At 43.3% G+C, this 72089-nt stretch overlaps 1 protein-coding gene, 1 long non-coding RNA gene and 1 pseudogene across 2 annotated transcripts; all 3 read left to right on the forward strand.

Moving 5' to 3' along the window:
- Positions 1–4270: 4270 nt before the first annotated feature.
- On the forward strand, positions 4271–12083 carry LOC120849814. The gene is made up of 7 exons (XM_040222052.2): positions 4271–4543; positions 5680–5772; positions 5876–6002; positions 6440–6490; positions 8903–9021; positions 11806–11877; positions 11952–12083. Exons 1-7 carry the CDS (start codon positions 4349–4351, stop codon positions 12081–12083), a joined length of 789 nt encoding a protein of 262 aa, XP_040077986.2. The 5' UTR covers positions 4271–4348.
- A 4113-nt stretch (positions 12084–16196) lies between these two features.
- Positions 16197–26992, forward strand: LOC121838281. The gene is made up of 3 exons (XR_006078436.1): positions 16197–16312; positions 22535–22684; positions 26858–26992. It is a non-coding gene; the product is annotated as an uncharacterized LOC121838281 (long non-coding RNA).
- A 10774-nt stretch (positions 26993–37766) lies between these two features.
- LOC121838282 lies at positions 37767–38413 on the forward strand (annotated as a pseudogene).
- The last annotated feature ends 33676 nt before the right edge of the window (positions 38414–72089 follow it).

Consider the following 72089-nt stretch of genomic DNA (forward strand, 5'->3'; position numbering starts at 1 on the left):
ATTGCCTTTTTCGTTGCCTTTCCTCCCAAAACTAAGAATATGCATGTCTTCAAAGATTCAAAGATCGTTCGATAAACCTTAATAATTCCCCAAAACTTTTTATATGAAAAATACTTTATATACATGATACTTAAAGCACTACTGTTTAGAAACTTGTACTTTGCTTGAAGTGAATTCTCTGAACAGGTACTTGCACTGTCCGAGCAAAATTAAACTCCCGACTTTAATGTACAGTCCCCGAGTTTGAAAACAAAAAATGGCGTATCGTCGTATGAAAACGCTCTGTTTCGCGACGTCATCTTGTCATTTCTCTTAGTGCAGTAAAGGCGGCTATAGGACCGACACAAATAAGTGTCTTATGTGTTGATTGTGTCAAATAGCTCGCCAGCGAGAGTAAAACTACAGCTCTGTGGCAACTTGACCTTATACAATATTTGCTGTCATATCCGTAAAAAACTGATGCACCTCCGGTTGCCCCTGGAGCAAAGCATATCAGCTAAAAAAGCACTGTATAGGGAATGAAAGGGCATCATGAAAGATTGTGTTAAAATTGGTTGCAGTACTTTGAAATATATTTTATTTATGAACGTTACTTCAAGTACATTGCGCCCGGTGTACTTAATACTTTACTTGAAGTACGTAACCTTTGATTGACTTTGTACTTTACTTCAAGTACTTTAGATGTAATTTAAGCAGCACTGTAAACAAGAAAACACGTCTAAATGTTAACCTGAGAGAGTGCTAAACCTCAAAGTAGAAATTACACATTCGCAGTACACCATTGACCAAACAAACAAAATAGTGCAAAACAATTTGGCACGCAGCAGCAGAACCAGCTATTAAAGCCTTTCTGTTAAAAAAACAAGCCGATTCATATTTGGCTAGCACAACTTGGCTAACGGATCAAAACCCCTGTACTTCTTTTTTACCATAAAAACTCAAAGTACTTTTGACGTCAATATTCAGTAGCCTAACTTAATTACGTTTTAAGTAACTTCTACATCTCTGGATAATATACACCGTGTTTTTTTCAGCCGCACCCAATTTCTAACAAAATGAGAGTTGCATTAGGACTCCTTTAAATTTTTATTAGTTTGCCAAGTTGTCGACGACCAAAAACAAGTTGTTCCTGCCAATAAGTGGCCAATGAGCCTATATATTTTAGTTAACTTTTTCAATGAATAATTTTAAAGACCATATTGCATTTACAAAATCGATGCCCAAGCTCCAGGTTATAAACTCTAACCGCAACGGGTATTAAACGTGCAACATTTTAAGCGCTACCGGCCAAAATATATTAGTTCCGCAGGCTTCCTCAAACCTGACACTAATGTAGAAAATAGTGACAGCGATGTAAATATTTCTGCTCTCGCGTAGCATCAGAGTAACGATTATTGCAGTATGATTAACTTTTCCTTGCGCTTTGCGTAAGGTTTAAAGTTTGGCGCCTGCTGTTAGCTTTTCATTTTATCCTCGTCGCCTCATCACGCAGGCACCGCGTTGCGTCCCTTGCGTTTTTATCGATATGATAAAGGCTGTTCGACAAAATTGTGCAAATAGCCTTATGGATTGGTAAACCCAAATCATTCGCAGGGTCTGCCCATGAAAACACAGCAGAATCGGCTCGGACAGCAGGCGCCAACATCAGACGCCAAAGTTTACAGCTGACAGCGAATGCTGACACCCACATCACATGTAACATCGTTACTCTGACGCTACGCAAGGAGAGGTAGGGACGTTATCTTTTGTCTAAATTAGTTTAGGTTTAAAGAAGCTCAAACAACTAAAATAACTTGCCCAGTAGCGCCCAAATGCTTACAAGTTTATTGCGGCTTTGCTGTTGAGCATACAATTTAAAGCTGGGCCATCAATTTTGTAACTGCAATATGCCGTCTAAAGGCCTTAAATAATAAAGTATTAAAATATATTCGTTAATTAGCCGCGTAATTGCACAGACAACGTCGTTTCTAGTGGTCGGCAAGTCAGGCAATCTAATGCAAAAATAAAAGTGTATAAATACATTTTTTTTTGTTTTTAATAAACGATATTTGCATAGTCAAATTATTTCTGACACATACTTACACAGCAAACGTGCAGCAACTCGGCAATAATATAGTACGTTGCGAGCCATTCCGATACCAACTTCTCACGATTTTTATAAAGTTAGTGTATTTCTTCAATGCACGATTTATCTAAAAAGTGCATTGTTATGTGTCCAGATTCAAATTAAATGTTCATTTGGCATTTCGCGTAACCAAACATATAAATAGGTTATTTAGTCTAAACGTTTAAAAAAAGATGAGCACCGTCACGAAGGTAAGACGTTTATCGAGCAATATTTTTGTCCCTAGAGCAATATTTAAGTGTCGTAGATTTGGTCTTTCTTTTGAAACGAAATTAAATGTTTTTTTGGTGAAGGCTGAACCACTGCCAGTCGGCCAATGTAAGAAAAACTGAAGTAAACATTCAAAACAAAATTAACTTTAATGGAACTACTCACTATACCCTTGCTTAAGTTATGTTCTTTTTTTCAAATTGAGATCCTGTTCGAAAGCGTAAAACAAATGCATTATATATAATGGCATTCGTGGAGAACCAGTTTCAATTTTATTAAGCAAATGAGAAAGTAAACGGAAATAAATACCGGCAAGAGCCATATCCTTTCCGTCTTCGAGGAGCGCGGATAAGGGCATTTATTGTGACGGAAAGAACCTTGGGTTGAAATAATATTTTATGGGACTGCCTCAAACTGACAGTTGAACTTGAACATATGACGTTTTGTTGACAGTTTAGGATAACTGTGAGTACATTTAGAGAACCTTATGCCAGTTTAACATACCGCTGTCATTTATAAAACCGCATCCCGCGACATTTAGCATGTGGTCGGTGGTTTTGCGCGTTGTTTGGCGCCTTTAACATTTCGTAGCGTCAGTGTAAGATTGATTTTCTTCATCGTCGTGTCGCATCTTTACAGTGAAAATTTATTTTAGTGACAAGCAGGCAGATGCGTTGTGCCGACAATTTTCGCGTGTTATGATTAATATTGTCAAATAAGAAGGAAGGTGGTGTCTTTAGCATTTCCCTCTTCAGAAATATGACGTAGGAAGGCGAATCCCAGAGCAAAAATAACAAAAAAAAACAAATAGTGAAAACATCAAGTTTTGAATAATTCTGCGGTGGCGTAGCCTTTTCCATCTTTAATGAAGGAAAGACTCCACAGGTTATTAAGACATTTCAGTACTGTATAAATATCCGCAAAGTTCACAGAATATTTTACCGGCAACGGCTGCTCGCTTCATAATGTATGAAGGCGTGTGGTTTGTACTCACAGTAATGCTAACAGCATGCTTTGGAGGTGAGTGCCAATGTGACATGAGTGTGGATGTTCAGATATAGGATAAATTGAATATACGATGTCGACGATTTAATGACAGCTTACGTGCATCCTAATGTTCGTCCTTGAAGGCACTCTGTTTTTAGATGAATACCTGCTCTTAATAACATATTTGTACTCAATGATCTTAAGTCTTTTCATTGTGGTAAAGCATGAAAGTAAACTTGTATCTGCGTTAAATAAAAAAAGGCTTCATTTTTTTATTTCAATATTTATGAATAAATGTCACGCATTTCGCTGATTCTGGACGTAATTTCCTCCGATACTACGTTCACCCCAAAGCAATATTTTTATTTACCTCTCGTACTGAATTTGTTAGAGTATGAGGTAACGATTTATATAAACCGCAAATAGAAAAGGCACCCTTTATTTAATAACGTGAAACGTATTATTTCCACAGTGCTTTCCGCCCCCCTCGAAGAAGCAGGAGTTAGTCGAAAATTTGCTAATACTTGGACGTGGTTTTTATAGCGTGTAATTTAGTCGAGATTTATATATATGTACAAATTGTAATCCCGATCAGAGTGAGAATTAAACTGTGAAAAAATTTGTTTTACTTTCGTTTATTCAGTCTTTTTTAGTAAGTAATGATTACTAAATGAGTCTAAAGTTTTCTTTGAGCAATTTTTATTTGTTTGTTTTCAAGTAATTGCGACTAATGATTTCGTAAACCTGCCGAGGTTGGAGTTCAAATAGGTTAAACGTTTACAAACTTTTAAGGCAAAATTTGACCCTTAGGGGCCTAGTGATATGATATCTATTATCTGACATCGATTATCTGAACACCAAATTGAAATTTTATTTTAATTATTTTTAAGACATGTATAAGTTTTTTTTTGTAGCAGCTGTGCAACGCACATTCAGGAGACAAAGTATATGGAAGTTAGTCACAGGTTAAAAAAAAAAGTTAGAAATCATTCGAGCCTGGAGGTTGAACGTTGAACATCTCTAACTATGACGAAATCGCTTCTCACAGAACCTCCTGTGAAGGAGTTTGTTTTCCCGAGAATTCTCGAAGCGAGAGGTGCGAATGGGGAGAAGATGCTCCATATTCGAGAAGGGCTGACTCTGAGCTTAGAGAAGAGCAAATTGTTTTCGGAAAACTTTGTTTTCTCCATGGTCGATGATGTGAACTACTCCAACAGTTCGGTAAGTGCTCATATCTCCAGTGGGTTTATGTGTAAAAATAGACTCGGGTTACAGCGTTATATGCAGTCGGTGAAACTGTCACTGAAACACTCACACTGGTACAACTCCCCTCCTCGCTCTATGCTTCTCTCTTTAGCGATTGCACGTTATGAATGTCATTCGTTACATATACCTCATGAGAATTCGTTGCTGCCGCCCACCAATTTCATAGGGCGTTCAAGATGACGTTTTGCACATAAAAGAAACATTGGCGTTTACGCAAAATACACTTTCCACCCAGGTCATGTTCTTGGGGGGATACGGTTATGTACAATTTTCCAGCACCGAACTCATAGGCAGTGAGTTCCGGGTTACTCGACCTAAACACATATGAGTTATTAGATATTTCGAACAAGAGATTTTCTGCGAATGCTAAGAAGGCGTGCAACCTTCCACTAGGCAAAAAAACTCTACGGGGAGAAGGAGATTATTGGATTGATCTCTATAACCATCCTCTGGCTTTTGCGGGATTAATGTCAATACCATATAAGACTGTCCCTTCAACCAGTACCAAAATCAAAATTTGATGGCATAAACTTAAGATTTGAGCTCTGATCATTACAGCTGCTTGTACAGATGGCTTTCGCCGTGACGCAGAAATACGATCACCGTGTTGCTGAACGGAGAGTGACGATTGATAAGTACTGGTTTAATTCATTGTCTGAGATTTTATAGACAATGGGAGTGACATCTCCTGAAGGGTGCAAGCTGTGCGCACTCATTCAAGTTAATAAGATTTCTCTGTAAGTGTTTATATTATATTTTAAACCCAAACGAGACTTTTTCTAAAATATATATGTAACGACCAAATATTTAGAGGCGATAATTTCTGTAAAATTCGATTGGTACATATAGCCTTCCGTACACTTATAACGAAATCGTAAGCATGGGTCCGAATTCGGCGCTGCCAAGAAGGTTGCAATTCATATGCTTCCTATCCTTATATAATTTTGGTATATTACGCCTATTCAAAGTTTAGTCATGGTTTTTGGGCTATATTTGATATCTAAATAGCTCATAATGCGGTTATTAATAATGAAAGAGTGTTTCTAATGACGTCTGCAGCGCTGCAATTAATACTCTCGCGTTGTTGCCAGCTGAATGTCAAGCAAATTGAAGAGAGTTTGTACCAGGACAGGAAATACGGCTCCTCTCTTGTGGTCCAAGAATTGAATGGATATGTCCAAGTGGTATGATATGCTCGTGTCATTACTCATGAAATTTGTTAATAAGACGTTATTATAATCTATGCCATAAACTTTTTAATACCTTATTCTGAATTTTCCTTTGCAGAGTGGTATACTCACCGACACCTTATCAATCAAGCCAGTACCATTTAATCCCCGATCAAAAGATGGAATCGTTGCTCACTTGATATCAACGTTTAATGATACGTCAATCCCAATGTATGCTGATTATGGTAAGACCCACTTCACGCTCTTATCATAATTGTTAGCTACCAGTAGGATAAAGCCCTGATCGTTTTTTTATTGATCCGAATATTATCAAGATAAATATAAGGTTTTTTATTGTGTGAACTTTTCGGTGCCGCGCAGTTATTTCTTTGTTCTTCCGTTTTCCGAAAACATACAACTCAGGTGCATTATTCCTCGAATTTTATTTCCTTAAATTTTTGTAGTACGTGAACCTGACTTTGCTATTATAATTCCATATAAAATATGTTTACGGTATTATTATATATTATAAATCAAGTAAATGATTGCAAGATGCAATATATTTTTGTAGTGAAATGTTCCTACCAAGCGGAAACAAGCTACTTTGTTTTCACTCCGTTCTGAACAAATATATGGCAACAATTGATTCGTCAGACAAATGCAATTTCGTTTTATTTTGCAGTTGATTATACAAACGTAACACAACGACCATTTTGGGGCGATATCCACAGAGGTGAGTAAAGTTGAAACGAATTTAATTGAGCATTGACACGACATAACGCAAGTACTTTGAACAGAACCTTAAACAGAATTAGTATTATTTGGTATTTATAGCAACCTAAATATTATTACGAACATTGATTAAAATAATTGATTTTAACGCGACAGTATAGAATATTACAATATTCTTTATTCGGCGCATTTTCAATCGCAAAGGTCAATAACAACGTCTCGAGTTCTTATGCTCATGCTATGCCGAACATGTTGTTAAAAAAAGAAGCTTATGCTTCACTTGGAACGCTATCAGACCGTTTGCTTTACGTTTAATTGCTGTATGTAAGGTCATATTGCGTTTGTGCGGCGCAGTATGGGAGTCATCGTTCTGAATTGATATTCATTTTTTGGCATTGCGGAATGTATTCACTGCTTCACTGAAGTTTAAAAAAAACTCAAGTACGGTTATTTTTTTGTTTATTTAGAGCCGGTGGGATCTAGTCAGGACTGAGTAAAGTATACGAAGTTGTTTTACGTAAATTTTTGTTCTTTGCTTTTGAACCGGCCCTTTTTTTTTCATAATCAAATCCGGAATAACAAAAACATGCAGAGGCATGGGCAAAAATTGAACTATTGTCTGATTGTTAAAGGCCTTGAGAAGTCGAGCAAGCCAAAGTCGGCTAAACGTTACCATTCTTAAGGAACAGTCGGCACAGGGATGGGCAGTATTTCAAATACAAGTATTTGAAATACGTATTTCAAATACTTTGTGTATTTTGCATTTGTATTTAATTACAAATTGGGTAATGTATTTGACGTGTGTATTTAAATACTAAAATGTGGGTATTTCAAATACAATTGTAATTAAATACAATTTTGTGGGCGAAAATACATCCCTCAAATTTATTGCCACTGTCCAGAGCAGGAAGAAAACTACGTTCTGCACCGAATGCAGTGTCTCTCAATCAAGCGCAAGCGTTTAAGGACTTTGTGATTACGGTGCTAGTCCCGGGCAAGAATAGTGACGAAATCGACGTTCACAGGCTGACTGGTTAAATAAGTGCCTGTGACAACTTGTGATACTTTCCAGCCTAATTTCCCTCCATATTTTTGCCTTGAACATTCTAAACGCGCGGGTCGTCCAGATTTTTTTTAACTGGAGCAAGTTGCAACAATAAAAAACTTATGTAGCTAGTGCTGCGCGTCTCGGTCGTCTCGGTTCTTTGTTGGTCTATACCAAAATGTAATCGACAAAAAAAACTGCTTGAAGCGTTGTAATTTTTCCACCTATTACGTCCAAGCTGATTACATTTTTTGTGATTATATTTCTATTACGTTACTAGAGCCTTGCACACTAACTCCCGAGTGTGCAATGCAAAATTAAAATGAGATACCCAGAAAGCCGTTGCAGGTGCCCTGAAGTCGCTGACGAAAATTTTGAGGAATGTATTTGGAAAAGTATTTGGAGGAGACCAAATACATTTCGTTTTATTTGTATCTTGTATTTAAATGTTTTTTTGGAAATGTAATTAGATTTGTAATTAAATACATTTTTGACGAAGTATTTTGTATTTGTATTTCGATACATATTTGCATATATTTTGCCCATCCCTCAGTCGGCATCTTGGCCCTAATTCACCAAACAAATGCCATAGTTAAGATTCATTCTGTGGTTGTTTGGATGTCAACTGAAATATTTGGACCAAAATCGCCAGTTAAGTGCCAGAGTTATGCTCACTGCCACATTATTCTACTCTCATCTGGCAACTTTGGGCCAAAATATCCCAATAACTTCCAAAGTGAGGTTTCACTTCTCGAAAGTTTTGCAATGATCTCGCCACTCTAGGCCAAAGTAACCAAACAAGAATTAGATTTAATTTTTCTGCCTGGTTGTTCGGATATTATATGTGACCTGTGGGCCTAGATAGCTAAGCAATTGTCAACGTTAGGGTTAATTTTTTCACAGTTCGTCTGGCCATCTTTTGGCCCAAATCGTTGCACAAGTGCCAGACTAACTCGGCCCTCAAGTGGCTGATAGGAGACGGGTCAATCTTTGGCACTCTCTTAAATTCCTGAATTAAGATTTATTTTGTAGCTACGACTCAAGTATGGTACTTACATTTTCACTCTTGTGGCGGGGCGGGCCAGAGAGAAGTCAAACCTTGACATACCCCAGGATCGCCGAACTAGCGCTATAGTCAGACAAAGTACTTTGACACCGACAAGCGCCATGGAGCAAAACCTTACAAGGCATAAGTTAGGCCCCTATGCTTCCTATGCATCTACCAGGCTAGGCGTTTTTTTATGTTTACTATAATGCACTGTGGATCCCCCAATAATGCTTTAGATGTGCAGGAGCGTGTAAGGTTTATAAAAAAAGATAAAAATCAAGCTTTTTCTTACAACGTTTCAATTTCAAATTTTATATTAGAGGGAATACGACGCTTGCGACAAATAGTTCTGATTGAAACGAGAATACTCTACGACGATGCTCTTCAAAAACAGAAAGGAAGTAATCTCAATCAATATTTGGGAATAGTAATGAATAAGGTAAGCCTTTATGTAATGAAACTTCAGACGTTATGGATGTTATGGAAACCAAGTTCCGGGCGTAATCGTTTGAGTTACGTCGTCATTTGTGTCATCATTGAACTTATCAATGTGTTGTTGTGAAGATATTGATTACATGACTGAAGAGACTACGTCATTCTTTCAAGTGCAATTGGGGCGAGGGCTCACGGCTGCCCTTTTGAGCATTCCCCAACCTTGGGCATCTATGCCATGGCGCACGCTCTAAATTTGAATTTTCCTGAACATACACGAACATCGCAATGTTCAACGGCAATGTTTTATATGACAGTCATAAAATTTATGTAAGCTGTATTTAAAATTTACGACACATACAAAGCTTTCTTCCTGGGCTCCACAATTTTTTGTGCATTGTGTCGTATGAATTACAATTCACCAAACTGGTAAATTTTCTTTTCTTTACGATATATCGTAATGTTTCCCAATGCCCGGGACTGTAAGTACCATTGAATGATAAACAAAATTTAGTGGGAATTTTCATTTTCTTCTGAACCCATTTTCCATTGAATGTCCCCAGAAGTTGGCCATTAAAATCTTAAAATTGTGCTACGAAAACTGGTGACTGATTAAGAAAGATCTAACAAACTGCTAGATTTTAGGAGGAATTGTTCATTTGATTTTAACACTAATTGTAATTTCAGTCAATACTGAATTTTTTAACACGGCTGTTAAAACGTATCTATAAAATATCGATTGATTAATTTTATTTGCTTACCGACCTAAGCATGATGACTATCGCCTTTTCACTTGTCAGCCGAGCCCAATACGGTAAATGCTGCACACGTATAATCCCCCCCCCCCCCCCTAAGAATACCGGTTCGTAACAAATAAAATGACCTGTAAAGGTCAGACATTTGATAACCACAAAGAGTTTCTAAGTGCTGCGAAGAAATGCCGCCGCAATTTGCGCAGCCATGGGCCCATGCCGGCTGTCGTGGGAGCGTTTTTGACCGACAAAAAATTCAATCGGCAGTTTTTCTGTCCTACCTTTTTGGCGCGTGTAGATTTGGCCTTCCGCTTGCACAGCTCAGGCCAGTTTTATAAGATAACAAAATTCACTTAAGAATCATTGTTGTATAAGACAGAAATGAAGAACCAATTCCACGTCCAAAACGCTCCAAAATACTGAACTCAATTTGAAGCTTCCATGTGTGTTGGCGTCCTTTAGCTCTATGCAGTTAATTGATGCACGCATTTTTTCTTTATGAAAAAGTTAGTTTTCAACAATGCAAAAAAACGATTCCTGAAAATTATGTAGTCCTTCGAGATCATCTTTACACAGATCAACCTTTTGACGGGTTTACCTTGGCAAGGAAGCACTGTTCTAACCTCACCTATTTTATGATTACTTTACAAAAAATAGAGTTGTCTCAAAGTTAAGACTATGTCATTGGATTTGCCTTGCTGTTTTCACACAAATACATTATTTAGGCTAGTGTTATGTATTGCTGCAACGACAACACCTCGGCAGTCAGGGGTTGTTCAGAGAACGTTTATTGTCCTACGGAAAGACTGAAAGAGCTGCTCCTTTCTCAGAGCAGTCGATTAAATTTGCTCCGTACCAGCGCTTCCACCCCCTGACGGGGCAGGATTCAGCCTCATCGTATTGTATATATTGGCAGCACGTCATCCAAAGAAGGAAAAGAAACCAGCCATTCACGTTTTGCACATATCTTCCGCTGTAATATATATACAAGTAGAATGAGACACCGCAAGCACTATGCATTTATAATTTCCTATGTTATGTGCAATTATTATCGGTTGAGAGTGAGTTATCGTTTAAATTTGGATTTGTTTACATCAAATCTATTTTTACTCTAAACGTTTCTTTATGGTTTATATTAAACTACATACTGAATCATGACCGGCTCAGATTTCATTATTAAATCCTCGTCTCACTACATAAGGAAGAAGGGATTTATGGAGAGCACTTGCTCAGGGCAGAATTGATCATAAAAGTTTATCAAAGTATGCTTTATCTACCTATGTTATAAAAACAGTGTTATTCGTTATTCATGCCTATAACTGCTGCATTTATTTTAAAAAAATCACCAATTTGCGAACAAACAGAATGTACATGCATCAGCTCCATCAAATGTTCATTAGCATTACAGATTATTTAACATCCAATACAGCCCGCAGTGCTCTTATGAATCATAAGATAAATGAAAAGCGTACTAAGGAAACATTTTTGTTCAGGGAAACTTACGACTTGAAGCAAAGGCACAAACAAAACGTGAGACAGCTGGGAAATATTTTTATTTACCGAATACTCATCGGCTAACCTCATACTATATTATCGCTAAACTTAACGAGACACAAAGTTATCGATACGTAATCAAACTTATTTTTATACAATGAAAGTTTTCAAAACAAATGATTTCCTCGGCGGTCATTAAATCAATTGCATAGGATTTGTGAAACAGATTCAAGTAAACATTCCAGAAAAAAGTTTAAATATTCCGTGTGAATTTTTAATTATGGGCATAAAATTTTGTTTTTCTCTTTCATCTGATGTTCTTTTACTGATTCAACATGTGAATCCATGACAAGTAAATGCATGAAGAGCTGTGTTCTCACGTTTCGTCTAAAGCGGAAGGGCGCGTCTCAACACTTTCAGTGACTATTTGATATTCCTGGATTCACCGACTCAACATAGCCTTACGACATTGACCGATTCGCCAATATAAATATTTTCTGCTTAGTATGTCTTTATTATGATCAGCATTATTCTCTCTTTTACAGGTTAACGTGTTGTACACTGCGCTTCAAACCCCAAGGCCTCATTTTGTCGTTGTTGGCATTCATAAATTATTGGTACGTAGTATATTGTTGCAATATTAAACTGTCACTTAAAATACTAATTTTAAATGCCTTTCATTGCGTTTCAGAGTAAATCACACTTAAAATTAACTCCTGGCAGACAGTTGAAGGTTTGCAACTCTTTAGAGCCCCTTAATAAGTTTGTCTTCCGATCATGGCGGCGTGATGCTCACGATGTGGTGGCATTTGTCTCAGGGTAAGAAAATAAAACTTAACGCGATAATGTCAACATTAGCCAAAATACCTTCATGAAAATGATTATGTGAATTTCCCAACAGATGTGTTTCAAGAACGAGTATGAAAATTTCATTTTTCGCTTGTTTAATGCAACACCGGATCAAGAAAATTGGAGATTTCAAATTTATTAATTAATTTATTTTCACACTCTCAAGGCCCGGAGGCTCTACAGAGAGGAGTGGGCGATATCGATGCAATCTTTGGCAAGCTTCTTGATGTATGAAGTGTGCTGGATGGACGCGATGAAGACAGGGAGGTTGTTCTAATCGTTAGATGTTCTTGGAATACCAACCTTTCACTAGATCACTGCAAGGTGACACTTATGGCGCATGAACAAGTAGTTGATCTTTTAGAATTGGGTTATTATAATAGATTTCATAGAAACGACAAAGACCAAAGAAGTTACGGCGTAAAGCAAGGTGAGGTAAGTTCAAAGTTGTCGTCATTGATGAAACACTACCAGTACGAAAATAATTAGAAAGGATAAAACGGGCTGCTCGGGTCTGGACCGATTCGAGAATGTGTGATAATGTTACATGTCCCGGATCCCATACGGACTAGGCGTATTCGAGTTTTGGCCTAACTAAGGTTTTATATAATTGCAGTTTGACCGTAAGATTAGCAAAACCAAAGTGGCAGCGCAAAAAAACCAAGCATAAGATTAGCATTATTTAAGACATAGTCGAAGTGCATCTTCGAGGATATGGTATGAGGGATATCAACTCCAAGATACTTGTATAAAGCAACTGCGTCGAATGGTATATTCTTGAGGATGTATATGGCAGAGTCAGTGTTTGCTAAGAATCAGGAAACACGCATGCTTTTACATATAGTAACATTAAGCTTCATTAGTGATTTGCCGCACTAGGAAGAAACTACTTCAACGTCTGACTGCAGTAAAAACAGTCTTGGGCATCAGTTATTACGTGGTACAGTACACAATCAGCCCTGAACTATTTAATAGAGGACACAATTTGCGATGGTAGGTTGTTAATGTGTAGCAGAAACAAGAGAGGCCCCAGGACAGATCCCTATGGTACCCCGGACTTTACAGGAGTAGAGGAAGAATTTCGCTCTTCGGCAGAAACATAATATCGGCGGTTAGATAACATAAGTTAATCTAGCCCATGATGTTAGGATCAATATTAAGTTTACTCAGTTTCAAGGGAAACAGGTCGTGCGAGACAGAGTCGAAAGCCGTAGGCAAATCTAAGAAAATGCGGTCCACTATTAGCTCGGCATCAATAGCAACTAACCAATCATTAGTAAACAACACAAGCTGTGTTTCACAAGAAAACTACGTTCGAAAGCCGTGTTGGCAATAGACTACTTCCATAAAGCCCTGCATGCAACACGGCGCGCGTTGCTCTCTGGGAACTAGTTGGCCAGGGAGGAGAGTGGCATGGTTTCGGTTTCGATCGACACGTCGACAAGAGATTATACACAGAGCGTGGACTATTAACGGCCGTTATCTCATGTTTTCTGGTCCCAAGAGCGTCATTTGTTGTCTCTAAATTAACCTAAATGGCCAGATCTCGAAGCTTTAGCACAAGCCCGAGACATATAGCTTGTCTTAACATATGCTTGTTGTACATGAGCCTTTATGTTAGCGTTTCGAGCTATGGTGAACGAAACCACAAAATATTTTATGGCGCAAAGAAATGCTGTCAAAACTCAGTTGGTCACTCGCTTAGTAGCATAAATGTACGCTACATGCCCTATTTTTTAACGTGACTACTCGACGTGCAATGCTGCATTCCTGTGACATCACGAATTTGTAAGACGGGTGGAAATTTGAATGTTAGTTATGGAATCATCTTTTTACCTATTTGTTAAGAGCTTCTTACAATTAACGAAGATAAACTAATCTGCTGGGACGACTAAAGTCAGAATATTTAAATATGTTTGTTGTTTGATTAGGCCGAAATATTGTTGCTGCACCCGCTAAAGTAGGCTGCACGAGTGGTCTTCGGACAGATGAGTGGGTTAGGGCAGCACTGCACGGCACCAAATTTAGACAATAAATTCTAGCAGAACCTCTGGAATTACGTATTTAACGCGTGTAGTTTTCCGGGTTTATTACAAATATGCGAAGTTTTTGAAAGAAATAGCGGGTTTTTTATTGAAAAATTATTCAACGGCTAGCCTAGCTGCTGTTTCATACTAATGTGGCTCTAGGTGTTTGGATGAGATGGCAAGTTTTCAATCCGTACCTTTAACCAATTAAACAAAATATAATTAATTTCAGGGGTTTAAAAAAAAGGATTTGTCTCCATCGGAATTTAAAAATGCATATATAGTAATGTCCTCTGCCACCAAAAGTTGGGCTCGCATTTATTTGTATATTTGCAAATCTCATGTATGTTTTTGTATAAAATAACTGTGCGTTTCCAAACGTAGGCATTGGGTCCCAACGGCCAGGCATAAATTCTCTGCATCCGGTACCAGCGTCAATGTTTGGATTCTTGGCATCTGGTATATTTGGACAGAAACTGAGCCTTCAAAAATACGTAGGTTATTTATAGACTATGACCTAAACAGAACTTTCTGATCGTGAAAAAGCCCAGTGCCAACAACGAGTGTTCATGGGTGGAAATATTGATGCATAACATATATTACATTAGCCCCTATAGGAAATTAGCAAACAGCCGTAATATTGACCAGATATGTGTGATTATCATTTCCCAGCGAACGGTATTTCTCGTTTCAAGAAATACGTTTAACTAACCTACTCTCTCTCGTTTTCTTTTTTTCCTCAGGATACCACCTGATCCGCAAAACGATAATGTAGTAGGTACGTTAAATCCTGCCATATTTGTATTTAGAATTTCGATGTCTGTGATTTTTGTTAGCACACCCACCCGGACAGTGAGAGGCCCAGAGTTGAAATACTGGCGCCGGCGTTCATTTTGACATGCAGCGGTTTAGTGAAGTTTTGGGTCATTCGTGCCAATACAGTTGATGCATCTGCATATCTTTTCATTATATATATACATTATATATATACATATATAAACAGGGTAATTCACGAAAAGTGGACAAATTAAATATTGCAAAAATTACGCGTCGTAAAAAAAAAGGCTGGTGTCGTTTTGGTCCTGCGCCAGGGGCCTATATAGGAAAATTGTTAAATTCCGGGATAATTAGGGGGTTACCTATTTTTGCGTAATTAACTTTTTTAATATTGTGTTTAAGGGCGTAGTTTTCATTAGTAACTTGCTCAGTATCATAAAAAAATACAAAATCAACAAATTGCAGAACAATAGAAGGCACGCGAAACATTTAAAACAAAGCATTTAGAAGGCACGCGAATCATCTACAAAACCGCACAAATTCGACGGGTTTTTTAAGTTTCGGTTTTCTATCGGAGCGCATCTCGGCCTCGGCGGCACCGCGGCCCGTGGAAAGATTGTGCAACCAACCTCTGCTGCGCTGTCATCGCGCGACGCAGCGGAGGCCGGTTTCATTATTTCTCCACGGGGCGCGGTGCCGTCGGGGCCGAGATACGCTCTGATTGCAAAACCGAAACTTAAAGACCCGTCGAAGTTGTGTGGTTTTTCACAAAACCGTAAAATGCTCGCGTGCCTTCTATCGTTCTGCAACTTGTTGATTTAGTGTTTTTTCATGACTCTGAGCAATTTTCTAATTGAAACCATGCCCTTAAACATACTATTAAAAAGTTAATTACGCAGTAATAATTAACAATCTAACTATACCGGACTTTAATAATTTTTCTAAATAAGCCCCTGGCCCAGGACCAAAACTACCCAAGCGTTCTTTTGTTGCGACGCGTAGTTTTCGCAATATCGAATTTGTTGATGTTTCTTGAAACACCCTGTATATGTATACGCATATACTCTATTTTACGTGCTATAGACAGTACTGTGCTGAACTGTAAACATAATTCAATGAGCATACCTATTAGCCGCCCTTCTTTATATTTGAATACCCCACCATCCCCGCGACGCACTCTTGAGCTCACCCGGCCTTTGCATGAAGTTGACTTCCGCGATTCTCAAAACATCAAAACAGCTCTACTGATAGTACAGTGTTTGATATAAGGAAATATATTTTCAGGATGCACTAATATCTGTGGTGTCTGCTCGAAAGGAAACAAAGTAACCGTTCAATCGGTTCAGGGATTAAGCGATGAATCATCTGCACGACTTATAGCCCATGAACTGGGTCACCAGTAAGTATTTCGTTTCGAATGCCTGATCTCAACCCTAGATAAATAACATTTCGCCCTTGGACTAATTTAAATACCCTTTTCATTCTTGGAATATTAATATCATATACGCTGCATAGCCTATTAACCCACAGGAAGAACGACCAGAGCAAAATATTACGTTAAATAATTTATATCAATCCATCTTTTATTTCAATTTTGTTAAGTTTCCGGTTCGGAAGATTTGTATTTTTTTATTTGTTTATTTACAAAAGAAAACCTGCAGCGCCGAAACTTCGTCAAAATAGCAGGTACAGTTCATGAATTCATACGCTTAATAAAAAACTAAAAAGGGCAGAACACTTGAATACACATCCTGTCTCGCATGAAGGAGAATACGTAAACGATAAAAAATAAACAGCTACATTAAAAATAAAAACCATTTCCTGACTTATATGGTCCCACGGCTTCATTACTAAAAAGACTCGGGTAACAGGTTCCACTGAGCGATTGCGTGTGGAAATAAAAAAAAAACTTTTTTTAATCTTTTTTACAGAAAATTTTTCTTATCTGCCTTGTATGATTTACACAATTTGAATAATAGGTTGTTCTGTGTATTTTCTTTCATCAATACCTGTCAAATGGATAAAAATGGCGAGCAGTAACCTCAATTTAAAATCTCTTCGTTTTAACAACAAACTTTCCTAACAAAGTACATTTTTAATCTTGGTAAGGCTATTGGTTCTTCTATAATTTTCTGTTACAAATCTCGCCGCACGGTTTTGGAGTTTCTCAAACTTATCTGGAATGTACGTTTGGTGGGAATCAAACGAAACACATGCGTACTCCAGTGCTGGTCTAACCAAACAACAGTAGGCTGTCTCCCTTACTTTATGTGGAACATCACGAAAATTTGAATATGAAAATTTATAGTTCGGCTGGCCTCAGCAGTTTCAATGACATGGATATTACAAAAAGGTTGCTTGACAAGGTAATCTTAAATTATCTAACATCAGTGTTATTACATAATTTATGATTATCAATAAAATAACGTGATGGGACAGGGTTACGTTTCCTTCCAAAAATGACTTGCACACATTTATACACATTCAAGTCTAACTCCAAAATCCTGCACCAATCCGATATTCTATCCAGAAACAACCGTAAAAATGACGTTCCACTAACATTGTCAACCCCGCTGCACAAAACACAATCATCCGCAAACAGCTTTTAGGCAAGTTAATGGTAGATGCTCTATCATTATTAAACACAATAAATAAAAATGGTCCCAGCATTGACCCTGTGGCACTCCAGAAGTAACATCAACAAAGTCTGAGCTTGCGTCAATTACGACGACACACTGCTTTCTCCCATGCATTTTCGGCAGCTTTTGGCGAGGATTATGATGCTTTCAGCACACCAAAAGAAAGCTTTATTTTTCGAAATATTATAACATCATAGAACTAGAAACGCATGTATAGTTGTTTACTCAACACTCACTAACTGCTTCAGGTTACCGCGCCTATCACTCACACAGGGAATACGCATGGAAGTGCTGGTTACATTGTAGGAACACAATATATATATATATATATATATATATATATATATATATATATATATATATATATATATATATATATTGTCAGGCTCTCGCGGTGAATAGATGAGTTTATTACAATGAAGAGAGATTTGACTATGATCATGTCGCCAGGAGAATCGTTGTAGCTTTCCGCTCCTGCCCGAGATGCGCGGGGCCTTTTTGGTTTAGCCTCACTTCCTCTTCCTTCCTAACAGCTATCTCCCCGTTGACAAAGGGCCGGTCCGCCGGCCATGCTGCTAGGGGACTTGGCGGGGGTAGCGTTTCAGCCGGGCGACGTGGACGATATCAGTAGGTTTAGAGCGGTTGTCTCGGGGCGGAATGACTGGAGTCACTTCATAGTTCGCTGGGGACAGTTGGCGAGAGATGCGAAAGGGGCTTCTGAATTGTTTTTGGAACTTTTCGCATTTTCCAGGCTTGCGAGAGGGCGTCCAAATGAGAACCTCGTCACCAATATTGTAGGTAACGCAGTGCGGATCTCGGCGTGACGAATAATTTGTTCTGTTTTGATTCTAATGTTCGTATGCGGGAAAGTTGCCGAACTTCTTCCCGGCGGTAGACGATGGCTTGGGTGTAAACGTCCAGAGAAGAATCGTCTATGTATGGCAGAAGCGTGCCCATTGTAGACAGTGGCTCGCGTGTATACAAGAGGTGATACGGAGAGTGAACGGTGGTGGCTTGACGGCTGGTATTGTAGGCGTATGTAACCCATGGTAAAATTAAATCCCAGTTGTCTTGGGCATCTGTCATATACATGGATGTCATGTCGGTCAGACTGTGATTAAACCGTTCCGCCAAGCCATTTGTTTGTGGATGATATGCAGTGGTGACATTATGAATTGTGTTCACAAGGCGGCAGCATTCTCGAAGAAGGCTTGCTATAAACGGCATGCCGCGGTCCGTGATAATAGATTTGGGGGCGCCATGTCGAAGGAGGACGGAATGAAGGAAAAAAATGGGCTGCATGAAGAGCTGTGGCGGCGGGGAGCGGTGCGTTTCGGCATACCGGGTTAGGTTGTCGATAGCTACAATTATCTATCGACTCTTTTCTTGTGACTGGGGGAACGGACCGAGGAAGTCGTGTTCTATGCGCTGAAATGGGTGGCTTGGTGGAGAAAGCGGCCCGAGTGGTCCAGGAGGTGCAGTTGTTGGTCGTTTTGTTTGCTTGACATAAATGGCATGCGCGCATATACTTATTAATAGTACGGTGCATGCCGGTCCAGAAAAAAATTTTCACTGATTTTGAGATAAGTTTTAGATAATAAGTTTTAGATAATGGGGTCCTCGTGATTTGCAGCTAATATTTTCTTTTCCAAGTTTCTTGGAACTCCAAGGAGCCATAGTCATCCTTGGGCCTCGTAGTTCCGTCTATAAAGGATGTCACTAGGAAGAGTGAATAGACGGGCGCGTCGTGTGGTGCGTTGAGGTCACGATGTTGGTTGGCCTTCCAAATAATGAATCAGAGGTTGCAGAGAATCGTCCGAGAGTTGCACTGTAGCCACATCGATGTTGTCTAGAGTTGCTGTGTCATCTGGACCTTGTGCATGAGGAGGAAGGTGCGCGTCGTTTGGAAGCGGACATCGAGAAAAGCTGTCTGCGTCGAGGTGCCGCTTCCCTGATTTGTTATCGACTGTGAAGATGTAGTCCTGGAGCTTTAATGACCAGCGGCCGAGACGTCCGGAGGGATCTTTCAAACTAGCCACCCCACAAAAGGCGTGGTAGTCAGATACAATACGGAATGGGGAGCCATATAATTAAGGGCGACACTTGGATACAGCCCATATGACGGCTAAGCATTCTTTCTCGGTAGTAGAAAAGTTGCGTTCAGCTTTGGTTAGCGTTCGACTAGCGTATGCTATGGCGCGCTGCTGGCCGTTGTGAGCTTGGGCGAGAACAGCGCCTATTATATGGCCACTGGCGTCAGTTCGGATTTCTGTGGCTTGACCTTCGGCGAAGTGGCCAAGAGCGGGAGCCGAGGCTAAGGCCGTCTTGAGGCGTTCAAAGGAGGCTTGTTGGTTGGTTTGGACCCCATGTGAAAGCGATGCCATTACGTAGAAGGTGATTGAGAGGCTCAGTAATATTGGAAAATTCCAGAAGAAAATTTCTGAAGTAGGTGCACAAACCCAGGAATGTCCGTAAGTGCTTGATGCATTGTGGGGCAGGGAATCGCGATACCGCCCGCAGTTTTTCTGGGTCCGGTCGCATACCGTCTGCGGTGACCAAGTGGCCGAGGACTGATTTTATGGGTAACGAAAGTACATTTCTTGAAATTTAATAGCAGGCCAGCAGTACGCATGCAGTCGAGGACTGTACGAAGCCGAGATAAGTGTGCGTCAAAGGTAGAAGAGAAGACAACAATATCGTCGAGGTAACAAAGGCAAATGTTCCAGGTAAGGCCAAGGAGGAGGGTGTCAATCTTGCGCTAAATGTCGCAGGCGCGTTGCAGAGGCCGAACGGCATGACCTTGAAGTGGTAAAGGCCATCAGGTGTTATGAACGCTGTTTTAGGCCTGTAAGTGGACGCAGGAGGAACTTGCCAATACCCGCTTCGAAGATCCATGGATGGAAAGTAGGACGACCCTTGTAGCGTGTCGAGGGTATCATCTATTTGGGGCAGTTGGTATACGTCTTTTTGTGTCACTTTGTTGAGGCGGCGATAGTCCACGCAGAAGCGCCAGGTGCCGTCTTTCTTTTTGACAAGCACCACGGGGGAGGACGGGGGGCTAGATGGAGGTTCAATCAGTTTATTCTAGCATGTCGGTGATGTGATCTTGAATCACTCTACATTCTGGGGCAGATACTCTGTGTGGTCTGCTTCGGAGTGGAGGGGAGTCGCCAGTATCGATGTGATGCTCAACAAGTGTGGTATGGGTTAACACATGGCCCCCGGAATCGAAAAAAATCTCTGAATGAAGTTAGGAGGAAGCGCGTCTGGTGTCGCTTGGCTTCAATGAATGTTAAGCCATCACCTTCTCTACTGCTTCGCTCGAATTATTTTCAGTCAACGGTTTGGTACAGGGGAATGCGGGGGCAAGTGCAGCAAAGTCGTCTTCATTATGCACCTGAAGAGTGGCAACGCGGCTACCTCGGGGAAGGATCTGGCGCTGCATCGAAGTGTTCATTTTTCAGATGTGACATCTGTCGTCTGTGATTGTGGCGACATCATAGGTAATGACGATTCCTTTCTTATTAAAACAGGTATCGATAGGTTCAATGAGGCCCACAGTTCCTTGAACTGGTTTTGTCATGACCAGTGTTGCAGCGACGGCCGACTGAGGTGGTAGGAATAAATCATGGTCGGTGTGAAGAGCGGCGAGTGACGCATCAGAATTGGGACTGGGGTCGTCGGTGGAATTAAGGTGAATTTCACGAGTGGCGCAGTAAATGAAAGCGGCGGCTGAAGATAAAAAATCCCATTTAAGAATGACGCCTGTGATGCAGCTCGAGAGCACGGTGAACATTACCACATATAGGTTGCGGCCCACCTGCAATGATGCTGTACAAGATGATGCTGTACAAGATCCGAGCGGCTGCACCAGTTCGCCATTTTTCATACGCAACAGGTGCCCCCCAGAGAGGGGAGTGAGGACTTCGGGCAAGCGCCTATAACATGTCCACCGAAGCGTGAAAGTTTTGTCGTCCTATTTCTACAGCTACGTTCGTCGGTCCAAGAAACGGAGGATTTTCTATAATATGTGAAAATGCAGCCTGACCTTCATTGTCGATGCAGGCTCCGGGGTTTAGTTTCACTGGTGCGAGGGGGAAGGAATAGGATCATTGAAGAGCGAAACTGAGCGGAGGCGAGCAGGATAGGCTGACGGTGAACGACCACGGCGGGACTCTGCCGGCGCGACGGGGCTGGGCGAACGGCGGTCATGAAGAACTTGTCCGGCGTTAATTTGTCTGAATAGGATGCGCAAGAAGCAGGGAAGGGCCGGAAAGAGGAGTTATCATTGCGGCGGTGGTCATAGGAAGAGCGGCGGTTTCCGGAGTTATTGCTGTACTGGTTGTTAGGGGCTGGCGGGTAAGTATCGCGATGCGGCGTCCGCAGTACCGGAGAACGTGACCGAACGAGTTGCAATAAAAACATACCGGTCGGTTGTCCTGAGTTCTCCAAATGTCCGATCGGCGACGTGTTTGACTAGAGTGCCAGGGTGGTGAGGCGGATGGAGGCGGTTTGAAGCCTGTATCTTTGCAAAAATATATATGCAAACAAACTTTTCATTGAGTGTTTAAAACCTTACTATGTTTAGCCGTGCAATGGACTCCGGGGACCGCAATGAGCCATCCCTGCAGTCCAGCGCTGCGAACGTCTAGACTACGCACATGCTCATCCCATTGCCACTCGCGAAGGTCATGTGACAGTCAGATGATATTTAATTGAAAACAATGCCTCATAAAACCCTTCTAATCCATCGACTGTAAAGAAAGAGCAAAACGGTCGATTGGTCTCCGGGAGCGCGATGTTCGACTGCGGTATCGATCTTGTTCCAGTTCGACACAATTCCGCTCTCTGACATCGGTCTCGAATCGGGTGCCTGTTCGGTTTGAGATTATAGTTAAAAGTACCGTACATAGGACTTATCGTTTTAGGTGATATGCTGTTATTGCTTTTACTCCTGCCTTTTCTTTTTTTACAACATGCAGAGTGGGAATGAAACACGAAGGAGAACATGGTGGAAATCATGGTCTTGACTGCGGCCTGGGTTCAGGATATGTGATGGCCCCAAGCATAAATATGCCAGGACGCTCTGCATTTTCTCACTGTGCCCATAACGAGATGAAGGACTGCTTAATGTAAGATATGATATATTGCTCGCACATACAATTCTCCAAGATAGTGGATACTCGCTGAGCATCCGGTTATAACCTTACTTTTCTTAAAATCAATGCTGCTCTGTTTTTCTACAGAATGTCAGAATAAAAAAAAAAGTGAAAAAGGGAATAAGGCGAGCGACGTTGATGGTTTGAGATTATCATTGTCTTATTGGCAGGTTAGATTTTGTTTCTCTGCAGTAGTGTTTGTCACTAACAGATTTGCAAGCATAAGTAAATTTGAAAGCAATGAGAGTGCGCTATGTACGTCAAAGTACGCAGAATTCAAACAGGAAACAAACACCAGATGCAAATCTAGCCGCAATCTTGCGTAAGGTCTGACAGTGTATCATACCACTGTCTCCGTGGCGTCGACATTCCAACAAATCTTGCACCCGTGTATGCAGGCTTTTTTTTTACTAAGTCAGGATTTTTTTTTCGAAAAAGCGATGTAGTTTTAGTGTTGTGCTAAGCCATTTAGTAACTTAGTGTTTATGGTGGCGACATAGAAAAGGACGAAATGGGTTAGCACTTAGCAGCTGGCGACTTAACTGTAAACTCTTAACATTGTGTGAAATTTACACTTTCAGATTTTTGTACACCTTTATACACCTTCGTACAGCTTTATAGTTTAGCCGTGAAGTCCAATAGAGCCTTTTCGAAAGACTGCCCTCTGTGGGAGCTGCGCCATTCTTGTTCAATGGCGGACTAAACCCATAACGTCACGGCACAGTTTTTGAGTTGGGTTGAATAAGTAGGCGAAAACACTCACAGAAAATGGCGATGAGCGCTGTGGCACTGCACGTTTAATGTGTCTGATTGGCTCGTACGCTCCTAGCGTTGACCGCGCATTAATACATTTGTGTGTTTTCCTTTTTTCTGTTTTTTTTTTTTTTGTGGTCGGCCTCGGGTTTAGCACATTTGAAGTGTTTGTAGCATTTTAACTTAAATTCTCTGGAAAGAAATGTATGGAAAATCTAAAAGCTACCTTCTGTTTCTAATTTTTATGCTTTTGGCCATAAAATGGGGACGCGTTTTGGACACGGGAATCTTTTAAAAGGAGTTTTGTCTGAAGAAAGAAAGGGCTGAATGTTTGGTGTTTCAGTGTATTTACTAATTTATTCGGATTAATAAAGCCTAAAGTTCAATGCAAAATTGTGTTTAAAAAATCTTTTACAGTGGAGCACCTATAAAAAGTTTAAATGGCTTCTAATATCTTCTGCAACGAGCGAAGTAGTTACGAAATTTTACCATGTTTGTGAGCTCAGGACATGTTGTTTAAGTCCTAGTCAATCACGAGACCGACAGTGACGGGGCATTGTTTAGCGTAGTACGCTTCTTTTAAGTTGAAGTGTCCTCGGGAATGTCTCGTTACAGTCTGGTATAGTTTGGTGGACAATCGTAGCTGACATTCTCTTTCGCAACCTACTGCAGACACCAAAACATATACCGACACGGATAACTTAGAAACAGAAGCGGACGAAACAAAAAATCGCTAAACAACGTTCAGTAATTTTAATTGTTGTACTTAAAAATGTTAAAAAACAAGTAAAATGGGTAACTATACTGAAGACAATTATTGTAAAGGTTAACTTCTCCTGATATAGCGCAGTTCGGACGTCACTATACGCACCGCCTTTCTGTGTTCGTTAGACTCTTGTTTCTTTATCATGTGTTTTGCGATTTTTAGGGCCATCTTGTGCCCTAAACCTGATATTTGCGTTATGAATATAAGAATAGAAACTACACCAAAGCGCGATAATTCAAGTCTCGTGTTTTTTAGTTAAAGTTATTGGCGCATTCAATAATCGATTCTCATACCAGGCAAACTTTTCTCAGGAATTGTTGCGTTTGAAAGAGGAGAGAGATTGAATTCGGTTGTAGAGAAGCACAAAAATATTTGGAAGCATTTATCAAGTACTTGTGACAAAAAATACTTTATGTTCCCATCACTTATTTGAATATAGAACTGGCTGAATGATAAATAGGTGCAAGAATATTTTCACAGCACAAAAATACAGGTTGCTTGTTTTCACGAAAGAGACAAACTGAATGGTGCAATGCACCATATGAAGTAACCCGCCATAGCGAGTACTCTAGCCAACCCACTCTCCTTATGCAAACATAGGGCGAAGTACACCACCATTCGCTTAAAGCACACTGAGCACCAACGGCAAAGCATTCTTTAAGCGTTTTGTTCATTTATGTGTGCGCCCTTTCTAGATAGTCGACATCAGTCCAGCTCCCTAATTGTTTGTTCGCTGTCGAGAAAAAATATTTTTTTGCGTATATTTTATATTGTTTGTTTGTTGAGCGTATGCATTTATGGGCATCTCATGCTTTGAATATTCGGGGCCACACATGTTAACACAAATCGAACACTAACAAATTTTAAAAAAAAGATCTAGAGTGAACACTCTGTACTACAGAAGCAGAGGGTTTGAATTTAAAGATGTTTTGAAAAAAGGGCACGAGTCCACTTGGTATTCAGAGTGTTGTAGTATGCAATCGTTATAATCATTTGGATTTTAGAAATACTAAAAACTCGCGGAGAGACCGAAGGTGCGCTAAGGTTTCTACATCTGCTGCAGAAAACAAAAAGCTGGCTGTGTCAAAACTAGGATAATATTATTATAATCAGGATTATCGGACTGTTAGTTTTGCGCCTGCTGAAGGAGTGGTAACGGTAGTGCACCCCCTCGCTTCCCATGTTCCGGTGTTTGCTGATTTCTTTACTTCGCATAACGTTCACCAAGGGTTTGCTAATAGCAAGTGGCTTTATTATCGCCTGATAGGTATTTAGTTTTCTAATTACTATGTTCTTTTTTACATTCCTTCATTTCCGCTATAACTGTCTGTTTGTTCCCGATTTGTTTTTCTTCCTGAACCACCTATTTTCGGTAATTTTTGGTCTTACTGGCAACACTCGACAATTTTACAAAAATGTATTTGCCTTACAGAGATATAAAAAACCGTCATAGCTAGAAAGATGCAGTTTGTACAAATGAGCTATCAATGCCCGGGACATACTTTAGAGGATATTCCTGTCTGGAAGTTCGCTAGTTAACTAAGATTCGTTAAATAAAATTTTAATTTCTAAAAATTATTACATAATTGTATTGACAAACTTGCAGAGTGTCATCGAAAACTTCTAAGCCACTCAATATTATAAAACAGTCGTAGGGCCTGGGAAGCGCGGTCGTGCGCCAAGTTACCACCTGCGGAAGACAAGCAAGGCTCTAGGCTCAAAAACGCTCCCGCGAGGATCGTTAGAAATCTATTAGTCGCCATTTCACATTGTTTTATCAGCGCTGGTTGCACGAGGGGCAAGTTTAGCGCACTTGCGTGCTTTCAACGCAATCCAAATATTGTTTAAAGCATGACATGCTTTTTAACACTAACCCACATTCCCTAAAGTTTGGCTATCCGTCCGAGCATTTTCCGCTAAATTTAGCGGGGAAATTTCCTTCACCTGAGGTCACGCGGCTTATACACCTTGGGCATATTGACGGCACGTGACCATTGTATCATTTTAATTACCCGTTAAATTTAGCGCGAAAATTTACGTCTTGTGTCCCAGACACCAAACCCGTTTCTCCTCTAAATTTAGTGGAGGAAGTCCACATCACGTGACCTGAGGTCACGTAAACCTTTACAACCATGTACAAATGTACTTTACGTGACACTACAGTTTTCTCACCAATTATCATTAAATGTTTTCGTGCGTAACAGGACTTTAAAAACGAAGGTCGCTGGCAATTTTTTTTTTTCATTTACTGAGTTAGTTCTCTTTAATGGCGCTTAGAAAATTTCTACATTGATTGATATGGTTATTTTTAATATTTATAAACCTACGTAAGAAATTTTACTTAATCATCCCACTTTTAGATACGACTATCCTTCCATATTATGTCCCCACGTCTATAAAAACCACGTGCCCAAACCATATAAATGTAGATTTAATGGTTTTAAAACATGCATTTAATCACTAAAACAACCAGTATTCCCTTTGCAGTCTTTAGTGTTACTGTCGCTTATCATAATGTAGCCTATTTGATACATTTACTGAGTTTATGTTTTATCTACTGTGATGTTGCTGAACTATCGCCACATTTAACTGTATTTTTGTGTTTATTATAAATTTTTTTGTTACAGGGCGAAAGACCAAAGGTGCCTTGCACTGACGGCAAAAAGACCATCCTAGAAGAAATATCAAAGAAAGTCCACACGGAACATCTTCAATTACCTGTAGCTTGCACTAGAAAAAAAATCTACAATTCTTTTAGGCACAATGCAAGCAAAACAATAAATATTAATTATCACAGCATAAGTGCGAATCTGTTTCGTCAATCGACAACATCCCCAATATGCATGGCCAAGACTCCTGGAGAAGGCGGCCTAGTTTTATGTTTTTACGCCACGTGTCATATTAGCCTTAAGCGAGATATGAACGCTTGGCTTGCCGATATCTTAACGTCCCCTTCTTTGCACCTTTCCGTCCTCCATCCTTTCACGGTTTTGGTCCGGCTGCCGCTATTAGAGACAAAATGCTTCATCATGCATAAGTTGGAAGCGAGTGGGGGAGGGGGGAGGTATTGTTCGCTGAATGCGAAGTCATATGGGCTGTCTGCGAGCCTTGCAAGGTATATTGTTTACACCAAGACGCTAAAGGTGAAAATATATTTTTATTTACCCTCCCCCCCAGCTCCTCAACCCACCCCCCCCCCCCCCAAAAAAAAAGTATAATGTTAACCATTTCGTCGTTTACCCTGAGACTGGGGGGTTTTTCGAAGAGAAGAAGTAGCAGAAAACTTGGAAACGTTGGGAGTGTCCGCTTCTTTTGTGATAGAGTGGAACCTGAAAAGTCACGGTGCAAAGGACAAGTCGTATGTGATTGGTTGTTGACGACGAAAACGAACTATATAAGAGGAAGTTGTTGAAATAAACGTATAGCTGAGTTTGAGACCTGTCTGTTTTTTCTGCTACTTCTTCTCTTCGAAAAACCCCCCAGTCTCAGGGTAAACGACGAAATGGTTGACTTCCACCAGCTAGCCTGTACTTTGACTCTTTTCTCGTATAATGTTAACTTTACTTACGTAAGCTGGCAATATATTATATTCATATTAAAGAAAGACTGTGTCATGCAGCTGTATTTGTACCCTGCATATGTAATTGAGTAAATTGCATTTGCTTGGTTACTCCCGTTCGATTTACCGCTAGCTTTTCTGGGCGAGCTGCTCTGTCTACAAAACCAGTAATCCAAAGACACTTACTAAGAATGCACTCATGTCATTTACTTTTGATCTTAAAATAAACACGTTTTTAAATTGTCAGAATGCTCACGAACGTTTGGGTATACTCAGAAATGTCTAGTCGAGGTTTTCTCTGATACAAAACAATCAAAACAGATTTATTCAATCGTTCTTGGTTACATTATATGAACACCGAAAATACTGCTGTGTCCCGATTCATTGCTGTAGGCTGCTCTCCGGTAGGAGCGCAATAAAAAATAAACTTTCACAACGACTTAAAAAAAGAAAATAAACACATTTACAATTCTCAGTAATACACAATTAGAGCGCAGCTCTTGAGGAGCAGAATGGGGGGGGGGGGGGGCAAAAATGGAGCGTCACGTGTGGCGTCACGAGGGTAAATTTTTTCCGCCAAATTTAGGGGAAACCGTTTCCCGCTACATTTACTGAAGATTTCCCTAGCTTTAGTGACGTCCCGTCTGACCTCGCGTGACGTCACATGTGACGTCACGTGTGACGACACGAGGGTAAACGTTTTTGCTAAGTTGTGAGGGAAATATTCGTCCAATTTTAGATATGGGAATTTTGCCCTCGTGAGGTCCCACGTGTCATCACGTGTGACGCTATTACGTGAAACGACCCGAATGCAACGTGGGACTGCACCGACGTCGATGCTGGTCAAGCCGCAAACGAGAGCCTAAGACCAGCGCTCTCAGAACAAAACTCCTTTTCGATATATTTGTTAATAAAACAGAGGAATTGTTGACGCCCTTTGGTATGATGCTGTTTGTTAGAGGGTAAGGGCTGTTTCACAATGTTGCAGCCGGCTACGACCGAGTGTGACATTACCTGTTATTAAACCTCTTGTGACGGCTGACGACCGTGCCGTCCAGCAGCAATGACAGCCGTAAACGGCTTAAAAAAACCTTTTGGTGGCCTCGGTCGTAAACGATTGCAACAGTGTGAACCAGCCATAATTCCTCGCAGGCTCATTGCAGGGTCTAACAAACTTTTTCACAAACATTCGGACTGCGCCCACGTGAGTATGCGGATAACTCAGTCGACCGAACCGCAAAACAATACTTCAATCGATTTTTATTTCATTTCCAATTATCCAGGCAGTTGCGTTTCGCGATGGTTCCGGCATATGAAGAAGCAACACCTTCATGCAAAAAGTGTTCATCGGCTCCCTCGTGCACGTGTGCATGCGAATGGGCTCATGGGCCATTCGGCGGCAGGCTTGCATGAGCGTGAAGGGGAATTATGTTGGAACGTTACTTTGTAAGCTGTCGCAGCGGACAGTGATCCCTTCTGCGCGGGAAGCAGTCAGTACAGTTTTTCACTCCGCAGTGGCGTAACAGTATATCAAAACCCTTTGTACAGGCTGAATATGCGACAGTTAACGCGCACAAATAATTACAAATACAAACAAAGTGCAAATATTCAGCACTATGATTACTGTTATGTTGGTATGATTAACGGTAAATATTAATAAAACAGGTTAAGAAACACCTTACTGTAGAGTTGAGAACGTATACATGTTACTTTTTTAGTACGCGTACATGTGACCTCTTGAACGTCCGTGTTTGCTATTGAACGTCTAAGCATGAGTAAATGGCCATATCTGCACATTTGTTTCAAATATTTCGAAAGTATATATACCCAACCACTTGTCATAAGCCATTTTACAACTTTTACTGTACCCTAGTGAACACTGTTAATTTTTGTTTGCACAAATAATGTCTATCATAATAAATGTTTAATAATATTATGTTATTAGTTAGAGTACGAATATTGCGATCACACGCACTATTTCTGTTAGTAGTAGCAGTAGGTATGTTCTGCCAATATATATTATTTACCAGGTTGGTTACTGTACTTTAGTAAATGTTATGAAATTAAGCTATCAATGTATGTAAAATTTAACCAAGCGGTTTTGTTTGATATATCTCAATGTGCACTGGCGTGCAGGAATTATTCATATCAATTATCACCTTGTGGTGAACTATTCTTAAAAATATGAGCCGCGATTTCCCACCAGGAGTCAGTTCGATGCCACGCGGTATATTACCCTGGCGTCATTATATGAATGCTCTCCTTGGTAGGCGGATATCAGATCAATTGCAAATGGTTTCCTAACTGACCTCTGACGGGACTGGGGCTGTAATCTATCGGAGGTTGAAATTAACGCTACCGAATAAAAGAAACAGTATAAAGTTTCACCATCTGGATTTTGGAACTGCAAACCTATCTGGATTTTATCAGGATTTCAGGCGTTCAGAAATTATTCCTGTGTCTGCATTCTTGATTATATATCTCCAAAAACAACTGCAGTTCCTTTTTCATTTCCATAATTCATAAAAGGAAACGACGTTATACTTGGTTTTTCGGTATGGAAAGTAAGTATGAAATGACCTTATTAAAAATAAATAAATAAATAAAAATATGCGCTTTGTTGAGACTATAGATTGTGACGATACTCGGAATACCCAGCCATGTTAATTTCACCCCTATGCTTAAAGTGCAATGGAAGCTACGTACTCTTTGGCCAGTCGTACGCCAATCTTTCACGACGTGCTCACGCTATCCTGCTTAAGCTCACAAGAAGAAGGCGCAGTCGAGAAATGAAAGCGAGGCGGTTCATTGGTTGGGTGAGCGGCTAGCATCCATAACACTTTCAGCAAAAAAAAAAAAAAAAATGAATGAAGACAACGAACGTTTTTTACAAAGTAGTAACTTGTCAGTGTCTTTTTGTAATCACGCCACGCTTGGTCGGAAGAGTTTTTGAGCCAACTTTGCTTTTTTACTTAGTCATTGTGGTCCCTACTACGAGTGATAATTAAAATTTTCTACAGTGGTGGTAATTCAATTAAAACTGAAGTAACTGCACATTCAGTGTTTTTGTCGCATGCTTGACATATTGAATCGTCTCCGTCTAAATATTTATGTATCGGGAATCTTGAAGTGGTCAAAAACTTGTTCTCCTATATTATTCTGCGGTATTATAATGGAACCTTGAAACTTAAATGCTCAACTATTGCTCGCTTTAGCTAAAAGTGGTACTTCGGCGTTTCCTTCATAGTCCCCGATCTACTCGAAAAATTGTGTAACGCACCAACAATCATCGCTGGAATAAAAACAGCAATATTGAGCAAAAACAATGTTTTGCCGAAGTTTTAGAATTCACAATCGTAGTCCTCTCCTTGTTTTTTTTTTTTTTAAGTGAAAGTATATTGGCACCTATTAACAAGTGATGTCAACGGAAAACAGAGGCTCCCCCTTTGCAGTCTAGGCTTTGTTCCCAAGTGATTTAAAACAATTTTATGGTGTCAAATGAATGCTCTGGAAGGTCGCTGATGCACTCACGTAGAAGCACAGAACAAATCCAAGGCATAGTCCATTTCTACACTACCCGCTCGACCTGCATGCCTCTCTTCCCCTGACGTCACAGCAGTGAAGAGCGGGTATTCGCCTCGAGATCCAACCGTGTCGCCACCGTGCGGCCGAAATAGGAAACGGGCGAAAGCGGGGATACCGCCGTGCGTCGTCTGCTACGGGCGCACGCTCAGAAGCATGGATCTCGACGACGCAAGCCCGTTCCAGGCTGAGCTTGACATTCCTTATTAAATGTTTTATGTTTTTGTTGCCGTTTCTTCTTATTAAAGGTTGTCTTGTATCGTTTCCCAAGCGTAAAAATTCAGCAAAGCGATTATTATTAAGTCGGAAGCTTCCATAATCTTACTGTGTTGGCTTGTATACAATCGCTGGTCCCACATATTTTTGTTATCTCGCACAAACCATGGCTTTCATAAAGCACTGAATCTTGAGTGGGTCTGTGGTTTGATTAGAAAATTAATCGGGCTGATCGCTATCCTTTAATAGACTAATCAATCAATAAATCCGTATGTTGATTTTTCGCCGGTCATATTGCGTGAAAGAGGTTAAAACTACACATTTTTTATTGGTTTTAGTATGCCATAAATGGCCATATTGCATTCCCATTCTAAACTTCACATTGTGAGTCCTACATAAATATGAACGCGGAAGTTAAGCATTTTAAAATGGAGTATTTTTTTAGTTATTATTTATACTTAAACAGTGCAATCACCCTCGGCGAAATGAGAAGCACGCTGAAGTGGTTCACCGTGCAAGCCTGTGTCACAAAAGAAATAAAGACGTCAAAAGCATTGAAGCAGGCATTTTTTACTCCTTGTTGACTTTCTCCAACACAAAACTCCAGTTAACCGGCAAAAAAAAATTGTAATTAAAGCATTACTTGAATAATCTGAAAGTTAATCGATGAACTGCCCAGTCCCGATATACGTTAGGTGAGGGCGGAGGCTGTTCGGAAAGTCTCGTAAAGGTCGCTAGCCATCATCAGTAAAAGAGTATCGCTGCGGCCGATGCTGTCTCTGTCGTGGTGCGCGCCGTTTGTTTGGGTTGCAAAGTCTACTGTGTTTGAATACAAGATTATGTAGGAGCGGAGGCTCGGTAAATCACACTCTACATATTTATTTACAATGTTTACACTGTCCTTTTTGACTATACTCCGTTTCAGCTTCGGTCCAGACGCAGCCGATGCTACGAGCGCGAGCATGTGGCCCAGAACAGTGCTTGCACTGCACGAGCGCGCGCGCTTGGCAGGGATGCTAAAAGCCCGGAGCTCGCGCTTGTAGTTTTGGCTGTGTCTGGACCGAAGCTGAAACGAAGTATACCCCATCGAGGGCCCTTCGCCGAATTCCAGATTCCGTGCAGCTCGTAGTTCGGGCACCTCGTGTCCTTAGCTCGTGTCTGTCCCGTGAGCTTCCCTACTGAAAAAAACCATTTGGCGCCCATATGAAACTAAACGGGTCCATACCTGTAACCGTTTAACCATACTGGTCACCAGTTTGTCAAAGGGGTCGCCCGTATGGCTCAAAGGGGTCCCCCGTATGAGCCATAACGGTCACCTATTTGGCAAACGGGTCGCTCGTCTGGGCAAATGGGCGACTCGTTTGGGCAAAGTTGTCGCACGTTTGCTCAAACCGGCGACCATGTTGCTAACTGCACCGGTTTAATCAAACGGCTCTCCGGAGCCCGTTTGATATTGAACGTACAGATCGGCGGCGTGGGCACGCCTAGCGTTTCAGCCGTGGCAGCCAATGTCTTCCGGAAGGCTGGGAGCGCCGGTTCATCGATTTCAGATCGTCCGCGTAATGCAAGTAATTATATTTATATTTCAATTGCGCTGATTTTCGATTATACTGCAACTAAAACTAACACCTTTTTTTTTTTTTTTTTACGTAAACGCGCGACGTTGGTGAGCCGATATTTTTGACAGACCTTTAATACTTTGTCCATCTTTGTTGCCTCAATTTACTTATTCAGCTCGAATCTCTCTCGCAGAAGACGCGACCGCGTGAAAGAATGTACGTCTAGACTCCGTTTCACTTTAATTCAAGACGCAGCGAAGGTAGCACGCGTACACGCGGCTGCAAGAACATCGAGCATTGCGAGAGCACGCCCGCCGTTGCAGCACTCAAACTACGAGCTTGCGCTGAGTTCTTTCTTCGCTCGGGCGCAAGCCGAGCTTCTGGCAGCCCCGCCGCCATTTTCAAAGTTCGAGCGCGCGCGCGCGCGCGTTTGTTCTTCGGGACTGGGTGATTTCAGATAAGATCGAACAGGAGGTGGCTGGTCGACCTTTTTAATTTGCTTCATAATTTTATATGTTGTTTCCCGATGTCTAAAATAAACAAAATCAGAATTATTTTCACTCAGAAAAAAAATTGTCAAACGCAAAAAATCGTACATCACGTAGAGGTGGAAAGTCGCATTTGCTTGCATAGCCGGAGGGGGCAACTTTGGTGATTAATAACTAAAGTTATACTTCTTAGGTGAGTTTCATAATATTTTAGTATAATCTGTATGTATTTAGCAATGCGAAAAAAAATATTGTTATTGTTTAGTATGTTTAAAAAAAAAAATAAAAAACATCAATTTCGGCTCCTTGACCGTTTTTTCCCCAACTTTGCAGGCCTGTATCTTAGGAAATACTTTAGTCAGAAACGTCATATTTTCATTTAATACGCTACTCATAAATAGAAGTACATTCGCTAAAATTCAAATTTATTTAGGTGCGGGTTGGGGAGATTTTGGCAAGCAAACACGAGACAAGCACCAAAATAAAAAAATCTTAAGGGCGATTTAAAAAAAAAAACCCGTTCTCGATTTTTTTTAAACTCTGACCGGTCAGTCTACTCTATTTGGGGGTTAATATCCATTAAAAACATGTTGCATTATATTGATGGTGTAATAGATACAGCACCTCTACCGAGCCCCTTCTGAGAAGCTTGGCACGGTGTACCCCTGTGGTGCGACGCAGTTATTGCGACTTCTTACTTTAAGAGAAAAGTAATTTTTTTATTCATTCGAGTATAGCCAGTAATAGTTTGTCACATCTTTTGCACGTTATAATAAATTGCGCATTATATAGAATAAATTACACAATAAATACAGGGTGATTTTAGACACGATCGAAAAGAGGGTGGCTGGTCGACCTTTTCAATTTGGTTCATAATTGTATATGTTATTTCCCGATGTCCGAAATAAAATAAAAAAATAAGATTTTTTTCACCCAGGAAAAAAAATTGTCGGACGCAAAATGTCGCACATTACGTAGAAGTGGAAAGTCTCATTTGCTTGCGTAGCCGGAGGGGTAAAATTTGGTGATTAATAACGGAAGTTATACTTCTTAGGTGAGTTTCACAATTTTTAGGCACAATCTATGTGCACTTAGCAGTACAAAAGAAATATTGTTATTGTTTATTATGCTTAAAAAAATCACAAAAAAACATCAATTTCAGCTGTTTGACTGTTTTCCCCAACTTTGCAGGCCTGTATCTTAGGAAATACTTTAGTCAGAAGAGTCATATTTTAAATCAATACGACACTTATAAATGGAAGTAAATTACCTAACATTCAAATCTGTATTGCGTGGGTTGGGGGGAATTTCGGCAAGCAAACACGAGACAAGCACCGCAATAAAAATATGTTCAGTGCGACTTAAAAAAAAAAAAAAAAGGTTCTTTTTTTTTTTAAACTCTACCCAGCCATTCTACTCTATCTAGCGGTTAATATCCATTAAAAACATGTTGCATCATATTGATGGTGCAATGGATACAGCTCCTCTACCGAGCCCCTTATCCGAAGCTCGGCACAGGGTGTCCCTGTGTTGCGACGCAATGATTGCAACTTCTTCTTTTGTGAAAAGAGAGAATATATATATATATATATATTCGACGTTCATGTGTTTGAAGTTAACCTTTGGGCATCCACACTTTGGCGGGTATTATGTGGGGTGTTGCTTGGTTTTGTGGACGCAGGAGGGTCAACATGTGTTTGCTTAGATGTAAATCTGGTTAAACGTTTCGTTTTCTTTTTTTTTCTTTTTGCTTTTCTTCCGTGCCGTAAAGTGTGAAAAAGCGTGAAATGAAGAAAAAAAAAAACGGCAAAAAAAAAAAGAAAAAAAAAACTAAAGCATACAAAAATGTGTTGTTGTTATCGCAGAGAGGGTGAATCATTTGCAGATATCCGGTGTCGGTATTTTCTTGGAAGGGCAAGTTGGGAGGTGGGGAAGGACTTTAGGCTGCCTGTGTCGGTCGGAAAACTGTTTTGGGGACGGGGAGGGAAAGGGGTTGGCCGGCTTGCTTAGTGATGGGCGTCTTGGCATGTGGAGAGCCAGCAAAGTGGAAGGGGGGGGGGGGGGGGGGAGGCGAGGCTATCTATCGGGCGTCTGAAGGTCGGTGGTTAGGACTTCCTAATAAACTGGAAGAGACAACAATCTTTCGGCGCTGAGTTGGTGATCGTTCTGTGTTGCCCTCTTCGTTCTCCATCTGGAGTCTACCAAAATGTTGGGAAGCAATAAACGTTGCCGCCAAGTTGGACGGCGGTGATTAGGATCTGCTTGGATGTGGACAAACCCTCAAAGTAAAAGGGATTAGTGGGAAGCAGGGTTTTGGGCAGATAGCGAAAAGGCGCCGTTTCTTTTGGGGAACCGATACGAGTGACGGTGTGACTCAAGGACGCCTTTCAGCAGAAAACATAGATATCTGCATTCGACCCTGAATAGTTTCACCGCTGTCTATTTCCTTTGCCCGGAGACTTTCTCTCTTTCTTTCTTTGCGACGATTGGAGCTTCGTTGCGGGAGTAATTTGTGTAGTTCTGTGTATAATTGTGTGCTTCGAACGAAGGAGCGTCCCTGTTTCAACTTGTCACTAACCTGCGTTACTCCGGCTCAGCCACAGTTTAAACCCGCAATTTTGTTCCTTTACTTCGTGTTGACTTTTTATTCATAATGAGCTCGTTATGGCGACAACACAGCTCGGAGCGAGTGTTTTGCGCAGATTACCTTGCAAAGCACAAGAAGAAGATCCCGTGGCAGCGAAATTTTCGCAGTGTGAGAGAGCTCGATGTGGACTGTTTGAAGCGAATTCTCCTGTCTGGCAGCTCCATGGAAGTGAGCAAGCTGGACTACCTGTGCTACAATTGCTTTACGCATTTCACCAAGCAAATATCTTTGCGAAGCTCAGAGTTGGGCGGTGACAGCTTTATGCCACCTGAGGAGGCCATTGAAGACCTCAACCGCAGCGTACGTTCAACGTTTGTGTCACCACTAAGACCACCAAGTGAAGTAAGAAGTCGAGACAGGCCTGCCTATGTAAAGAGGAAACAGACGGAGTTGGAGCAGGTTGTGACTGAGAATTTGCGCTCCAGGATGCGTCTTGCGTACGATGAAAACGTGGCATCGGGGTCGTCGGAGCAAAAGTGCTCCACATGCACCGAGTGGGCGGACAACATTCGCCGCGCCTTTGCGACCACAGCCTCTCCCCGGGAACGCTGTCAATTGCTGACCCTCCTGCCATCAACCTTGACAAGAAATGAAATCCAGAAAATCATCCCAGAGGCATCGATCTACATCATTAATAGGTCCCGGAAGCTAAGGGAGGACCACGGCGTGTGGTATGTGCCCGATCCCTATACAAGGTGTAAGGTGAGCCCTGAAAACATATCTGCAGCGGTTGAGTACTACATGAAAGACGAGTTAGAGTGTTCTAGGCAGAGTCCCAATCAGAAAGACGTCATTTCCGTTGTGCTCGATGGCCAGAAAACGCTCAAGCCGAAACGTTTTATGACACGGTCAATCAGAGAAGCGTTTCGTGTATATAAAAGTGACCATCCCGACTCCGGCATCGGATTGACGAAGTTTTACTCCCTGCGACCCCGATGGGTTAAATGCAATCCCCAGCAAGAAGCGTGCGTCTGTGTGTACTGCGCAAACTACAACCTCTGTGTCGCCTCTCTACAAAACGCTTCTGGCTCACAACTTGACGCAGCGGAATTGAACTCTGCATTCATTTGCAACCCGCCATCGCGCCAGTGCCTTTTAGGCGAATGTGACCATTGTCCCAAAGGCCAGTCTCTCAGACTCGAAAAACTCAACATTTCCGAGGATGAAGAGATAGTTTTGGCAGCATGGGAGTCAGGCGAGCTCGTGAAAAAGACTTTAGATCCGGTCACTTTTCTGGAGGAGCTTCGTGTGTCTGTCTCAAGGTGGATCATTCACAACCATATCAGACAGACGCAAGGCAAAGCCATCTATGAAGCAAAGCAGTGCGCGCAGCGTGGTAGCATTGTCTTCCACTTCGACTTCGCTGAAAACTGGACTGTTATCCTTCCTGACGAGATTCAAGCGTACCACTGGAAAAAAAAACAGGTCTCAATATTTACGTGTGTGGTGACTACTAGAAAGTCGACATACAGTTTTGCCGTCATCAGTGACGACTTGCACCATGACTCCGCTCATGCCTGTCTGGCTGTACAAAAAGTGAGAGAGTGGGTCGATGACAACCTTGCTGTGTACTCTCATTTGACTTATGTAAGTGACGGTGCCGCCAGTCACTTCAAGAATCGCTTCCAACTTCATGAATTCCAAAAAAATGTTTTTCCCAAAGCACAATGGCTATTCTCAGCCACTGGGCACGGAAAAAACGCGTGTGACGGAGTTGGAGGACTCGTCAAACACCAAGCAACGCTTCACAACTTGAGACAGCTCGCAGGAAAGGCCATACAGTCTGCAAAATGCATGGTGAACAGTCTTTCCCAAAAACTAAAAGGAGTGAATTTCACACTTTTGGACAAAGACGAGGTTGTTGAATTCCGTCAGCGCAAAAATGAAGAGTGGGTGGGAGTGCGCGCCTTTCCTGGTATTCAGTCGTGGCATGTGTGGCTATGCAAAACATCAGAAGCTTCGACCTGCGACTTGCAAGTGGCACGGACTGTCGGATCCCCTTGGAAGAAACTCTAAGTGCACACCGTCAGAAAATGTTTGCGCCAAAATCTGTTCATTTTGAAACCTATGAAGGCAGGAATCTGTTGTATATTACGTGCAATTTATTATATTTAATGTTCAATTTATTATAACGTGACAAAGATGTGACAAACTATTACTGGCTATACTCGAACGAATAAAAAAATTACTTTTCTCTCAAAGTAAGAAGTCGCAATAACTGCGTCGCACCACAGGGGTACACCGTGCCGAGCTTCGCAGAAGGGGCTCGGTAGAGGTGCTGTATCTATTACACCATCAATATAATGCAACATGTTTTTAATGGATATTAACCCCCAAATAGAGTAGACTGACCGGTCAGAGTTTAAAAAAAATCGAGAACGGGTTTTTTTTTAAAATCGCCCTTAAAATTTTTTTATTTTGGTGCTTGTCTCGTGTTTGCTTGCCAAAATCTCCCCAACCCACACCTAAATAAATTTGAATTTTAGTGAATGTACTTCCATTTATGAGTAGCGTATTAAATGAAAATATGACGTTTGTGACTAAATTATTTCCTAAGATACAGGCCTGCAAATTTGGGGGGAAAACGGTCAAGGAGCCGAAATTGATGTTTTTTATTAATTTTTTTAAACACACTAAACAATAACAATATTTTTTTTCGCATTGCTAAGTACATACAGATTATACTAAAATATTATGAAACTCACCTAAGAAGTATAACTTTAGTTACTAATCACCAAAGTTGCCCCCTCCGGCTATGCAAGCAAATGCGACTTTCCACCTCTACGTGATGTACGATTTTTTGCGTTTGACAATTTTTTTTCTGGGTGAAAATAATTCTGATTTTGTTTATTTTAGACATCGGGAAACAACATATAAAATTATGAAGCAAATTAAAAAGGTCGACCAGCCACCCCCTGTTCGATCTTATCTGAAATCACCCGACTACAAAAACGCATCTCCCTGGAATGCCTGGGGAGAAGGAGAGGGGCTGTCCCGGTGGCGTATAAGCAAACCATATCCCGTACAGCACCTGGCCACGCCCCCTTGTCACGTGACATGACGCCACTTCCGCTAAAGCAATTTGTTATGTCACGTGACCTGACGTCACTTCCGCTCCAAACCGAAACCAGTTGTTTTATTGGTTAGCGAATTGTCACGTGACATGACGTCACTCGCGTTGCTGTGGCAAGGTAAACATGGCGCCCGCCGCCGCCTGAAGCACGAAGCGTACGCGGTCGATCATCGGTGCAGTCGCGGCTAAAGCCAGAAACGCTTGAGACGGGAAGCCTACGTGATCGACGCAGTCGCGGCTGAGACGCTGTGAACGCGGTGACGCGAGGGACTCAACACTTGGTGACGCAACTACGCGACGCCCGCAGTATGCGACGTCTCGCATCGTGCTTCTGCACAGGAGTGCGTAAAAGGCGCAAGTACTTCTCTTAGCGTTCTCAACTCGTCGCTTGATAAGAGCGAAGCAAAGTTACTACCAACGCCTACCGCTGGTTTCCGAAGTCGAGCCTTCGGTTTCCAACGTCGGGTCTCGATGTCGCCGCTATTCTTGCCGCGCAGGTTCGTCGCCGACGCGGCGGATGCGAACCGTGTCATGCATGAACGCTTGCCTTTTTCGATACGAAAATATGCTCTGTCGTCACGAACGCTTACGCCGACCCACAAGCTGAATTTGAAGTATCGCCAGCATTTTTATTTCGCCTGTACGTTGTCATCGCATCACCGTTACTCGCGGCGACGCAGATCTTCGTGCTTGCCTTCTAGCGGTGCCGCTGCTCTCCCGACCCAAAATAAAAAAAAAGCTGCTCTACGCTCGAACCGCAAATTGGGGAAGTGGTAAAGAAATTAGCTTAGTACCGTCAGAAACACTCGAATGACGATAGGCATGCCCAGTGGAACTATGAAGAGAAAAAACAAGAGTGCATACTTTGAACTCGAAAACTTTTTATTTCACCTCATTAAATATATTGTTGCAATGCAGTGCTGGTTTCAAAGAATGCTATTTCCTCAGTCCCTTGCAAAATGGCTAGTTCACACTGAAAAGCAACAGTTTACGTGTACAAAAAGAAGTTCACAAATGGTAATAATAGTTTCTCTCGAGACCTAGGGTAAAGCAAACGGGCATGTCGCCTCAAACGTATAAGGCACATGAAAGCTGTAACTTTGGAAGCTACTACAGCTTATTCACGTAAAAGCAGCTTCACACACTTGCAACAGCTTATGACCAGTGGCTGACCAGTCAGTCACAAGAGGCTTAAATCGGTTTGAAGTCATTCCCTTCGTAAGCAGTTTGCAGGTGAGTGAAACAGCCTTAAAGTGTGACACCTTTCGCTGTAAACACCAATTGTAAACAATGAATAAACCTCTTCTGTTCTTACTTAATTTGCACCATGTCGGAATTTTACATCACACTTGTGTGCCTGTGAAATTGTGTGTGCATGTGACAAAATGTGAAATTGAGCCCGAAACTGACACGGCTACAAAATAATCAGTTTTAAGAACTCGTGTCGGATTCAAAATTGCACCCAAAAATCCTGGACACGGAGCAGACGTTTGATTGTATCTGTTTGGATGAGCGGCTGTGTTTTTCCTTTCATTAATCCAGACAGTTCGAATGGATGTAACCTCTGCTTTTATACATAACATGTGGATAGGAGCATAAACAACAGGGGAGGCACCCAGCATTAGCATCAGAAGAATGAAAACAGGTTAGAGAGCAGCTGGACTTAATTCTACTTGTTGGCTGATGAGTTCGTGGACGACATGAAGCGTGGAGTCTTCTGCCGCGCATGTCAACCCTCTGTGTACGCCCCTCTTTCAACGTCTTTTTTTTGACTCCGCTTTTGAGGAGACTTGGGGCTAAGGACGTTGGCAACAGGTCACCGGTTCACACTCGACAAGTGCTTCTGGCGAGTCTGTGCCCAACTACATTGCTGTGCTGCGTCGTGTCGCTCAGCACTGCGAGTAGACATAGTTTTCGTACAAGTTTTGTGACCGGTTAGTTTGTTGGGTGTGTGAAGAAGCGATTTAGCGACACCTTCTCGCCACACCAGATCTCGCTTTCGCTAGGGCTCAACAACTTGCGATTGCTGCGGAGTGTGCGACAAACGGAAAACCCCACATTTCCGGGCTCCAGAGACGGCAGAGGTTCGCCACATGGACAAACACCACCTACACAAGGCATGAAACGGTTCATCAATGGCCACAGCCCTGGCGCAGGGAAGACATCTTTGAGTACAGCTAGAAAATGTTGCGCACAATGCAAGTAGCTATAATTTTAAACACGCCATTTCTGTGGTGGAAAGGGGCTCATCATACATGCGTGCCGTCAGTAGTTGGCCAAATCCAAGCACCACGCTCCGGTAGTGGAATCCAATCATCATCTGGGATCTTTGAACCAAGGTAGAAATCGTCGAAGTTCAAGTAAATGAAATTTTTATCTGCATAGATGGTGAGGCTTGGTCAACAATTGTTCTAAAGAGATAGTGTCGGCTTGGAACGGCAGCAGAGACTTAAACCTAAACTGCTCTCCGAACGTATCCACAATGTAAGTTGGTGGTTCTGGGAAGTGTCAATTTTTCCACGCGGTTCAAGGGAAAGGAGCGTGAGCCACCATTGCTGACCGTGAAAAGACGTGGAGCAAGCCTGCTTGAAGGAAACCGGTTTGAAGTATTCGATAAGCTACGTGATGCGTGGGCAACAGACCTTTCTGGAAATATGTGATGCCCCCAGCGTCTACTTTATGCACTGCGACGTCCAGATGTATGGTACGAGGAATTGTCCAAGAAGCGAAGACGTGGCAGAGGGAGAGCAAAACAGAGGGTGTGATGACCACTTTTTTTACCACTCACTCAATTTTTAGCATGTTCTGAGCTCCTAATGATAAGAAAGAGAAAATCGTGCTACTACTACGATATACAAAGCATTCGAGCCGGCACGAGCATACATCCGAAGAGCCCCACAATTCCCCCTTTGCAAGGTCTTTTGCGGAAAGGTCTATTGCGCATTCAGAAGGGGAGAGAGAGAGAGAGAGAGAGAGGGGGGGTTTAAGAAGATGACAAATTGAAACACTCTTTGTCGAGGCTTGAGAAAGGACGGTCTTGCTCTTGTCTACCGCCTAACACAACACAAAGCACTACTATTTAAGGTGTCCTTCAATTAGCCGAGCCACTCCCACAGACTCAAGGACTGCCAAAAGAATTTCCAAGGGTCTTCGAGTAAGGACTTGGCGGACCCACATACTTTCACACTAAATCTAAACTTAAACCCAAGTACCACAAGCGTCGACTTGTTCCTTTGGCCCATGAGCCAAAGGTGTAGTACACCATCACGCAACTCGTGCAACAAGGAATTTTGCCCTCCGGTGCGGAAATCTACATGGACTACTCCGGTTGTACCCTTGGGGAAGTCACACGGCGTGATATGGCTATGTGCATGTCATAAACGCATCATTAATCCAGTCTTGAAACAGAAGTCGTACCCACTGCCAACAGCACAGCAAATGTTAACTTGTAGCATAGTCCTTTATTACGCTTCTGGTCACAAAACTTCTCCGTAACGCTATAGGAGGGCTTGGTGTGCGACTACGTGTGGCACTGGAATTGACAAGGAGCCTGAAAGCTGTCAATCTAGCCAGCACCACTGGGAACTGGGCATCCAGGACTTTCTATTGTAGTTCCGAACCCACTCTGAATGAGCCACCTTTAGATCACAGTGATGCATCAATGCCCCGATAGTACCGTCCTTTTAACCAAAATTCATCAATGAAACGCATTTAACCCCAGTTTGCGTTCAATTAACGACGAGGAAGTTTCTGGACCCCTGAGGATGGACGGCTCCGCTCATCACGGATGAATTATAAAGCTTTCTCCTGGTGAAAACTGAAGTTTGTAGTTGGAATGCCTCGAATCCTACTTCAAGGCTAAGAACATCACAAGCTCCGCAAAGATGCAAGCCGTCTTCCTGGCGTTCTGCATGAATAATTCTACGACACCGTACGAGCCCTGCCCGCGCACAAAAAGCTTCGGAGGTCGAGTTTGAGATCATCAAGCGCCTCAATGAGCACCACGACCCCAAGCCAGCGAAAGTGCTCGTCGGTTCAAATTCCATCAACGGAACGAATCAAACTACGATGGGCTCCGTCTCCGAGGATGTGGCCGCACTGCAAAAAATCGCTGCCGACTGCAACTTCGGTACAGTGACGGCCACAACGACCACACCCTCTCTGGCAACGGCCACCACAGCCATGCTTGTGTCAAATGCCAGTTCACCACAAAAGACTCGACAGGTCCCGCAAGCCCCGGCGAGAGAATTCTCCGCTGTGCTACTGCTCGAAGTGATGATGAGGGACCGATTAATTTGTGGCATCAAGGATTCCCACCTTCAACGTTTGCTAGTGGAACGGAACATCACTTTAGACTGCGCCAACACTCTCGCATTGAAAACAGAGTCGGCCGCCAGCCAGCAATTCCAGATGCGGAAACAAGGTAATGTGCCCAGTTCCACTGCAACCACAAGTAAGGGGGCGAGATCATCAAAGAAATCCTGTATCCTTTGCGCAGGTATGCGTTCACCTGATAAATGCAAGCTCGCTAAAGATGCATGCAAATTTTTCCACAAGGGACACTTGGAACAGCGTGTTTCAAGCAAAGAGTTCAACGAAAAGTCAAAGGAATGCTCGTCAAGTCGTACCCGTCGGTTGACAGTAAAGGCGAGACACATGGAGACCTCTGCAATGAGCAGCGTCGGTGAAGGGGACCCGTCGTGGATTATTGTCACGCTCCTGGTGGATGGATGACCTTTGGAAATAGATCAGACTTTCTCAACGAACGTCGCAGATTCCAGTTCGCTTCACCGTCCTTTCAAGCGAAACTCATTAATAAAACTCATTTAACCTTAGTATGCGTAAGTGGACAACCCTCTTTCACATGTCTCTGATTTGTCAAAGCTGTATGTTGCGCTAGTTGGTATTGGTCTTGGGTTGCCAAAGGCATGGTAGCGCTTTTTTGGACGAGGACAGAAGAAAGAAAGACAAGACAGACACGAGCGCTGACTGCAACTATTTAATCAACATGGAAATGAGGCATATATACACGCTTCGATCCTATCAATCAACCAACCCCAGGCCTAGCCGCCACTTGCATGAACTGCACCTCCTTATCGAAAAGGTCGATAGATGCAACGCTGACACACCCCAGCCCTGCCCTTTTTATTTCGTCTGCTTCGATAATCTCCCTAACAGTTCTATTTTTATGCTTACCGAGTATGGAGCATGAGTCAAACAAAGGTTTGCACTCGCAGTCATGGCAATGCATTGAAAGGTGGCCATCCCGATAGTTTTTGATGTTTAGACTATGTTCTCGGAGCCTATTGTTCACGCATCTCCCAGTCTGACCTACATATTTCTTACCGCATGTTAAGGAAATCTGATATACCACACCCTCAACACAAACGACAAATTACAAATCCGTTTGTCGTTTGTGTTGAGGGTGTGGTATATCAGATTCCCTTAACATGCGGTGAGAAATATGTAGGTCAGACTGGGAGATGCCTGAACGATAGGCTCCGAGAACATAGTCTAAACATCAAAAACTATCGGGATGGCCACCTTTCAATGCATTGCCATGACTGCGGGTGCAAACCTTTGTTTGACTCATGCTCCATACTCGCTAAACATAAAAATAGAACTGTTAGGGAGATTATCGAAGCAGACGAAATAAAAAGGGCAGGGCTGGGGTGTGTCAGCGTTGCATCTATCGACCTTTTCGATAAGGAGGTGCAGTTCATGCAAGTGGCGGCTAGGCCTGGGGTTGGTTGATCGACAGGATCGAAGCGTGTATATATGCCTCATTTCCATGTTGATTAAACAGTTGCAGTCAGCGCTCGTGTCTGTCTCGTCTTTCTTTCTTTTGTCCTCGACCAAAAAAGCGCTACCATGCCTTTGGCAACCCAAGTCTCTGATTTGAAATGTGTTGGAAGAAGCAGTCAGGTCTTAAGTGAATGCGACTTTATAATAAGTGCATAATGCATGGGAGGCTAGCAGACTCCCGCGTCAGCTAAGAAATCTTAGGGTACAAGTAACATACACCAAAAAGGTTCAACCGGAAAGGCAACCTGAGCCAAGTCGCGACACAAAGAGGGCTTTTCGCAGTGGCACACTAGGAAAACCTTACCGCGGAAACCCACACTCTTCTCACAGGTGGCACGTTTCAATGTTTTAGACTAACCAGAGTGAAGCTGTTCATCTCCTTACCAAGGACTGCTTTACGAAGAACGGTTGCCAACACTGATGCAGCTACACTAAGGTCGCTGACATTGGTCGAGCGGTCAGCTCGTGGGGCTGGACCGAGGCGCATAACCCATCGATGGCACTGCTGAGGGGATCGGTGGCCGAGCGTGTTAGTGCACCACAGCTCGGAGCACATGAAGCAGGAAGCTTGGGCTGCAGGATCCAGGAATTCAAGGTTCAATCGCCGTCCCTCCTTGCTTCAATGTGGATGAACATCATAGTGGCACGCAGTCATGTATCACTACTGCGTGATGCACGTCAAAGGGGTGGTGCAACGATTTTAGTGTTGAAAGAATTGGCAGTTTGTATTTTTTATATTTTTTACCCAAGCTCAAGTGACCAAAAACATGTCACTTTGCCTCGAAAAACCGCTATTCCGGTGTGTAGTCGCAAAGAAAAGAAAATATTTGCCAATCTGCAGTTGCTGTGGTGGCTAACGGAACTGATGTGTGATATGCGGAAGTGAACAAAACCTGTCCCCCTCCACTGCTACTCTCGCCGTCAGCACCGTGGCAAACCGTCTTTTGTGACGACAGCTCGCCGCGACCTTTGATGATGCTAATCCTTGAAAAGTTGATAATCGCGGAGGAAGTGCGGCCACATACTCGAGAACGGAGCCCGTTGTAGTTTGATTTGTTCCGTTGATGGAATTTGAACCAACTCTGCACTTTCGCTGGCTTGGGGTCGTGGTGTTCATTGAGGCGCTTGATGATCTCAAACTCAACCTCGATCTGAAAGCTTTTTCGGTGCGAGCAGGGCTTGTACGGTGTCATAGGTTTATTCATGCAGAACGCCAGGAAGACGGCTTGCTACTTTGCGGAGCTTGTGATGTTCTTAGCCTCGAAGTAGGATTCGAGGCATTCCAACTACTAACTTCAGTTTTTACCAGGAGAAAGCTTTATAATTCATCCGTGATGAGCCGAGTCGTCCATCCTCGGGGGTCCAGAAACTTCCCCGTCGTTAATTGAACGCATACTGCGATCAAATGCGTTTCATTGATGAATTTTTGTTAAAAGGACGGTGCAATGAACAGGATGCTGCGACGTTTGTTGAGAGAGTCTGATCTATGTTCGTGGCTTCCTGGCGCTGACAATACTTGATCCGAGCGAGGGGGATTGTGAGAGCGACGTTACTTGGACTCTGCACGGTGTTCTTATAAGTGTTGCCGCCGAATATAACATTCATAGCCTCGTCCCACTAGAGCGACAAACACCGGTTTTTGTCCGACGACACCACAAAGTTCTGTGTCGCCGACAATCACCGACAAACGATTGACGACGGACGAGTTCTTGTCTGTCGTTGGACTTGAAGTGCAGCAAGCAGTCCCACTGAGGAACATCTCTCGGAGACAAACCTATCCTCCTCGCCCGTTTATGCCTTCTGTTCTCTCCCTTCCCACCCTTCTACCCTTCCTCCCGGAACGAGAAGCCCTTGATGGCCACTGCCACTCCTCGTTCCCGGCTCCGCAGTTCCGGTCCCTCGGTTGCATGTAGTAGTCACGGGCGAGGCTTGCTGGCTGGTGCCGGGCGGTCGTGTTGCAAAAGCGAATTTGCTCTGGCTGGTTTTGCTCGTGAAAACTTGGTGTACAAGGTGGTGCTTCAAGACGCCGAAGTCTACGCCCTTGCATCAGGATGGATACACCCATGTGCGAGGACCGAACAAAGTAAGCCTGCTTACCACGAAGTAGGACACGACGTTCCGCGGCAAGCCACTCCGGCAGACGAGAGACTTGTCATCACGTTCTGTGATAATCGGGATGCCGTATTGTCCACAAAGGAGCGCTTTCCCTCGATCATTCGAATATAAAGTTATAAACATCCTCAAAATCAGCGTGAAACTCCGTGGCGCTCACCTAGAATGCCTCGAACGGCCGACAAAAGGAACGATTCAGGTATTTCTAGTTTGGAAAAAGTTTGGTGTTGATTGTCAGCACTGTTTACGGAAAGTCGCCAACAGCAAACGATGAGAAGCTGAAGATTTAATCAAGAAATAAAGTAATCGTCGCGCCTTTCACCGTGTTTGTCGGCGCGATTTATGCCCAAAGAGCAAAACACGAAAACCGCGTCACCAGACTTTATTTGTCTGTGTATTTTGAAGTGTTTTGTTGACAACTCCAGTCCCACTAGGAAACAAGTTTCCTTGCCCCCGTGTTCTGTGTCGTGTCCGCCCAGGTGGGACGGCGGACTCCGACAAACAGGCTGTCTGTCGGTGTCGTTCGTTGTCGTGTGTCGCTGTCGTTTGTTGCTGTTTGTCGCTCTAGTGGGACGCGGCTATCACACTGTTTACAAATAGCACCTGCAATGAAGGTTTTAAAGTTTGATCAGTTGACTCAGCGTACAGAGCCAAAGACACTTAGACTTGTGAGAAATGCTATCAGTGCATTGATGCATCACCGTGATCTAAAGGTGGCTCATTCAGAGTGGGTTCGGAACTACAATAGCCCAGTTCCCAGTGGTGCTGGCTAGATTTGCATCTTTCAGGCTCCTTGTCAACCCCAGTGTCACACGTAGTCGCATACCAAGCCCTTCTATAGCGTTGCAGAGAAGTTTTGTGACCAAAAGCGTAATAAAGGACTATGCTACTAGTTGAGTCAACATTCGCTGTGCTGTTGGCAGTGGGTACGACTTCTGTTTCAAGACTGGATTAATGATGCGTTTATAACATACACATAGCCATATCACGCCGTTTGACTTCCCCACAGGTACAACTGGCGTAGCCGATGCAGATTTCCGCACCAAGGCAAAATTCCTTGTTGCACGAGTTGCGTGATGGTGTACTACTCCTTTGACTCATGGGCCAAAGGAACAAGTCGAGGCTTGTGGTACTTGGGTTTGAAGTTTAGATTTAGTGGGAATGTATGTGGGTCCGCCAAGTCCTTACTCGAAGTCCCTTGGAAATTCTTTTGGCAGTCCTTGAGTCTGTGGGAGTGGCTCGGCTAATTGAAGGACACCTTAAATAGTAGTGCTTTGTGTTGTGTTAGGCGGTAGACAAGAGCAAGACCATCCTTTCTCAAGCCTCGACAAAGAGTGTTTTAATTTGTCATCTTCTTGGACCCCTCCCCTCTCTCCCTTTCTGAATGCGCAAAAGACCTTTCCGGAAAATCCCAAGAGACCTTGCAACGGGGGGAATTGTGGGGCTCTTCGGATGTACGCTCGTGCCGGCTCGAACGCTTTGTATATCGTAGAAGTAGCACGATTCAGTCTTTCTTATCATTAGGAGCTCAGAAAATGCTAAAAATTGAGTGAGTGGTAAAAAAAAAAGTCAACACACCCTCTGTTTTGCTCTCCCTCTGCCCCCTCCGTGTTCTGAAATCACAAACTGTTAAACAAACATCAACTCCGTCTTCGCTTCTGGGACAATTCCTCGTGCCATACATCTGGACGTCGCAGTGCATAAAGTAGACGCTGGGGGCACCACATGTTTCTGGAAAGGTCTGTTGCTCAGGCATCACGTAGCTTATCGAATACTTCAAACCGGTTTCTTTCAAGCAAGCTTGCTCCACGTCTTTTCACGGTCAGTAACAATGGCTCACGCTCCTTTCCCTTGAACCGCATGGAAAAATTGATATTTCCCAGAACCACCAACTTACATTGTGAATACGTCCGGAGAGCTGTTTAGGTTTAAGTCTATGCTGCCGTTCCAAGCCGACACTATCTCTTTAGAACAATTGTTGACCAAGCCTCCCCATCTATGCAGATGAAGATTTCATTTACTTGAACTTCGAAGATTTCTGCCTTAGTTCAATGATCCAGATGATGACTGGATTCCACTTCCGAAGCTTGGTGCTGGGATTCGGCCAACTACTGACGGCATGCATGTATGATGTGTCCCTTTCCACCACAGAAATGGCGTGTTCAGAATTATAGCTACTTGCACCGTGCGCAACATTTTCTAGCTGTACTCGGAGATGTCTTCCGTGCGCCAGTGCTGTGGCTTGGCATTGATGAACCGTTTCATGCCTTGTGTAGGTGGTGTTTGTCCATGTGGCGAACCTCTGCCATCTCTGGAGTCCGGAAATGTGGGGTTTTCCGTTTGTGGCACACTCCGCAGCAATCACAAGTTGTTGAGCCCTAGCGAAAGCGAGATCTGGTGTGGCGAGAAGGTGTCGCTAAATGGCTTCCTCACACACCCTACAAACTAATTGGTCACAAAACTTGTACGAAAATTATGTCTACTCGCAGTGCCGAGCGACACGACGCAGCACAGCAATGTAGTTGGGCACAGACTCCCCGGAAGCACTTGTCGAGTGTGAACCGGTGACCTGTTGCCTATGTCCTTAGCCCCAAATCTCCTCAAAAGCGGAGACAAAAAAAAAAAAAAAGAGATTGAAAGAGGGGCGTACACAGAGGGTTGACATGCGCGGCAGAAGACTCCACGCTTCATGTCGTCCACGAACTCATCAGCCAACAAGTAGAATTAAGTCCAGCTGCTCTCTAACCTGTTTTCATTCTTCTGATGCTAATGCTGGGTGCCTCCCCTGTTGTTTATGCTCAGATCCACATGTTATGTACAAAAGCAGAGGTTACATCCATTCGAACTGTCTGGATTAATGAAAGGAAAAACACAGCCGCTCATCCGAACAGATACAATCAAACGTCTGCTCCGTGTCCAGGATTTTTGGGTGCAATTTTGAATCCGACACGAGTTCTTAAAACTGATTATTTTGTAGCCGTGTCAGTTTCGGGCTCAATTTCACATTTTGTCACATGCACACACAATTTCACAGGCACACAAGTGTGATGTAAAATTCCGACATGGTGCAAATTAAGTAAGAACAGAAGAGGTTTATTCATTGTTTACAATTGGTGTTTACAGCGAAAGGTGTCACACTTTAAGGCTGTTTCACTCACCTGCAAACTGCTTACGAAGGGAACGACTTCAAACCGATTTAAGCCTCTTGTGACTGACTGGTCAGCCACTGGTCATAAGCTGTTGCAAGTGTGTGAAGCTGCTTTTACATGAATAAGCTGTAGTAGCTTCCAAAGTTACAGCTTTCATGTGCCTTATACGTTTGAGGCGACATGCCCGTTTGCTTTACCCTAGGTCTCGAGAGAAACTATTATTACCATTTGTGAACTTCTTTTTGTACACGTAAACTGTTGCTTTTCAGTGTGAACTTGCCATTTTGCAAGGGACTGAGGAAATAGCATTCTTTGAAACCAGCACTGCATTGCAACAATATATTTAATGTGGTGAAATAAAAACTTTTCGAGTTCAAAGTATGCACTCTTGTTTTTTCTCTTCATAGTTCCACTGAGCATGCCTATCGTCATACGAGTGTTTCTGACGGTACTAAGCTAATTTCTTTACCACTTCCCCAATTTGCGGTTCGAGCGTAGAGCAGCTTTTTTTTATTTTGGGTCGGGAGAGCAGCGGCACCGCTAGAAGGCAAGCACGAAGATCTGCGTCGCCGCGAGTAACGGTGATGCGATGACAACGTACAGGCGAAATAAAAATGCTGGCGATACTTCAAATTCAGCTTGTGGGTCGGCGTAAGCGTTCGTGACGACAGAGCATATTTTCGTATCGAAAAAGGCAAGCGTTCATGCATGACACGGTTCGCATCCGCCGCGTCGGCGACGAACCTGCGCGGCAAGAATAGCGGCGACATCGAGACCCGACGTTGGAAACCGAAGGCTCGACTTCGGAAACCAGCGGTAGGCGTTGGTAGTAACTTTGCTTCGCTCTTATCAAGCGACGAGTTGAGAACGCTAAGAGAAGTACTTGCGCCTTTTACGCACTCCTGTGCAGAAGCACGATGCGAGACGTCGCATACTGCGGGCGTCGCGTAGTTGCGTCACCAAGTGTTGAGTCCCTCGCGTCACCGCGTTCACAGCGTCTCAGCCGCGACTGCGTCGATCACGTAGGCTTCCCGTCTCAAGCGTTTCTGGCTTCAGCCGCGACTGCACCGATGATCGACCGCGTACGCTTCGTGCTTCAGGCGGCGGCGGGCGCCATGTTTACCTTGCCACAGCAACGCGAGTGACGTCATGTCACGTGACAATTCGCTAACTAATAAAACAACTGGTTTCGGTTTGGAGCGGAAGTGACGTAAGGTCACGTGACATGACAAATTGCTTTAGCGGAAGTGGCGTCATTTCACGTGACAAGGGGGCGTGGCCAGGTGCTGTACGGGATATGGTTTGCTTATTCGCGACTCCAGCGACCTATAGGGGGCGCCACCACCAAACAAACATGGCGGCTGAGTCCAGGTCGCGGCGGCTGGGCCGGGCCGCCTGAACAGGTGGCGCGTTCAATTTAACAGATTTTCTTTTGTTTAATGCCCAATTTTATAGGTATTTGAACTGAGACGGTTTAGTGTAGCCGGTGCAGATAAACTTGCAAAGCATAGTTTTGTTTTGCCGGTGTTTTTTTGTTATTTTCGTGTCAAACTTTCGTTTCGGAGATTTCGTTCAAAACCGAAACTATGGGCTCCGGGGAGATGGTAATATACTAATCAGTTTTGATCATCTAAGGAAAGCGGCGATGACTATAGAATTGTTCCACAGAGAGTAACTTTTCAGCTAACTCGCATGCCTCGACCATGCGACTTATCTGTCCGCGAAATCGAGCTTTTGTGCGTATCCGCGTTTACGAAACAGCTCCAGTCGTCTGCTCGGCCAACAACACAGGCTGCAGGAAAATTACGAAAATTAAGCAACCGCTTCTTGAGCCAAGGACCATGTTAACCCGCCGGCGCCCCACTAAGCAGCTGATACTCGTATTTCAATTCAGGTTTTAGTAGCAATCGAGAAGTAATTTTGACGAGCGGGTTATGTGGGTCCCACTAAAGCGAAAATATGAGCTTAGTTGACTAGCTATTAGGTGAGCTACTGAATAAAAGTATATTTGACAGACGGAGATATACTGCTTAAACTTAGCCAAATGGTTCTATAGCCGGCAGCACGGAGACAAACTGAAGAGAGTCTTCATTGAAGATCCACGCAGAACCTCTCTGAATTGAACTTTGCTTCGAATCCTGAACGGAGAAAATTAGTATTTTTTTTGTGGCCGGTCAACCTGACCAATGTAGACGTATATTGCTGCTGGCTTCGACGTCCTCGTAATATAAATATTGGAGGCGCGATAGGTCAAAATGCCGTGACAGCATCTAACGTTGCAAGACTTGTCTCCCACCTTTTGAAAACAGATAATTTCCCTCATTCATCACTTGCAGCGAGCAAGTTTTCCTGAATCAAGTAATTGCGAAATCAGCCCAACTCCTTCAGTGTGGTCCAGAGGCTTTTTCGGCGAAAAGCAGCCAAGATGAATACCCAACGCACCGACCGGCGTGGGTGGCTCAAACTTGAAGCTAACCGAACACAACCAAACTCAAGAAAAGCAGCTATCGAACCTTCCTATTCACTTGACTGCAACATTGATGTTCCCTCCAGTATCAGTTACCAAGCAGTCGTCACTTTGAATGTGATTCGAGACAGACAAGAAATCAAAAAGTTTTTCAGTGATTCCTCTCCATCCAAGTAATCGAAAGCACGCGACCGTGTGCTGTGGAGTAAACGGGCTTTCAAACACGTAATAGAAGAAAACAATCTACTGAGGCTTCACCACACTAATGATCACTCAGGCAAACTTAAGAAATATTCGGACCTTCGTCAAATTACATTGTTCGCCACCGCGCCGACAACACGTCTCTGCGAAAGACACCAGAGACGCGGAGGGGCGCGGAGCGACCTGGACCGGCTGGTTCCCGGTTTTCCCGCTTGGCGGCGTCCGTTTTGCTGGAGTCGCGAATACGCGTCCCGGTGGTCCCAGCGCCTTGACCTCGCCCCCTCCCTCCTCTCTTGTCACCCCTGTCACGTGACCCACAGCAGCGCGCGAGCTTCACGCTGATAAGCATCGAGATCCGGAAGGGCGCGCCTTGCAGTCGCTTTTTTCTTTGTCTGCTTGTTGTCAGTTGCTGCTCGAAGTTCGCTCGTCCTACCTGCTTCAATCTGTCGCCTAACCCTGCGGTCTTATTGGGATGTCTCTCGACAACGTATTGGATGTGCACCAAAGCTATCAGTGTTCGAAAAGACCCACGTGTATGTCGGCAACGAGCGATTCTTCAAAGAAGTCGCAAATTCTCGCGGTTTGGTTGGGTTCGGCAAATGACAGCTTGTGCGCCGCATCGTGTTGAAACTTCCAAGGAGCCGTTCCCTCTCGTTTGTGTTTGTGTGGTTGTCCTGCTTTGACCGTGTCGACAAATATCACGGATTACCTCTTTCAAGTCCGCTATTGTTATGGTAAGTGCACTGCAACCTACGTGTTGGCAACGATTGACCGTTCTTCTACGCGTACTCTTCTAAATTATCTAAAGAATTATGCAGCGCCTATTCGCGCGGCAGCCAGGAGAATAATTTCCCCGAAAGTCTACCTGTATAGTGTTCACAGATCGCTTGCACGTTTGTACTTGTCTACAGAAGAAGTAATAAACTTCGAGGAGAATTGAAAACAATCTTTTGTGTCGGTTTTCCTGTCCACTCACAAGCACCTACGCGAGTGCATTTGTTCTACGTGTTTTCCCCATGTTATAAATACGTTTATGAGTTTCGGGACGTCTTAAATATGTTTAAGATAACCAACCTCCCAGACGATACCCATTTAGGGCTAGCGCATAATTTGCAATTTCGAAGGGCACGTTCAAACGTGTGGTCACGTGCCATGTTGAACGGGTACTCGTACCATACGGCACCCGTATCAAACGGGCACCTGTATCAAACGGGTACCGTTTCGAACGGGTACCGTTTCCAAACGGGTACCCGTATCCCATAATCACGTTTGATCCAAACGGATCGACAGGTTTGATTCAAACGGGCGACCAGTTTGCCACCCGTTTGAATTTCAAATGGTTTTTTTCAGTAGGGTTGGCACCGTTCAAGTGCTGGATCGCTGCCGAGAGCTGCCGCTACAATTATTTAGCCAGAAATTTATAGTATTAGCCTCTTGACATCCGCGCCCTCACCAAGAAAAATGAAGCGGGTGAACCCAGACTACCGAGAAAAGCATTTAATAACAGGAACATTGCTGCGTTGCTCGGTTACACCTGTTTATTACAGTCACGGCAGATATATTAGAAGAGCTTGTTTCACTTGTTTCAGTTGGCCTGCCAACCGTGCAGTTTGCAGAATTTAACTGAAAGAGACTCTCTCTCCTCATCGCAACGCAAAAGATTTGTTCAGACTCCAAAAAACTTACCCACACTTTCGCACAGTAAAAGGGCAGAGGAGCTCAATAGCATGGTAATTTACAATACAGCGCTAACTTATCTTCATTCTAAATATTTATATTACTGCAAAAGCTAGAAGTTAAAAGGCATAGAAGCTGCGATTTCACAGCCTACAGTACCAGTATTGTGTTATCTGGGTTGGAATTTATTGTTTTTTTTTAATTGCCACCTTGATGAACCGATACATCCATTTTAAAAGAAACAAATATTTAACATAAATATTCCAGTTCAGCCGAAGACAGGCCTCTGTCGTGGTGATCCATGCTTTCCAACGTCTGCCTAGAGCAGAAGACGCACCGACAGAAGCGATTATATAAATTTTGGCCGCACGCTGGCAACACGATTCGATCTTTACTGAAGCACCGAAGAGTACTGCATTCTTTTCCGCAAGAATTGTTTTCCCACCGATAGTATGCGACAAAATAAACGCAAGAATCTACGCCGTCTCGCGCGCGAACCTTGAGAGCCTATGGGGCGGCCGTTCTCCTATCCCCGCTTTGATGATGATGATAGCGCGATCGTAGCGCCACCTCTAGGTCGATCTCGAGGCCAATATTTAAAAGCGGATTTGGGCATCATTTCACTTGCCGACTCCACAATACATATTCTGACTTTCGCGATACCATATATTACTACACTGGACAGTGTAAAGACCAAGGATCCCAAATATATAGTTAGTTGGTGTAACTCTAAAAGAGCCGCAGGACTACCCCTCTAATCCAGAGGCAGCCCACGCTAGGAGTTGATAGGACCAATCAAGTATAGCTAGAGAAGCGTAAGTTACTAGGCCTTTTTTGTTTATGATTGGTCCAACAAAGATAGAACACGCGCGGAAGCATAACGGACATCATTATGGGTCGCTTTTCATGTTCTGCGCTTCATCTCATCAAGTCTAAGCACTGGCTGCGTCTGGGCTTAAAGTGAAACAAATTATAGGCGTCCCAATTATATACATAGATACATAGCGCTCGCTCATGATATTTTTTTCAGCCGCGAACAGCGAAACCAATCTGACATCAACACCATAAGAGGGGATCACACAGCAACAATTTAAAGGACGAGGTGGGTACGGACGAAAATTTAAGAGCGTCCTCAATATTGCCCACGCGCAACAGTCATACTAATTGCTCTAATATCTGTTGTGGTTATTCCTTACTTATTTCATATTTCTTCAATATCACAAAACACAAAAACACGGTGGATTAGAACCTGCAAAACATATACAACTAAATATCCCACTGGTTGTAAGGCGCGTCGGAAACTGCCCTGATTCCAGAGGGCGCACTCCAATCAGGCTTCACGTGGTTCCCTATAATGGCAGGAACTGAATCAGGCGTTAGCCTCATTCACTTTAATTTAGCTGTGAGCGAATGCGCATGTGCAACGCCAACCAGAATGTCCCGCCTACAATAACGTAGACATCAGCACGCTGTTTACAAAAAAGGCAGGGTTTCTCAACAGTAACTGCTGACACCGCACGTATGCAGAAACCAGCTTCGGGTGAAAAAAGCCTCTGGGCATGCGCTGGTCGTGAGCAGCGCCACTTTTGTGATGTGACCTCAGATGCGTGCATCGGAGTTCAGTGGTGTCTCCTTCGAATTACCGGCTTCGGCACGTGCTCAGTTGTCCTCCGGTAGTAGAGTAGACAGTTGGGCGAGTTGGTAGTTATTACAGTTGCGCACACAGGGACGAGGACAGGGAAGAGGAACACGTTGACGACAGACAAGCGCACACTCACAACTCATGTATTAACGAAAGAGGAAAAGAAAGTGTTACAGAACGCGGAATCCGCTCCAGCGTTGGCCACATGTTTTTCGTGTGGGTAATTTTACGTGTCTCCCTCGAGCCCCCGGGCCTGTGGTCCCTCGTGCCTGTGTGGCTAACGCTCGAGCGGATTCCGCGTTCTATACCACTTTCTTTTCTTCTTTCGTTAATACATGAAATGTGAGTGTGCGCTTGTCTGTCGTCTACGTGTTCCTCTTCTCTGTCCTTGTCCCTGTGCGCGCAACTGCAACTATGTCATCCGGTACTGTTGATCCGCGAGCACGCTCAAAGCTCCCGAAACGCTATCTTGTAAACTAACGGTAAAGCCTTACACAAGAGGCGGGACTAGAAAAGGACACCCATGCCGTTTTTATGCTATGGATGACTATAGGCGAAGGGAAACTGACCAAAAAAATCAGAGGGACGTTTACGTATGGAATCATTAAAAAAGCCTAATATCACAATTCTTGTCTCGTAGTACAGTACAAGGCATACGAAGCTTAAGAACTCTTGGCATCTGTATCTTCTCGAGTGTAAATTGTGGCTTGCTCTGAAAGGCGCATCAGTCGAAAAACGTTTTCGGGTGTTAGTCCCCAGGACAAATATATACATGTTCAGAGATGTGGAACTGTTTTCAAAAAATCACGAAATAAAGTATTTCCCGGACGTTAAAATGCCGCTTCAGATTACAGGACAAAACGCACCAAGCAACATCATAGACATCATCCGTATCTTCTCAACTGATAATTGAGGGTTCTTCTGAAATGAAAACCTGCTAAAAACTCGTACGGGTCTTAATCTCCAGATTACAAATTTGCATGTTCCTACGAAAGAAACTGTTTATGAAATTACCAACAAAATAAATTACAAGACAAAAAAAAATGCTACCTGTGATCTCAGAGCACCGCATACACAGCTACCGAACAAACATAATCTGTATCTTTTCAAATTATAATAGTGATTTCCTGTGAAAGACGCATCTCACAAAAATGTATCTTGATTCATTGATTGGGGGTTTATGTCGCATCAGCATTTAAGTTTGTGTTTCGCCAAGTTTGAACTTTTTGCAATCTAGGGTTAAGAAGAGGAAGTAGATCGAGTAGCGAAAATGTGAAAATGAATGAACAAGAATGTGTATAAGTGTAAAAAGACCATTGTGCTTTGGATAGAATCTAAAAACCACAGTTGGTGCAGACTGCCAATATTTCTGACGACGGTAAAACACAGCTGTGTGGGATGAGCGGTTCATCATATAATAGTAAGGCCTGGTAGTAAGGGCCAATGGATCATGACCTTGAACTGCCGCTGTTGGGGTCCATTAAAAGACAGAGACCGCTTTTTACCTGTAGGTTTCCTGCATTCAGGTGCTTCTGCCTGACTGCATAACTATGGAGTTTAGCAACCAAACGTGCCCCATTGGGAACGCGCCTAGGCCTGCCACGTCATCCCGGATACCTACCTGTCGTAGAGGCCCGATTAAACTTTCGACAGAGTACAGTCGCCCCCAGGTGTCGGTGTGTGGTACACGGCTGAGTAGAGTCGCTTCGTCTGATGGAAGAGTTGGCAGGATGACAGCGTATTCACTAGGTAGAGTCACAATAAAACTTAAATGAAACTCTCGAGGGAGAGCTTACTTATCCGCCGGGCGCTAGCCTGGCAGCAGGTGAGGGTATCTATTGCAGGAGTGACTCCGGGCCAATATCGGAGCGCGTCGGAAAGACGGGGGGGGGGGGGGGGGGGGGGGGGGCGGTAGGCACGGTAGACTCCAGTACGTTTGGGTATCCCACCACATAATGTTCAACAAGATGTACAATACGCAACATTTAAAAAGATTTTAATTTATGTTTACTTATTTTTGTGTCATGAATTGAATGGGGTAATTTGTGCAGAATAAAGTTAGAAGACGAAAACAAAACGAGCGGTGGAAGGTATGTTTTTTTAAGGATTTGATATGAGAATCTACCGCCCCGCCCCCCCCCCCCCCCCCCCCCCTCCCCGCACTTAGAGATGGGCCCGCAGCCACGTGACAAATGTGTACGAACGGTTTCCGCCAGGCTAGCTCTCCGCTGTAAAAGACCCGGGGTTGAGCGTTCCAGTTAAGGTTGATTACGACTGTACACCGCCGCGAACAGCTTTACCACGGCTGACCGCATACGTTATCACACTCTCTGAAGAGCAAGCCACCACGCGACAGGTCGCTATCGCTTCAGGAGGCCGAAAAAAGAGCAACGGCCCCTTCTGCTTTTCTTTAATGAAGGAATTTGAGAGTGGTCAATCACAATGCAAGACAAACACAAAGCTACGCTCGCTTTCGCAATGCATCGCTCAGTGCACCCCTTTCGAAATGATGTCCTCTTTTGGCAGCTCTGGAGTCTCTGCACAATCACGGACTAGGTCAACAATGCCACGACACACTTTATGCATTTGATTGGATTAGAAGAAAAATCACACTCACAAAAGTAGCTGATCAGCGCAGCGTTTTCAACGGTGTTTGATTGGCTCGCCGGCTCCTGCGTTAGTTGCGCTCCGGAGTTCTCTATGTTATGGAATTGAACGTTCCACGATGTCAGTTCTTCCGCCATTGTTCAGTGGTTCCGACTTTCAAATATTCGGCAAGCGTATTTTGAAAGGGGTCAACAATGGCGTGTTTTGAGTAAACCCGCGCACATGAAAGGGGTCTCGATGGAAACAGGTGCGGTAACTTCGAACCAGCCTCACGGCGCGTTTTTTGAAGCGTATGCAATTCTCCGACCTGATATAGGTGCGTGTATCTACTCGCCAGTACAACAATCCGGCGTAATCTGCATTTTCATAATCACCGATGTCTCGTCCAGCCGCGGCAAGGCACTCGCCAACCTTTGTGCTGGTAAAATCAAGAGACGCCCAAAATAAAATAAATAGTTACGGGCAGACATAAACGTAATTTTTATTTGAGTCCCAGTCCACCTGCGCTTTACTAATTCTTTATCGGTCATCTATCAGCAAACATAAATAAACAAGCGCCGACGGGATCCGCCCTGATTACCGAACTCTCGAATTTGCTAGATTAGACCTTTTTTAAAAATCCATCAAGCAACATTAGCGGACACCCTTTCTCGCTCACAAAGCCCGTGATTGAATCCAACCCCTAGCCGAACGCTGACAGAGCGCTCTTTTTTTATATACCAACTGAGCCGAATTCACGCCAATCGGTAGGCCTCGTTTCATTAATCAAATGCACAGTGTATCTGAGCAAGCAATGGGGGACAGGCAATGATAGAAAGTTTGAAAATGGGTCCATTAAGGTCCAACGTTGGCCGCTGTTAACCGGACTACCCCACACTGAAGCCTAACACTCACACGTGATTGGTGATTTGGGACCGAAGACGCCATATTACCATTGAAATTTGACGCACAAGGCCTAATTCTAGCACTTTTTGGGCAATTTAGGCCCAGAAATGTCGGCATGACAGCCGAACAATAAAAATATGAAGCCAATTTTAGCCAGTTCATCGGAAATTAGGGTTTAAAGATGGCAGATGGGACCCTACTTCACAGGCAGTAAGTCTCACTTTGACATTTGCTTGGCGAGTTCGTCACAGAGCTAGTAGATTAAAGCCCAGTTATCTGGAAGTCGACGCTAACTTTGGCACTTTTTTAGCGGTTTGGGCCAAAAGGTGCCAGATGACAGCCGAACTAAGGAGCGGTAGGTTTAACTGTGGCACTTGTTTGGCTATTTTTTCACAAAGAGACCAAACGACAGCCTAACTAGGAGGTGAAGCCCAATCCTTACACATCTTTGGCGAACTAGGACTAAAATAACCAGACACTTGCCAAACAAGGTTTGATTTGGCTATACTTTGGCTCATAGGGGCTTGGCAAGGTCCAATAGTCTCACACAAAATACACAATTTGCCCCAGGTCTCCGTGCTACCTGGGCAGTTGGAGCTTCATCAAGCCTGATTGAGACCGGTATGCTGTATATTAGATGTTAGGCACATGTATTGTTGTTTTTTGCGGGTCTTATGGCGCAAGAGCTCCCACGTCCATACTGCGCCAAACTAGGTAAGCTAAAAATACATTGATAAAAGTACACTAGGACTACACTAGAGCTTGGCTATAAACATAGTTACAGTTGCGCACACAAGGACAAGGACAGAGAATAGGAACACGTAGACGACGTTGGTGGGTATATGTTCAATATCCACCAACCCGCCCAACTGTCTACTCTACTGCAGATTGGCTGTAGTTTGTGTAAAACACTTGTAGTTTCTAGAAAAGCTAAAAGGCGTTCAAATGATATTGGAGGCTGCTCCTCTAGAACCAAGACAGGGTGAAATGGGATGTTGTACTTGAAAAATTAAGGAAAAGGTAATGTATTGTCGTAGAAGGCCACGGCAAAGAAAGAGAATTCACGCAGAACAGATAACGTTTCTCCACAGTTCTCACATAATGGCGGCTCCTCCCCTATATCAGGTATTGATGAGGGATGAGCGAGTGGCCAATTCTCAAGCGGCACAGGAGGACTTCATGGAAACGATTTTATTATATGAGGTTTCCCATGTACCAACAAAATGGTGAGTTGGGCCAGTTGGTTCATAATGGGAAAAGACAAGCGCCGAAAGACTAGGACAAGGTAAGAAAACGACGACACAAGGCGCACTCGCAACTGAAGTTTTATTTATGGAAAAACATAGTCTTATATACACTTTAAAACACCCACGTCACGTTCCACGTGTCCACTCTTTATCCAAGAATAAACGCTCTTTATCTGACAGAGTCACGGAAGGTTCGCTTATGCACTTATCTGCACCCTTCCTTATTGCATACGCCTCATGAATTTCCCTTGTAATCTTTTTGCTGTAGCGCCCCAGGATTTCCATGTCATTGAAAACTGGTGTGCACTCACATCGGTGGCAATGCACAGCCAGGTGCCCAGAAGTAGACTGTTTTAAGGAAGCAGCATGCTCTCTTGCGCGATCATTTACACAACGCCCAGTTTGGCCTACGTAAGGCCCACCGCAGGAAGCGGAAGGGAAGAGTGACGAGTGTAAGGAAAAACACCAGAATAAGTTCGTGGAATGTCAGACCGGTGTTGTATATGACATTCCGCTTTCCTGCGGTGGGTCTTACGTGGGCCAAACAGGGCGTTGTGTAAATGATCGTGCAAGAGAGCATGCTGCTTCCTTAAAACAGTCACCTTCTGGGCACCCGGCTGTGCATTGCCACCGATGTGAGTGCACACCAGTTTTCAATGACATGGCAATCCTGGGGCGCTACAGCAAAAAGATTACAAGGGAAATTCATGAGGCGTATGCATTAAGGAAGGGTGCAGATAAGTGCATAAGCGAACGTTCCGTGACTCTGTCAGATAAAGAGCGTTTATTCTTGGATAAAGAATGGGCACGTGGAAAGTGACGTGGGTGTTTTAAAGTGTATATAAGACTATCTTTTTTCATAAATAAAACTTCAGTTGCGAGTGCGCCTTGTGTCGTCGTTTTCTTACCTTGTCCTAGTCTTTCGGCGCTTGTCTTTTCCCATGTACCAAGTTTTGGTTTGATGGTATGAAGCTTATTATTATCGGCTAACTTCCATTCAGATTGCCATAACCGTGAAAGTGAAAATCTTGCGGACATTTTAAGGTCTTGGTAAGGCATGCAGATATGCGATGATAAAAGTTTCTTTGAAAAGGCGGCTTGTTTTTGTCCAGCCTCGTTTCCTGCGTTGCCCACATGGCTCAAGATCCAGCAAAACTTAATGTAACACCCACCAGCGAGTCCCGACGGAGCTTGGGCCCGTACAAGTTGAGCTAACTTATTTGTGATTGGTGTAACGCAACATACTGCACTAAGAACGATTTGAGAATCTACAAAAAGAATGGCTTTCATTACTTTGCTCCTCATTATATAGTCAAGTGCTGCCAGAAGACCATAAAGTTCGGCAGTAAACAAGTTGGCAGAATTGTTAAGTCGAATAACTTGGGTAAACAAATTTGAATAAACACTAAAGTCGACATACATTGTGGACTTGGCACCGTGAGTGTAAAACTGGCAGTTATGTCTGTATTTTTCTTGCAGAACTAAGATTGGGCACATGCACCTAAACAGCTACTTTTCGTTGTTGAAAAGGGTGAAACTTTTAAATACACACAATTAGGAAGGGAATGCGGATAAGACGGCGGAAAATATTATTGTGACTGTACTGTCCTACATAGTATGTAATTATGCAATTCCTAGAAAAACATTCAGGCCACTTGATAGCACTCTTCTCTTGTATTCGACTTTTTGCTGATGATTGTGTAGTGTATAGAAAGATTAAGAGTTCAGATGATGTCGCCCAGTTGCAAGCAGACCTTGATCGTATTCAAAGTTGGTGCTCTACGTGGAAAATGAATTTAAATCACAAAAAGTGTGTTAACCTTTGTTTTACAAAGAAAAGGAAACAAATTGAATCTCAGTATTTTATAAATAATAACCCTATAACCAAGGAACTTACTTACAAATACTTGGGTGTCATATTGTCATCTGACTGTTCATGGAATGCCCACATAGAGGAAGTAGTCTTAAAAGCTGGCAGGGCAATGAATTTTATCCAACGTAACTTAAAATGCTCACAACCTAACTTAAAGACAACTGCTTATTTAACATGTGTTAGACCCATTTTAGAGTATGCATGTGCTGTCTGGGATCCAGCCCAAAAAACGTTGATAAATAAGCTGGAGAAAATACAAAACAGGGCGGCTAGGTTTGTTCTTGGACGATACGGGAGGAAAGAAAGTTGTACAGAAATGAAAAAAATGTTAAACTGGGAACCACTTTCCGTACGTCGGGAAAAACTGCGACTAAAATTTTTATACTCAATAGTTAAAAATAAAACGGGAATAAATAGCGAGACTTACTTAAAAGAACCCTATTATGTTTCTAGTCGTAATGATCATAGTCTTAAAATTAGAGAGTACCGCGCTAGGACATGCATGTTTGCAAACTCCTTTTTTGTACGAACAATTGCACAGTGGAATCGGCTGTCTGAAGAGCAAGTGTGCTGTTTCAATGAAGACGTGTTCTTTTCATCCTTGTAACCCCCCTGCTGTAACGCCCTCGGACACTGCGGGGTAATCATTGAATAAAGAATAAAGAATAAAGAAACTAAGACAGACTATTCGGTGCCCGCTCTTTATGTGCCTACCTGGCATTTGTTATAAAACCAAATGTAAATATTGTTTTGCGCTGAAAGGCGCAAGACACCTTGTTAATCGGCCAATAGGGAAGCAAATTGTTTGTGTAATGGGTACTACTGCTGCAAATAAATATCAGCGGAAACGAATGTTTATTTTATTAGGTGATACAGCTTGTAGTCAAATTACGTCCATGTTTTTCATCTAGTAATATGTGCATCAAGTTTGCCAATAGAGAAATGAGGTCAAGAGCTGAAATACTTATCAAATCTCCTTTTGTTTTCCAATCGAGCTCACTACTAACCACCCAGAGGTGGATCATCATATGCTTCACCTGTAGGAGGCAAGACAATGACTGCTAAAAAGGTGGTAGCTTCAGAAAACAAATCGAAAAATCAAAGCCAATATCGCGCATATCACAAGGCAGGTGGAGGAGTACGCCGAGAAATGGGAACCAAAACTGTAACCAAGTGTGCAATCAGCTGCTGGGAACCTTGAGCAACATGAGAACCTGGAAAATTCTCAGAGCCCTGCTGAACAAAGGTGAGCTCCAGGCAAACCTGCGACAGCAGATGCATAAATGCATCAACAACTCCCCGGATAAGAGTGATCAGATAATGGAGGCGGAGAAAGCAACCATTTACCTGAATTACTAGCGAGAAGACAACCCAGAGCTGAAAAACCCGTCCATCAGAGTTGAGATGGAAGCTGCTCTAGGACGGCTGACGAGAAAAACGGCACCAGGGAGACATCAAATCAAAAACAAGACTTTCCTTGATGCGATACTAATAAGAATCTATCTGTCTGGAAACATGCAGGTGTAGAGATGATGCCCAAGACAGGAAAGCCATCCAGAATATGAGACCGATATCTGACATCCACGAGGGGAAGCTGGTCGTGCACGTGATGCTTAACGGACTAACAGCCAATCTGGAAGAGAGAGACCACTCTTCAAGTACCATCTACGGCTTCAGACCACATCTGTTGACGCAAGATATTCTACAGCACTTGAAGGAAGATGTCGTCGAAAACCTAAGCCCTATAAGCAACAGCGCAATCTTAGCCCTGATTGTGAAAGCCGCCATTGACTATGTTTTACACGTGGTGGTACTGAGGAGCCTACATGCACTGGTTGCGGAATGAACGCGTACAATTTTCTACGAACCCTCTTGGTAAACCAGACATTCTCGTTGGGAGTGGGGACTTACTCTCAGGAAAAATAATTTGAATTTCCCGTAGAGTGGGACGGGACTCCTCAGGTGTCAATGATTTATCATCTACTTTTCAACCCGGCGATGAGAACCTACCGCAGAGGCCGAAGGCTATGTGGGGATTCAATAACGCTATCTGTGCGAATGATTTGAAGGTTTGCACGACAGCCGACTTAGCAGGAACCAAGCAGAACGGTTCGCAGGACGCGGTGTAGGGGAATGATGTATACCGGTGGGACTGCCGTCTAGTGTTTGCTCCGGCGAATTCAGAGCTGCTAATCCTGAAGAAACGTACAAGAGAAAGGTGCCTACAGAAGAACCCGGGTCCGGAGCTTACCCTCAAAGGATTCGCCATCGCGAAGGTCAATGCGATCCGGATACTGGGGTCGAATATCCAAGAAGGTGGAGCGGGAACAAACACAGCGCAGCGGCTGTAGGATACCGCCTCCTTATAGTCGCACATATAGTGAGAAGCGTGGCCAAATGCAACCATGAATACGAGGAGCAGGACTCACTGAAAGTGTTGCAAGCTTTTGGGCTCAGCATGATTACGTACGGATCATCCTACCTGTGGCTTCGAAACAATGAATAAATGAAGATCAACGGGCTCATCAGAAATACCTTCAAGGTGGCATTGTTGATACCTCCAACAATCTCGGCGAAGAGGGTCGTGCAACTTGGGGTCTACGACTTGTAAAAGGAGATGGTAAAAAACCACAAAACAGGCCACTGGAAAGACTCAACCTCACGGCCGTGTGCAGAGCCGCGTTGCAAAGACTAAGTACGGTACCGAGGTTGAGACAAAAGACAAACCATGGATGACGTCGGACCTAAGAAACAAGAGGGGGGTGGTGCCCACCCTGAGAAATATGCACCCGGAAGAGCACAAGGAGCGGAGGAGAGCCATGGTGGAAACACTGAAGAAACGTCACGAGGTGAAAGTGGAGTCCGCAAGATACACCGATGCAGACAAGTATACTGGCAAAGGAGCATATGCTGTGTGGCAGTTGAAGGTAGCGGAAAAGAGCTTGCACCTGCAACGGTTAGGATGCAAGTGAGAAGCGGCGGAAGAAACGGCTATCGCTGTGGCGGCTAAGACAATTTCGTCAGGCAGCATCCAAATATTTTCAGAGATGAAGCGTGGCAGCACCGGCTCTTGAGGTCCTCACAGAAAACAGAGATCTTCCGAAATTCCAAATAGCCTGGGCCCGTGGGCACGACGACCTGGCAGGAAATACGGAGGCTCAGGCTTTGGCTCGAGATTATACTCACCGGGCCTCCAGCCCGGCACGAGCCACGTTGCTCCCGGATAAAGGCGTCCTCAAAAAACTGTAAACTGGGAAGAAAGGTCTACCTACAACCTCACACAAAGCTACCCAAGGAGGAAGCAGTCTCTTGGAGGTGGCTTGAAAACAACACCTATGCACATGGTACACTTTAACGCCTGAGACAATTACCTTGCTACGAATATAACTTCAAGTCTTGCAAGGTGCCGAACAACCTTTAAGGCTCTGTTATACTCCGACGTAACGCGCGAGCAGGCGAACGCTGGCTGAAGTCGGCTACGTCACGTCAGTCACGCCGCGTGCGTCAAAAATTCGCCCTCTCTAGACTCCGGCGGCCCTGGCGACTTCCGCGGCGCGCGTCAGTGGGCCGCCAGCACGGCGCATGCGCAGAATATGGCTACGAGGGCGGGTTTCCTGTGAGAGTGCGCCACTTCCGGTTCCTTTTCGTTTCGAATAGCAGACGGGAATTCTCGCGCTTCTTGAGCGCCGAGTTCGAGCGATGGCGTGGACGTACCTTGCACGACGAAAGCTCGCGCTTGCACTGTTAATTGGTGCACCACCTACGCCGCAAGCGCAGGCGGTCAATGCACATACGGTACATCTTTGACAAGCGAACGGTCTACGGTACTGAAGCTTCCTCCTATCGTAGAAACACGGGTGAGGATGAATTCCCTCGATGAGCTTCTCGACCGACCCAGTCCGATTCTTCAAACATGACGCCACACGGAGTGGTGCTCCTGTCGTCTGCTATTGCTCGTATCCGCCGCGAGGGCTACAGAGAGCCAGCGCGTGATGCATCCTGGTCCGGCGTCGCTGGCGCGGCCGGCGCGGAATACGGCATGCTCCATTTTGGCGTCGAGGCGGTCAGGCTGCGTCGAACGCCGCCGGTCGCGTCGGTTACGCCACGACGCCGGAGTATAGAGCGTCGGGTTTTCGCCGACGTGACGTCGCTGTGACGCGCTCGCACGCGCGCACGCGTTACGTCGGAGTATAACAGAGCCTTTACCCCATGGAGTGAGGACGCCTGGGTAGCGCGGCGATACGACCCATAGTGAGACTCACCAGAGAGAACTGGGGCAGCCGGCTAACCATTGTGGACCCTTGTGAATGACTGAGCTGATCAACAGGGCCAAACAGGCTGCAGAGGAACATGGTCTCCTGGACTGATAGGACCACCCACCAAGAGACAAGGACAGATTCTGCTTTTTTTTAAAAAAATGTAGATTATTATGCCCCTCATTCTCTCCCAATTAGGAGTCTAAAGGTAAGATACTATACAAGGTGTTTTATTAGCCGCACCCACTTTCCTAAAAAGAAGAATTGAATTAACGCATTTAATTTTCTACGGGAAAGAAGTTGTTGGCACAAACAAGCGGCCAATTAACATATATGTTTTAATTAACTTTTTAATCGATAATTTTAGCGGGCATGTTGCATTTACAAATTCATGTCCATGCTCCGGGCTGTATGCTCCAAACCCAAGTTATAATAAAGATGTAAGCATTTGGGCGCTACCGGCCAAATTATTTTAGATCCGCAAGCTTCCTCTAAACGAAACTAGTTTAGAAAAAAGTTCTCTGCCCCCACGTAGCCTCAGAGTAACGACGTCTCCAGTGATAATGGTACCCCCGCCGGTGCTATAGTAGTGTGTTTACCTTTTCTCTTTGCTTTTGGTGTGAGGTTTAAATTTTGGCACCTGTTGTCATCTTTTCATTTCGTCATCACCGTCTCATCACGCCGGCAGCGCGTTGCGACCCTTGCTTTTTTATTGATAGATGAATTTTAATTGCTTAGGAAACTAAACATGACGATTATCGCCTTATCACTTCTCAGCCGAGACCGATACGGTAAATGCGGCACGCGTATAATTTCCCTCCTAAGAATACCTGTTCCTAACAAATAAAAAACCTGTAAACGTCAAATATTTGATAACCACAAAGAGTTTCGATGTGCTGCGAAAAAATGCGGCCGCAGTTTCTGCAGCCACGGGCCCATGCCGGCTGTCTTTGGTGCGTTTCTGACCGACAAAAAATTCAATCGGCAATTGTTCTGTCCTTCTACCTTTCTGGTACATGTTAATTTCACCTTCCGCTAGCACAGCTTAGGTCAGTTTTATAAGATAACAAAATTCAGTTAAGAATCATTGTTGTATAAGACGTGTTGGTGAAATAAAAAAAGCTTTGATTGAGTGCTAGTGGTTGATTATGTTGGTGCTGAGTATATGCTCCAAACGTGTTGATGGGACGCTCGTTAAGGATATAGGACGATATCTGGATGTAAGTGATAGGTTACCATGTTTATGGACTGGTACCAGTTTCCTAAGTTTCCAATCTTTTGGAGAACGGCCACAAGACAAGGATTGCTAGAAGATTAATGAAAGATATGAACTGGCGATTACATCGGTGTTCTTGAGGATTGTGGAGTTGATATTATCCGACCCGGCTGACGATGAAAGCTTCAGTTTGCTAATCAGCGTAGTTATTCCGAGAGATGATTTCGTTACAGGTGGCATGATATGGCTAGATACCTGAAGAGGTGTAGGTAGATTGTCAAGGTCTTCAGTCGTGAACACAGATACAAAGAAGTTATTTAGGGCCGTTGCACATTCACTGTCGGTGATTGGGTCGTTGTTGCTGTCGGTTCGTGCCAGTGATCGCGATTGACATTTTGGCGATAAAAGTTGCCGAAATCAAGTTGGATTAAACCGAAGGATAAAGGGCATGTCATCAGATAGGAATTTTATCTTGGCACGTTTGATATTTGCGGTATCTTCTTTTGAAATGTTTTTATGGGCATCTAAATCTTGGGTAAGCTCGATTTGTTTAGCTTTTCGATAGAGGCGTTTCTTTTTGTTATTTACCGACTTGAGAGGTTTATTAAACCAGGGGTGGTTTTTGTCCGATTGAACGCAGACAGTCGGGATAAATATGTTGATGAGGTCGTTTGAGCTATTCCAGTTATCTTCAATATTTCTGGAGCTAAATTTTCTACTAAAGTCATCGTAACACGCCTGCAATGCATCATTAATGGATGTGAAGTCTCCTTTCATGTAGTCTTTAATAAACTTGTGTGTAGGCGCTTTTCTGTTAATGGGAAGCGACAATGTTATGTGCAGCATTTGATGATCGCTTAACCCTGGCGAATGAGTGATGTTCTGAATATGTTCTGGGTTGGTAGAAAATAAAAGATCAAGTGTGTTGTCGAGCCTTGTTGGCTGCATGATGACATGAGTGAACGTAAAATCAAGAGTTAGGTCGAGAAATTTTCTAGATTCATTTTCTGCAGATTTGTGTGCGACTGTTAGACCTTTCCAATTGATATTTGGGAAGGTAAACTCGCCGAAAAGGAAGAATGACGCTTTACGGCGAGTGTTTCTAAGCTCGTAGAGCGCGTTGCGCAGCTTATCAGTAAAGTATTGTTGCTGTCGGGTGCTCTGTAGCAGAGTCCGATTATTATTTCGGAAATGGGTGATGTGGGGGGGGGGGGGGGGGGACGCATACCCATATTAGCTCAAGATTAGTATCGCGGGTGATGCAGATGGAGGATATGTTACCTTTTATGGCAACTAGGACGCCACCGCCCCTTCTTAAGCGCCGGTCATGACGACAGATATTGTATTTCAAGTGGGGTGGAAATATTTCAGTGTCATGAGTGTGTTCACTTAACCAGGTTTCTGTGAGGATGATAATGTCGGCTGCGCTATCGTCAATGAGGCCGTGTAGGTCATCCCGCTTGGGTATGACGCTACGTATATTAGTGAAGAAGACAGAGAACTGCAACCGCTTATCAGGTTTCTGTTTTATTCCGGAAGCGGTGCAGTTTTTCCGGGTATTATATAGTTAGCTGAGCGATTCAATGACTAAATCTGAGTTGGTGTCATATGTATAGCATAAGTTGCCTACATAGAGCCTATCGAGCCGTAGTTTGAAGTTTTTTTTTTGCAGCTTCTCACGATTAATAAAATGTTAGGTTAATTTAGTTTGAGATGCAAAATTTATGGAATAGAAAATTTGACAAATGTCCAAATTCAAACAAAGCTTCCATTTGGCCTTTCGCGTCACCAAACATATAAATAGGTTATATAGTCTGCAGTTTAAAATATGAGCTTCTTCAAGACGATTAGAGGTATTAACAAGCATTATTGCTATTATTAGAGCAAGATTAAAGTGATACAGATTCGGTTTTTCTTTTCAACCAAATAAAAAAAAATTCGGTGAAGGCTGAGCAGCTGTGAGGCGGCCAATTTAATGAAAACGGAAGTAAAACGTTCAATACAAAATTAACTTTAATTTAAGCACCCACCAAAACCTTACCCAAATTATACTTTTAAGATTGATATTTTGCTTTAACAAAATTTACGAATGCCTTTTATAATGATAAGAAAGTAAGCGGAAATCAATAACGCCAAGAGCTAAATCATCGCCGTCTAAAAGGGGAGGGGATAAGGGCATTCAAATTCCCGGAAACCAGCTTGTGTTGAAATAATATTCGCTTGGACTGCCCTAGACTGACAGTTGAACTTAAAAATGTGACGTCTTGTTGAAAGTCTAGGTTTACTCTGCGTGCATTTGGAGATTCTGATGTCACATTAACTGACCGCAATCATTCATTACACCGCATCCCGCGACCTTTTGCGTGTGCTCGGCGGTTTTGCACGTTGTTTTGCGCCTTCCTTTAAAATTTCGTCGCGCGAGTGTAAGATACATTTTCTTCAGCATCATGTCGCAGCATCATACTGAACATTCATTTTAGTGACGAGGAGGCAGGTGCGTTGCGCCGAGAAGTTTCTGGTAGTTTGATAAATATTAGAAAAGCATAAGGAAAGTGTTGTCCTTATCAACTCGCTCTTAACAAATATGAGGTAGTGAAGCAAATCCCAGTGCAAAAATAACAAAAAAAATATTAAATAGGTCTAACTCCTAATAAGTCAGCAGTGTCGTAGCCTTTTCTAAATATGATAATGAAAAGCCTCTCCAGGTTATGAAGATCTTTCATAACTGTATAAATAACTGTATAAACCTTGCAATATATTTTACCACCAGCAGATGTCCGCTTCACAATGTCTGAAGGCGTCTGCTTTGTACTCACTGTAATGCTAACAGCATGCTTTGGAGGAAAGTGCCAATTAGACGTGAGTGTGTACGTACACATATAGCATGAATTTGGTAGGTTATGTCGAAGACGTGATGACAGCTCATGTGCAACCTAATATTCATCCTTGCAGGAAATTTGCATTCAGACTGCTATCTGCTCTTAATAAGATTTCTGGAATCAATGAGTATAATTTTTTTGATAGTGGTAAACCGTGAAAGAAATCTTGCATGTGCGTCCAAGCAAAAAAAAAAAGACTAAATTGTTTACTTTAATGTTCTTATACAAATATCACGCATTTCGCTCCTGGAAGTAATTTTCTCCAATACTTCGTTCCCTCATACGCTTGATTTTTTATTGATCTCTTATACTGAGTTTGTGATAGGATTACGTAGCAAAGTGGGTAAAGCAGAAATAAAAGAGGAACCCTTTATTAAAAAAAAAAGAGGAAACAAAACTTTCCACACTGCTTTCCGCCCGCCTCTAAAGTGAAGTTTGACCGTTAAGGTCCTACCGTGCGGCATCACGGAAGCAAGTGTCACCGTAGACCAAGCGACAGCCCGCGTTCCAATCTACGTTGTTCCCAGTCAGGGATGGGCAAAATTCATGCAAATATGTATCGAAATACAAATGCAAAATACTTCGTCAAAAATGTATTTAATTACAAATCTAATTACATTTCCAAAAAAGCATTTAAGTACAAGATACAAGGACAACCAAATGTATTTGGTCTCCTTCAAATATTTTTCCAAATACATTCCTCAAAATTTGCGTCAACG

Source organism: Ixodes scapularis, unplaced genomic scaffold (genome assembly GCF_016920785.2).
Source record: "Ixodes scapularis isolate PalLabHiFi unplaced genomic scaffold, ASM1692078v2 PGA_scaffold6__148_contigs__length_123643588, whole genome shotgun sequence".
Lineage (NCBI taxonomy): Eukaryota > Metazoa > Arthropoda > Arachnida > Ixodida > Ixodidae > Ixodes > Ixodes scapularis.

Excerpts from the sequence above, each read along its gene's own strand:
- LOC120849814 (XM_040222052.2), top strand. The coding sequence starts at position 4,349 with ATGACGAAATCGCTTCTCACAGAACCTCCTGTGAAGGAGTTTGTTTTC. Across the intron at positions 6,003-6,439 it reads CCCAATGTATGCTGATTATG|TTGATTATACAAACGTAACA; the intron begins GTAAGACCCACT and ends TTTATTTTGCAG. Across the intron at positions 9,022-11,805 it reads TGGGAATAGTAATGAATAAG|GTTAACGTGTTGTACACTGC; the intron begins GTAAGCCTTTAT and ends TCTCTTTTACAG.